This window comes from Cnephaeus nilssonii (assembly GCF_951640355.1).
Source record: "Cnephaeus nilssonii genome assembly, chromosome: Y".
NCBI classification, from domain to species: domain Eukaryota; kingdom Metazoa; phylum Chordata; class Mammalia; order Chiroptera; family Vespertilionidae; genus Cnephaeus; species Cnephaeus nilssonii.
Genome location: NC_137096.1, coordinates 8,645,830 through 8,717,918, shown reverse-complemented (window position 1 = coordinate 8,717,918; position 72,089 = coordinate 8,645,830). Strand labels below are relative to the sequence as shown.

The 72,089-nt window shown below is 45.1% G+C and overlaps 1 pseudogene across 1 annotated transcript; it reads left to right on the top strand.

Moving 5' to 3' along the window:
* Window positions 1-26,383: 26,383 nt before the first annotated feature.
* On the top strand, window positions 26,384-60,722 carry LOC307096519 (melanoma antigen preferentially expressed in tumors-like; annotated as a pseudogene). The gene is made up of 4 exons: window positions 26,384-26,765; window positions 28,353-28,507; window positions 58,637-58,929; window positions 60,167-60,722. The product of its transcript is annotated as a melanoma antigen preferentially expressed in tumors-like (transcript).
* Window positions 60,723-72,089: the final 11,367 nt, after the last annotated feature.

Below are 72,089 nucleotides of genomic sequence, written 5' to 3'. Positions count from 1 at the left end.
ATGGGGACAACGAGGGATCCCAGTAGTGCAAGGAACAACTAATTCCTGGGGTATGGAGTAACAGGCACATCGGGTGTCTGGCCCAGGTGCCCAGATTCCCAGACTCATGGTCAGGGTCTCATTCCCTGTTATCTTAATGCACCCCAGTCTATTTCCTGTTTTCTCCACAGGAGGTGGAAAATGCAGATGCTGAATTTACAGAAGGGAGCTCATCAGGAGTTCTGGATCATGTGGGCTGGAACAAGAGCTCATGTTTGCTCACTGCTGGAGCCTGAGGTCCCACATCAATGAGGAAGAGGGGGAAAGTGGACAGCTTAAGGGCAGGGCCAAATCCATCCTTGGCCCCCATGGAGGTGTAAGTAGACCTTTGCCTTAAGAAAGTTGTTTTTGATGAGTCCCTCAGCTACCTTATTAAGAAAGTCAGCGAGACGAGAGGTTTGCTGCACCTTTGCTGTAAGAAGCTGACAGTTTATGCCGTGTTGAAGCAAAACATTAACATCCTGGATATGGTGCAGCTAGACTGTCCAGGATTTGGAGGTAAATTGTACCTGGAGTCTGTCCACTCTGAGGAAGTTCGCTCCTTACCTGGGCCTGAAGGTCAATCTGCGTCGGTTCCTCCTCTCCCATGTCTTTATGTCTTCTCACACCACCTTGGATCAGGAGGAGCAGTGTGTTAGCCTGGTCACTTCTCAGTTCCTCAGCCTGTCCCACCTCTAGGAGTTCTATTTGGATGATGTCTCCTTCTTCAAAGGCCGCCTGGACCAGATGCTCAGGTGAGGGGTGGCGAAGTTTCCCTGCAAACCAGAGGGAGCACCTTCTCATTTCATTCCACAGTGACGGGACCTCCTATGTGCTGTCCATCAGCAGTGCTAGAAAGCTTGAGGAGTCACTAGCGGGTCCACACAGTCAGCGTCTTGTTCACTGCTCTGTCCCCTTACATGTTGTCAAGAAACACCTCCCCCCCCACCAGACTAAGGTAGGATGTATGAAATAAGAAAGATGCTATTAAAGAGACTCCTTGCTAGGAATGGAAGCCATGGGGGCTTCGGGCCAGTGATGGTAGCTTGGGAATCTTCTAAGTGGTGTCTGAGGGAAGATTATGCAAAGGAACCAAGTGAGGATGGCAGTGAGGAGAGGAAAGCCCGTCAGAGGTAAGGTTTCAGGGGTTAAGGTCCACACTTAGCTATTTGGTGATGGCAGCCTTTCAATCCAAACCTGCCTGGAATCACCTGTCTGCCAAGGATTTCCAAAGTCTCCCGCTAAGGGAATGCGTGGTGAATGCAGGATTTTGGAGGGAGAAATCATGAAAAGGGATAGGTGGTTTATGGATAATACAGTGATCTAAGTTCCTGCAGGGTGGCAGCCACTGATGGATGCTGCCTGACCTTGCCCAGGTTAGCCCTTTCTGCAGGTCTGCCAGTAGCCTCATTGGGCTAAGAGATGAGGGTGACAGGGGTCCAGGCTGTGGCTGGAAGGAAGCCCGAGTTGAAGGCATTTTGGGTCATGTCTCCAATACTAAAATTTACTGGTTGCCTCCTGCTTGAGATATTGGGTCAGGCTCCCTTCTGAGTGTGGGTGGTAGATGCATGGATTACCTTTGCTTGAACGGTTGTGAATAAATGTCAGTAATGAAGGGAACTGAATGTGAACCCTCTGGTGTCCTCTATGACATGTTAACCCAATTCTCCCATCTGCCATTACTGGTTAAATAAGAGGCCATGAGCATCCATGATGCACAGACACTAGGTTGCTGAGGATGGTTCCAGGAGATCACATCACCATTTATCCTGTCCGGTTTGCTGGTACTTTCTGGGGCACTGGTACCTCCTCCCTTACCTCTGTGACTGTTCAGTGGGTCAGTCCACAGTAGGTGCATCCGCAGGGACTGGAACAAGTGGCCTCCCATGAGCACCACTGAAGTACAACTTCTCCGGGGCCATCACAGGTAACTAGTCCAGTCCCTGGACTCAAACACTCCTCCCCGCTTGGAGCCAGAGGCTGCTGCCCTGGCAGGCCTGAGTGGACAGGGTCCCACCATCTTTTGTCTGTGGGCACTGACATCTTTGAGGGTGGGGCAGTAATTTAGCATATCCCCTCCCATGGGCGCCATCGTTTTTGCAAAAGAAACAGGGTAAATTAGCATAATCCCTCTTTATTAGATTGGATAATAAGACAGGTGGGCAGTAGTGTTTTTGGATTTTTTTAATGAAAGTTCATTAACCATTGAGCCCAATTTGGACCTAAAGCAAATGTCCACTTTCTGTTCAAAATGGCCTTTGCTATGGTCCTGAGTCCTTGAAACTATTTCCTAGAGCATCCTGATAATACTTCACCCCATCAACTGCTGATTGTGGATTTGCAAAGCTATGCAACTGAGAATTTCACACTTCTGAGACCTCAGGGTACACTTGGATTTTGGGGGGAAGCTGGTAAGAGAGGGTAAACAGCCCACTCAACAGCATCAGGATGGCAGCCAGAACCGCCACGGGGATGGTGCTGCTGATGTCCTGTTGGTCGGGCCTGAAGGGGATGTGGAAGGATGGTGGGAAGCGTATGCCCTCTTCATTCATCACAGAGTGGTAGTTCCATATCACAGCAATGAAGATCAATGTGCCAGCTATGATGCTCAGGACTCCGGAAGCCAAGAAGAGATTGCAGGCGTTTTCCTTCTGAAGATGAGCCACGCACACTCTCTGCAGGCCCATGACCTTGAGCACTTTCCCCAAGAGAGCCAGGAGGTTGGCGGCCAGCAGCAGGTGCTGAGCGATGTGGATATTGAGCAGTAGGTAGTTGTCACTGTAAGTGTAGCGGTGACACGCTATGGCTTTGCTCTGGAGGCTGTTGGACTGGTAAGTGCAGACTTTCCACATCTCTATGCAGGCCAGCCCCGGGCAGGGGGCGGAGCTGATCTCCATGTACCAAACCTGCCACTCGGCCAGTCCCATGCAAGTCATGGAGAAGATCCATCCTATGGTGGTGACAATGAAACCGGCTACTGGGCAGTTGGCACTGAGTACCAGCAAGGTCATGGCCATGTGTCCCAGGGAACTGCAAACCAATGGAGAGGCTCATGAGGGTGGGACCCACCTGCCTGGAACTGCCCCCTTTTGATGAGCAGGACTATATTGGAGAGGGAAATTCCATATTCCAGAATGGAGATACTTGACCCCCATGCTCTGCTGGGGAAGGGTCCTTGGGAAATTTTTACTGAAAGCCTTAAAATATGCAGACTTTCACCGTGCAGGGTATGTAAGTGGTTAGAGCATCTTCCCAACAGGCTAAAATTGCTAGTTCGATCCCTGGTCAGTGCACATACAATAAGCAACCAATGAATGCATCGGTAAGTGGAACACCAAGTAAATGTCCCTTCCTCCCTCACTTCCTCCCTCCCTTCCTCTCTCCATCCCTCTCTCCCTTCCTCTCTCCCTCTCTCCTTCCCTCCATGTCTTGAAATCAACAAAAATATAGCCAAGCTGCGGGGGCCTGAAGCGGCGGGGATCTCTCTTTTCCGTGGCCAGCACGGAGAGAGATGAAACTGGTTCTTGATAGAGGCGTCCAGGGATTGAGAAATAAAGAAATAAAGAGAGACACAGAAGTAGATGCAAGCTGGGTGCCGGGTGGGTCGCTGACCTCTTCTGCTGGAGAGACAGACGACTCCCTGAGCCACACAGCACATTTATTTATACTCCCATATACAAGGGGGGTTCACTGGAAAACTTAAGATTAAAGGAGCTTGGGAGGGCCCAGGTCTATTTCATTTCCTCTTTTCTGGTGCTAGACTGGTTCCACATCTCAAAGCCCTCTTCCGGAACCTAGGCAAAGGTAAGCCAGGAAATGACAACACCTCCGCACTCCTGGGGCGGGGTGCAACTAATATGACTCTGTCAAATATCTTGGGCTCAGCAATCTAAAGAATGTCCATGTGTCTTCCCAGGGGGCCCTCTACATCTCCCCCATTTTTAATTATTATTTTTTTTTTAAATCTTGCATTTACAGACCAGAAATAAACATATAAGAATGAAAAATGTTTGAGTCCCAATTTCAATGTCCAGCAGTACCTCATGTGTACATGTCAGCAATGATATCTGGATGGTGGACAAATGGTGGCAATGCAGGCCCGACCGTCTCTGGTTTGGTCCTGGGCATCCTGCAGTGACGCACTGCTGCTGACTGCTAGCATGGCAAGGTGTCGTCAGCGTCTTCCATCTCTGGACTGTTTCTCCTCTTGTCTTCATGGCTGGAGCATTCCTGTCAATTCCTCTCCTGCAGGAATCCATATGGTCTTGGAGTTGTTTTCTGAAAATATGCAAACATATTCTCGACCAAAAGTTAGTAAAGCAATCCTTTCTATAAATTTGACTTGGGATTTATTTTTTTTTTTTATTTATTTTTTTTTTTGCCCAAAATGATTTTCCTTTGGCTTATTCTGATTACCAAGTGTGTTTTTTCATAGGTGTCCTGCTCTTAGTATTATAAATGAAAATTAGTTTTCAAAGTAAATTTTTTTCTGGATATTTTTCCTTACATAATATTTTTCCACTATCCCCCCTTTTTTTAATTTAATTATTAGGAGGCTTTTGCAAAATTTTTATAATGCAGTCTTGATCACTTTAAGTTTTAATTTTTTGCACAAAAATATGACTGCTTTTAGGTTCATTACATGTTAAGTAATTTTACCATGAAATGAACTACCAATAGAAATTTTAGTTAATACTTTACGAACAGCCTTTTGCACAATTAAATTTTCTTGAATATTCAATTATTCCATTTAGCCAATTTAAATTAATCTGAAAATTTGACTATTTTACTGTTAAAATTTTAATACTCTAAACAACAATCTTAGTTTATCCTGTAAATGTTAACGGAAAGGTTTATTTGTATCCTTGAGAAAGCCCTGAGCATTACTGGATTTAGGCTGGATTTAGACATAGGGCACCTGCCATGGGCCAACTCTCTGTTGCCTGGGTCCCAATCCAAGCTGGGCCATATCTGTTATCTGGGTCTCTTTCCGATTTGAGCTGGGCCAAGTCTCTGTATGTTGCCTGGGTCCCGATCTGAGCTGGGCATGGGAAGCGCGAAGCAGCCATGGTGCAGGAGACCTCCCTTAGAAGGGGCGAGTGTTCAGGCCCCTGCAATGTTGGGGGGGTGAGGTTCTGTGCCCCACCTCTGTTGACCCCCAAATTCTCTCCTGATGGCCCCTTGCGACTGTGCCTGTCTTAGGTTGTTCCTCCCTTGAGGAATCTTACCCGTCTTTGACTAACCAGCCATCCTCCGGGGCCAAGCAGGGTGATGTGAGGTTCAGTTCTGTCTCCTTGGTAGCCTATGCCCCTATGGCCTCCATGCCCAGCACCTGCCTTGGGATCCCCTCACCTGCTGGCGGGGCCCTGGCATTGATCACATATCTTGGGGAACCCAGGTTTCTTCTCCAGGGCCCAGCTCACGCCATTGTGCGAGAGAAATATCCATGGTACCAGCCACCATGAGGCTTCAACCTCAGCAGGAACAGAGAGCTCAGGCAACGGCTGTGGGCAATTGGATGGTGAGAAGAGGGTACCTCTTGGCAAAAAGAGCAACAAGGGCCAATATAGAATGCTCAATTGCCTTCCCAAGGGGGCCTTCCACACAGTGGAAGGGATTAAATCCTTTCATGTCCTTTTTAAATTGCTGCTAATCATTCAAAGAATTAGTTTGTAAGTTTGTTTGGTATATGCTGTTGTAAAATATCAAAAACTATAATGACATTGTAGAAAAATATCATGTAAGGATATCCTTTGCTCTAGGCCATGGCAATCCAATTTCAAACTGGCTGTCAATTATTTAGTTACTCCGTTTTGCCATTTTGGGGGCCAAAACCTTCATAACATTTAAAGTATATTTATTAATTTTTATTTGATAAGGCTTTCCATGCAATTTCAAGTATATTAGGTCTTTTTTAAAAAAGGATTTCCTTTAAGAAGAGAGGATAAATTTCTTGTATTACTCCGGGCCCTTGGAGCTTTCCAAGAATCATCTCTGTTAAGACCTTGAAATTTTAACAAGGTAAAAAACCCATCAAATATATATATCCATATATGATTTAAAGATTATAATACTTTTTTATAATTATCTTAATTATCAAATTTAAACTTTTAGAGCTGGCCAGTCAAATATTTTTAGCATGTCCTAGATTAATAACACAATAACACTTTATATTTCTAAGAATAAATACAAGACATAATCAATTAAGAGCTTCAATTCTGACCTCTAGGTTTCATGCAATGCATACTCAGATCAACATTTCAGTATTATAACAATTCAATACATTTAGATCATTTAAATTTATCATTTGATTTAGTAAACTTCCAAGTTCTTTTTAAGTTTCCATCCAATTGGCCTGGCCCAGCCTCTAAATTTCAAAACGGTCACAATTTTCCTGCTGGAAAAGTCAAGAAGCAAACTCTCAGTCATTCATATGTAAACTTGACTATTTTCTTCCTGCTATTTACTTGCCTCTGGTGGGAAATTTCAAGAGTTAGTTTAGATGTCTTGGGAAACTGGCCTGTATTTCTTTCTCCGGTTCATCTTTGCCATTTTTAAGGCCAAAACAGTCTTGGGTTTTTATTCTGCACACAGCAAAAAGTCAAGTTCAGCTCAAAACTATGCGCACTCGTTTTTAAACTGGCCTTTTCCCTTTACATGTGCACAGAAACCCCAGATGCATTTATGAATTTGTAAAAGCTTTAAGTCATTAGCTGGAAAATAAATAAAGATGGCAAAGATGAGGCCTCTCAAAGTGGCCTTTCCCCCACCTCCTTGTTTCTTCAGGGGAAGTTTCAGTAATGGTCTGGCATCTACTGTTTTTATTTTATTTACTTTTTCAATTTTTATATATTTTTATTTTTTAAGGAAAGAAAAAGAGTTTTAAGATAAAAGAATTATTGGCAGTTGCTGAGAAGTTCCTTTTATCCTTTTCTACCTGGTTACAAGTAGTTTACACATGGAGGCGGAGGAGGTGCAGATGGTATTCTTAGAGACTTGCACCCTTCCACAGCACCCCACATAGACATTCTTAAGCTCTCCTGTGCTGAATCAAGGCCATCACCAATTAAAATAGGAATTTTTTCTGGACTTTTGCTGAGTATTGGTCACACAACTGCTTTCTAACCTTTTCCCAGGTTTCATCAACAAAACTTAAGAAAGAAATCAAGAATCTGACTATGCTTAACAGCATCTTTGAGCTATGAGCATAGTTTAAAGCACTTTTAAGGATTACCCACGTTTTACACCCGGCTAATTCAAATTTTACAACAATCCACTCCTTACCTTACCTTAAGTCTGTGGTGCGCGCACACTTCTAGGAGCGATCCCTTGCCTCTTGCCTCTCGTTGGGCGTCACTATGCGGGGGCCTGAAGCGGCGGGGATCTCTCTTTTCCGTGGCCAGCACGGAGAGAGATGAAACTGGTTCTTGATAGAGGCGTCCAGGGATTGAGAAATAAAGAAATAAAGAGAGACACAGAAGTAGATGCAAGCTGGGTGCCGGGTGGGTCGCTGACCTCTTCTGCTGGAGAGACAGACGACTCCCTGAGCCACACAGCACATTTATTTATACTCCCATATACAAGGGGGGTTCACTGGAAAACTTAAGATTAAAGGAGCTTGGGAGGGCCCAGGTCTATTTCATTTCCTCTTTTCTGGTGCTAGACTGGTTCCACATCTCAAAGCCCTCTTCCGGAACCTAGGCAAAGGTAAGCCAGGAAATGACAACACCTCCGCACTCCTGGGGCGGGGTGCAACTAATATGACTCTGTCAAATATCTTGGGCTCAGCAATCTAAAGAATGTCCATGTGTCTTCCCAGGGGGCCCTCTACACCAAGCTTTCAAACAGGCAGTTCCATTTTGGGCATTTGTTGAAAGACCCAATTAACATTGGCTACAAATATTTTACAATAGAGATGGGCATCACAGGAGACCAGGAGCTGTGGCGGGAGGGGCCAGGCGGGGGCACAGAAGACGGGCCCAGACCTGCCCCCGTGCCCACGAATCCCACACTTCCTTTCATGCACTGGGCACCTAGTGTTTATATATAAAACCCTAATATGCAAATCGACCAAACAGCAGTACATCTGGTCTCTATGATGCACACTGACCATCCTGGGGAAGAACCTCAATACAGAACCTGCTCCCTGGTGGTCAGTGCACTCCCAGAAGCCAGGCTCACAGCTGGCAAGTGCCGTGGAGGTGGCGGAAGCCTCCATGTCAGCGCGAAGGATCCCTCAGGGGATGTCTGACTGCTGCCTTAGGCCTGCTCCCAGAAGGTGAGAGGGCACAGGCTGGGTAAGGTACCCCTCAGTTAGTACCCTCCCCCCTCAGTGCATGAATGGCATGCCTCTAGTGTTTTCGTATATCTCTTGGCCTTCTATAGGTCCTGTTTGGAAAAGTGTCTATTTAAGCCCTTTGCCCTTTTTTTATTTGATTGTTTATCTTTGTTAAGTTTTATGAGTTCCCTGTAAATTTTGGAGATTCAACCCTTACTTTAGATAACATTGGCAAATATATTCCCCCATGCAGTGGGCATACTTGTTTTGTTGATGGATTCTTTTGCTAAGCAGAAGCTTTTTATTTTGATGTAACCTCTCCCCCCCCCCTTTTTTTTTATTTTCTCCTTATTTTCCTTTGCCTTAGCTGAATCAGTAAAAATATTGCTAAGACATATGTCTGATATTTTGCAGCCAATGGATTCTTCTAAGATTTTTATAGTTTCCCATCTTCCATTTACGTCCTTTATCCACTTTGAGTTTATATGTGTATATGACATAATTTGGGGTCTACTTTCATTATTTGCAAGTATCTGTCCAATTTTCCCAACACCATTTATTGAAGAGAGTATCTTGCTCCATTGTATGCTGTTTTATCCTTTTGCAAATATTAATTGAGCATAACACCTTGGGTGGATTTCTGGATTTTCTGTTCTTTTCCATTGACCTATATGTCTGTTCCAGTGCCAGTAACAGGCAGTTCTGAGAATCAGTGGCTTTGTAATATAGCTCAGTATCTAATATTGTGATACATCCAACATTGTACTTCTTTCTCAGGCTATTCAAGGCCTTTTTTAATTCTATGCCAGAGGCCCAGTGCATGAAATTCATGCTGGGTAGGGACCCTAGGCCTGGCCGTCAATCAGGGCTGATCTGTGGGGTGACCAGCGGGGTGATCGGAGGCTCCCGCTGGCACTTGCCTTAGCTGGCCTGGGGCTTGTGGACTGGGGGCTGCTCCTGTGTTGAGCATCTGACCACTGGTGGTCAGTGCGCGTCATAGCGGCTAGTCATTCTACAGGTTGTTCTGCTATTTGGTCATTTTGTATATTAGGCTTTTATTATATAGGATGCATTTTTGGAGACTGTTCTAGGTGTGTGAAATATTCTGCTGGTATCTTAATGGGGAGTGCATTGAATCTACAAATTGTTTTGGACAATATGGCCATTTTAATGACATTTATTCTGCCAATCCATCAACACAGCATATTCGTTCATTTGTTTATGTCTTCCTCTACCTCTTTTTTCAATGTCCTCTCATTTTACAAGTACAGTTCTTTTACTTCCTAAAGTTTATTCTTAGGTATCTTAATTTTTTTGTTATAATGATATATTGGATTTTTTTTCTCTTTCTGTAACTTCATTATTGGTATATAAAAAAGCCATAGATATCTGGAAGTTAATTTTGTATCCTGCCACATTGCCGAATTTATTTTTTAATTCTATTAGTTGTTTTTTTTTTTTTTTTTTTTTTTAATGGAGTTTTTGGGATTTTCTATGTACCATAAGTCATTTGCGAATAGTGACACTTTCACTTCTTCTTTTCCAGTTGGGATGCCTTTTATTTCTTCTTTTCTGATCGCTGTGGCTAGCATTCCCATACTATATCAAACAGTAATCATGAAAGTTGTCATCCCTGTCTTGTTCCTGTTCGTAGGGAAAATGGTTTTAGTTTTTGCCCATTGACTATGATGTTGCCTGTAGGTTTGTCAGATAGGGCATTTATCATGATGAGATATGCTCCCTCTATTACCACTTTGCTGAGAGTTTTTGTCAAAATTGGGTGCTGGATTTTGTACAGTGCCTTTTTTGTATGTATCAGTATGATAATGTGTTTTTTATCTTTCAATTTGTTTATATGACGTATCACATTTATTGATTTACAAATTTTGTACGAGCCGTGCATCCCTAAAATAAATCTCATTTGATTAAGGCATATGATCCTTTAAATATATTTCTGGATGAGATTTGCTAATACTTTGTTGAGTATTTTAGCATCTATGTTCATCAGGGATATTGGACTATAATTATCTTTCTTTGTTGTGTCCCCATCTGGTTTCAGAATTAGGATAATGTTGTTCTTATAAAAAGAGTTTGGAAGTGTTTCTTCCTTTGGATTTTCTGAAATAGTTTGAGGAGTATCGGTGTTAGTTCTTTTAATATTTGGTAGAACTCCCCCGTGAAACCATCTATACCTGGGCTTTTGTTTGGTGGGAGTTTTTTGATTACTACTTCTATTTCATTAGCCCATTTCATTAGCTGTTCTTAGCCTATTCATTTTTTTTTTTTATTCTTCCTGATTCAGTTTTGGAACTTTGCAATTTTCAAGGAACTTGTCTATTTCATCTCTACTCTCTAGCTTGTTGGCATATAGTTATTCATAATATTTTATTACAATCCTTTGTATTCCTGTGCTGCCAGTGGTTAGTCTTCCACTTTTATTTCTGTTTTTATTTCTTTGGGTCTCTCTCTTTGTTCCTTGAAGATTCTGGCTAATTAATGGTTTATTGATTTTGTTAATCCATTCAAAGAACAAGCTTTCCTTTTCATTGTTTATTTGTGTTTTGTTTTGTTTTTTTGTATTTTTCAGTTATTTATTTCTACCCTAATATTTATTATGTTGTTCCTGATACTTAAACTGGGATTTTCTTGTTTTTCTCTTTCTAGTTATTTAAGTTGTAGTGTTAAATTGTTTATTGCTGATCTTTCTTACTTTCTTCTTTCTTTCTCTCTCTCTCTCTCTCTCTCTTTCTTTCTTCCTTCCTTCCTTCATTTCCTTCCTTCCTTCCTTCCTTCCTTCCTTCCTTCCTTCCTTCCTTCCTTCCTTCCTTCCTTCCTTTCTTTTTCTTTCTATATGCCTGTAGCCATGATTGTTTTGGTTCAGTGCATAGAGCGTGGGCCTGTGGACTGAAGTGTCCCAGGTTTGATTCCCGTCAAGGTATCTACCTTGGTTGTGGGCACATCTCCAATAGGGCATGTGCAGGAGACAGCTGATCAATGTTTCTCTCTCATCAATGTTCCTAACTCTCTATCTCTCTCCCTTCCTCTCTGTAAAAAATAAATAAAATAAAATAAAATAAAATAAAATAAAATAAAATAAAATATAAAATAAAATAAAATAAAATAAAATAAAATAAAATAAAATAAAATAAAATAAATAAAATAAAATAAAATAAAATAAAATAAAATAAAGGAGATATGCCTGTAGTGCTATGAACTTCCTTCGCAGGACTCCTTTTGCTGTGTCTCAGAAATTTGGAGTTGTTGTGCGCTCATTTTCATTTGTTTCCAGGAAGTTTTGTTTTATTTCTTTATCTCATTGGTAACTCAATCATTGTTTATTAACATGCTATTTATCCTCCATGCATTTGTATGTTTTCGGTTGTTTTTATTCTAGTTGATTTTTCCTTTAATTCCACTGTGATCTGAGAGATGCTTGATATGATTTCAGTTCTTGAACTAGTAGAGACTGCTTGTGTATCCTAACGTGTGGTTTCTCTTTGTGAATGATTTTGGGCGCTTGAGAAGAATGTATATTCTGCGTTGGCATGAATTGTTCTATAAATGTCAATTAAATCCATCATATCCTGTTTGTCCTTTAGAGTCTGTTTCCTTGTTATGTTTTTGTTCCTAGGCTCTATCCAGGGAAGGCAGATGGATGTTAAAGTCTCCTACTATGACTGTGTTGTTATCAATCACTGTTAAATTCCTCTAGAAAATTTTTATTATATATGAACTAGAGGCCTGGTGCACGAAATTCATGCACGGGGGGGGGGGGGGATATTCCTCAGCCCGGCCTGTAACCTCTCCAATCTGGGACCCCTCAAAGGGGGTTTACATGGATGGGGCCTAAACTGGTAGTCGGACATCCCTCTCACAATCTGGGACTGCTGGCTCCAACCGCTCACATGCCTGCCTGCCTGATTGCCCCTAACCACTCTGCCTGCCGGCCTGCTCACCCCCAACTGCCCCCCACTGATGGGGTGCTCACCTCCAAATTCCCCTCGCCAGCCTGATCACCCCAAACTGCCCCTCTGCTGTCCTGCTTGCCCCCAAATGCCCTCCTGCTGGACTTCTCGCCACCTTCTTCCCTCCCCACTGGCCTGCTCACCCCCAACTGCCCCCCTGCAGGCCTGCTCACTCCTAACTCCTCCCCGCTGTCCTGATCACCTCCAACCTACCCCCACTGATGACCTGCTCAACCCCAACTGGCCTCCCTGCTAGTCTGCTTACCCCCAACAACCCCTGCCATCCATCCTGGCCTGATCACCCCCCTGAAGACCCAAGGTCCTAGGCCCTCATTTTTTTCTTTTTCTTTTCAGCACCTCCTCGAGTGGAGGCCAGGGCCAGCTGGGTGCAAGTATCTAGGATTTCTTTATGTTCTGTAATTGAAACTTTGTAGCCTTCAGCAGATGACATGGCCAGCCAGGGCAGGTGGGAAGCTTGGCTTACTCCATCGCCGAGGGCAACCCAAGCCTCCTGCTTCCTCCAGCTCCATGGCCGCCACCAACTTGTTTGGGTTAATTTGCACACTTGCTCCTGATTGGCTGGTGAGTGTGGGTTGGCATAGCGGAGTGATGGTTAATTTGCAGGTTCTCTTTTATTAGCGTAGATACTAGAGGCCCAATGCATGAAACAAATTAAGTATTCTCCTTGGAAAACCTAAATGAAAAAAAGTGTCGAGGAACCTCCAACAAGTCTGCAAAACAATTATTCACCTCCTTCCTATGGCATTATGTATGTCCTCAACCTTTAAAGGAATAGTATAAGTAGGAAGAAAAATTACATATGGAATGATATCAATGTTTGGAGAAATCTAAATGTAAGCATCCTTTTGCTTATTGAAATGGCATCAGCACCTGTCTGATATGGGGATAATAAGATTGAAACAGAGATTGCACTTAAACTGAACCAGTTATCTTTCCTGACTATACCTCTGAATGAAATGAACAAAAGTGCCCCTTGATAGTGATATGTATTTTACTGTGGAACTACTCATGCACTTTCTCTTCAACTATTTGGCATTTAATGTACCATAAAGGGTATGCTTGCCCAAACATCGAGTTATCATGAGGCCTCAGTGTTTTTATCATTGAATGTAAACAAAAACCATGAACAGGAAAGGTTTTCAAAAACTCATCTCTTGGCTCGATGAGTGTATAGTTATCAAGAAAATGTCCAACGTGAATTTTAAAAATTACCACAAAAATGTGTGGTTTCTTAAAATTAATTTTATTAGAATAGCGTATGTGAAGTTCATTGAAAAATTTGGAAGCTGGAACCTCATTTTTTAAAGGACTTTAAAGTCTAGCATGTCACATTGGGGGGGCAGTGAGGGAATAAGCCCTGTTCAGATTGGCTCAGTGAGACCCTTTTTCATTGCCACCTGGTATGCTGCTGCATTGGTGAAACACTTAATAAAGCCACTTGCACATCAAATTTTCTCAGCTAAATTTTACCAATGTAGGTTTGAATTGATAACATATTTTAGTGCAGAGAAAAACAAGAAGGCAAACAATACAAAACTTCTCAGTATAGAATAAAACACGTTATATACAATCCTCTGGGGAAGTGGACTAGAAAGGAAAATTAAAGGAGAAGAAGGAACAGCATAAAAATTCTGACTATGACAAAAGGCTCCTTCTTGTATTTCTTAAATGGATATTATGGGTATCAAACTCTAAGTTCTTTTATATTTTTAGATATATTTATTCTTATTGTTTTCAGAGAGGAAGGAAAGAGTTAGAGGAAGGTGAGAGTTAGAACCATCAATAGAGAGATCATTGATTGGCTGCTTCCTACAAGACATCTACTGGGCTTGGAGCACACAACCCAGGCATGTGCCGGACTGGGAATTGAACCCTGAGCTACTGATTCAAAGGTCGAAACTCAACCCCTGAGCCAAGCAGGCCAGGCTTTGGCTCTTCTCTAATCAGAGTATTCCCTTTGACATCCGTGTACCCGAGCTGTCCTAAATCCAACCTGCCTGACTGCTGTGCAGATTGGTGGAATCTGGGAGACATTCAATAGTAAGCAATCAACTATGTGTGCCTTACTCTCCCTGCTTGCTTTCTGATGGCCTGGAAACCCCCATCCATAGGGCCTTCATGTATAGGATCCCTGTGCACCAGCAGTCACCAACTACCCAGTGCCCCTGTATGCCCATCTTCACAGATGATGTCTCTATCTAAACATGCACTTTCTAATCCTCATTCTCTTGGTACTGTGCTTTTTGAACATTTTGATGGAAAAATCCAGATTCTAATGAAGAATTTTGCTGGATTTCTGAGGTGTGGTCTCCAGAAGAAGGAAAGTATCAAGGGCAGGACACCCTGTTGAGAGACAATATGCAGCAATGAGTTTTCTTTTGTTTTGTCTTGTTTTAATGTGGTGGGTTTTTAAATTGATTCTTTAGAGAGAGATGAACGTAGAGAGAAAGACAAGCATACATTGAGCTAGAGATATTAATGGTTGCCTGAGGACCGGATCTGCCACCTGGACATGTTCCCTGACCAGGAATCAAACGTGACCTTTGTAATGCACAGAACAATGCCTAGCCACACTGGCCAGGGTGCACTGACTTTCACTTTTCTTCCTTAACTTACATCTGGTAGCTAATAATTACTATTAATGCTAATAACAGTAGGCAATTCCATAGCAGGACATGTGGACAAGTGCTTTACATAAGTTAGCTCCACAAGTGAATCTCAACACAACGTAATGGGACACGGTCACTATATGTGGTGAGGAACCAACACCCAGATCATGCGATGTTTATCCCATGCCCTTCCTCCCCCAGAACCTGCCCATTTTTATACTTTTCCTCAAATTCCAGAGGTTCTGACTCCCATCATGGACACTGTTCCCTGTCAAGGTGGAGATGGGAAGACAAGGTGCAAGTGAGAGACAGAGAGAGAGAGAGAGAGAGAGGAAGAGAGAGAGAGAGAGAGAGAGAGAGAGAGAGAGAGAGAGAGAGAGAGAAAGAGAGGGAGAGAAAGAGAGAGAGAGAGAGAGAGAGAGAGAAAGAGGTAAGAGAGAAGCATTTTCTTGTTCTCTGATCCTCTTTCTTGGGGTTTGGCGGGCTCACTCTCTGTTATAGATATTTCAGCATTTTCTCTCCCCAATAGAAGTAGCAGAGTGTGCCTGGCCAGTGTGACTCAGTAGACCTATAATCCAAGAGGACATAATTGAATTCTCAGTTGGGACTAATGCTTGAGTTCAGGACTGACTCCCCAGGGGGCATGTGCAGGAGACAGCCAACCAATGATTTTGTCTCATTATTGCGTTTTTTATCCTTCTCTCCCTCTCCCTTTCTCTCTGAAATTAATAGGAAATGTACTTAAGAAATGATAAACTATGCTCCCAATTTGATGGGCCCAAACTAGAAGAGGAAGAGGAAGAAGAAAATAAAGTAACGGCAATTAAAAGTATGAAGGGCCAGGTGCTTTGTGTAGCAAGTTAGGAAGCTGCTTACACCCAGCAGAGAGCAGCAAGCACATGGGTGGCTGGCACTGCATGAGAGGCAGTAGAAGGAGAAAAAGCAGGACTGACTCCCTCACATTAAGGGAGATGAGAGGCACACAAGGAGCCCTGCCTCTGGGCCTGGGTGTGTGGCCTTCTTCCCAGGTGTTCCTCTGACAGGCCACTTAGTGAGCCAAATGAGACAGCCCAGGGCCAGAATGCACTGGCATGTGGACAGGGAGCCTGTTTCTTGCTGGAGAGCTGACTGTCCGTTGACTATGAGATCCAACCGCACAGAATGACATCTCCCTTTCACTTGGTTTTATTGCCCGTCAGGGTGGCCCTCCATACTCTCAACTCCCCAGAGTGACCTTCACCTGTGTCCACGTAAGTGCTCTCCTGGAACTGGCTTGGTGTTGTCCACTCTTCAGATACAAAACCCAGGGCAAGTCTGTGGCTAATAGATGGTTTACAACCTCCTTGATTGACGGGAAGGAGGGACATGTGGGGAGAGTCTTCTCACATTATGACCTAGCCTCCACAAAGGGTTTCTTATTCTTAGTACAGGACACGGATACTAAGCAAAGGTTTATGCCAGCTTAGCATTTTGCTGAAAGGAATGTAACTGTGTTTACTGGCCACAATTAATTGAATTCAAGCAGGTGCTGGATCCAGGGGGATGACAGGCCTGGATTTGTGAGTTCAAGCCTCTGAATACCTGGCACTATGATGTCCCTTTCAGTACTGGGGGCCTGGCTTGTGGATAGGGAATCCCTACCATGGAGCATTCAAAGGCCTCCAGAGTCCCCCAATCCCCTCAGCCCCCTTGCTGCCCAGGGCAGGCCGGAGGTACAGGCTGCCCAACCTCCCAGGGCCACCCAAGGCTCAGGAAACCAGGCCGGCCGAGGCTTGAGATTCCGGCAGTGTCAGCAGCAGAGGTATGATGGGGGGTTGCCTTCCCCTGATTGCCAGGCTGCCTGTTGCCCCTGAGGGCTCCTGGCCTATGAGGGGGGGTGGCGGGACTAAGGGACCTCCCCTCCAGTGCATTTTTTTTCATGCACTGGGCTTCTTGTTGGGTAAATAACTAATGTTATACAACTACTGTGCAGAAATGACAGTTGCTGGAATTCTCAAAACTCCCTCTCAAACTCCCACTACACACAACCGACCTGACCTTCTATGTCATGGCCCTAACATCTCTCTACCTGTATATGCAATTTCCCCAAATGTGCAAAAGCAGAATAGTGGAAGGAAACCCCCCTTCCATTACCAGACTCAGCAAGTATCATGATTCTGCCATATTCATTTTCTCTCTCCTTTCTTCCCTTCTGTTCACCTATTTTTCTTTCTCTGTAGAACTTTAAAGCAAACCCCAGAAATCACATTTCTTCATCCTTATACACTTCAAAACTAGTCTCCAAAAAAAGGACTTTTCCTTGCATAACCATAGTATACCTTTAAAGTTAACAACTTTTTATTATTATCATCAAATACCAGAATTTTTAAATGCTTCAAAAATAATTGTATAGTCCAAGCTGGTTCGGCTCAGTGGATAGAGAATTGGCCTGCGGACTGAAAGGTCCCAGGTTCGATTCTGGTCAAAGGCACATGCCCAGGTTTGTGAATTCAATCGCCACTAGGGAGCATGCAGGAGACAGCCTATCAATGATTCTCTCTCATCATCGATGTTTCTATCTCTCTTTCCCTCTCTGAAATAATAAATAAATAAATAAATAAATAAATAAATAAATAAATAAATAAGTGTACGATTTTATTTATTTTATTGCATAAGATGTTCACTCAGCCTCTCAAGTCTCAATTTAAAGCACTCCCCCTTCCACAACTTCTTTGCTATTTTTGTAAAAAGATTTCGGTTTGCTGAAGAAAAAGGAGCCAATTGTCCTGTTTTTGAAATTACTACCTACCGCTTAAAGCTTAATTAGATTTCCAGTTGGCATAGGTCTTGTTTCTACAAATCTAGGTAACTGCTATCAGAACCACATCCAATAGATATACCCTATGTGAAAAATTTTTTCTCTCCCATGCTTCATTTGTGGTCAAACTCACTCCCTAGGTAAGGTGTAATTTCTCCCTCCCCTACTAACATCCTCATCTCATTACATTCCAAAATTATGTATATAGGCATGTCAGGAGAGACAACTTCAGCTCACCCACTGACTGGTGGCTTCTTTCAGCTAATATTAACTAGATGTTTTTCAGGCGAGAAGTGCCTCTAAAACATCTAGTCAAGAACTTTGGGGAAATAACATACACCTGACCCACACCCTCTGTTCCATTGCTCACAACTCTGCAGAAGTTTCAAGGAACTCAATTAAAACTCAACCATTAACTCGGGGAGGTCTTTAATAGGTTTAAATTCAGACAGACTCACTTCAATTTGAGAGCTACAGGAGAGAAATCCAAGGGCTGTCATAAAATGACTTTCTTCTCAAAGAGTACTTAAGTCTCTGAGAGCAGAGTGTCTGACAAAATTTCCCCCTGCGACATAAGTCTGTCAGCTATTTAAACATGTGTTCCAAAGACATTGCCAGTGGACTATAGAATATTCAATGAATCCTTTGGCTGTGGGCAAGGGATGCTTCCCTCTTCCTTCTGATAGAGCAAGTGTAAAGTGCTAGAAGCCCCTTCTCTGCCTGCTGTGATTTGCACAATGCCCTTAGAACTGGGAGGAAGTCACAGCCTCTGAATTGAGTGAGAGTCCCTAGCCCCCATCCTAGGGATTTGAAAGGCACCTCTGGGTGCAATGGGACATTCAGGGCTGGCCTTGGGCCAAGTCTTACCCATTCTCCTTGCCGCTGTGGAATAGCTGGGGTATGGTTCCAAGGTAAACACCATGTTTCCCCCCATGAAATCTGTCCCCGAAGTAGGACTTGTTAACAGACTGACAGGACATATAAGTTTGAAACAGGACGTGTGTTATTTAAGTGAGTCAAACGTCTGTTTATTTGAAAAAGGAAGCTCTTGGGAGACATGCTTCTGATAAGGACCAGATTCCGGAACCTGATATCCTGTGCATGGCAGTGCGCCTGCCCCCAGCTGGTCGGGCAGAGAATGCCAGTACCTCTGGGGCTGTGGAATGCTGTCTCTTCACCCTTCTTTGCCTTCAGTGTCAACAGAGAGTAAGTGGACAGGTCATAAGGGTTCAGATGCAGCAGGTGAGGCGGCCACCATGTCAGGTTCTGCTCTGGGGAAGCAGGGAAAAGAGTTCCAAGCCCTTGTCAAGGGCTCTTTGGGAATGACTGTTTAAGATTCTCACTTTATTATTTTTTTCACAGGAATAAGGAAAGAGAATGTGTCCTGCACCTTTCCCATTAGGGCAGCACGAAGCGAGGGCACCTGAGGGAGGTGGCATTTCTCTCATTCTTTCTCCTCCCTAGGAATCCTTCCAAAGTGCCCAGGAGCTAGAGGCTGCCATGTGGCCTTTGGGCTGGGGGTCAGCATGGGACAGTGCCTGGCCTCTGCTGGGGGTGCCAGGCAGGGAGGGTCCCTGTGAGAGCACTTGAGGAGGGAGACCCAGCAGAGGCAGCACCTGGGTTCCAGGACACCAGCATGTGACTGTCACAGTGCCCGCCCCGTGAGCTGAGTGTTTCCTGACTCAGGAGTCACTTTGCCCTTTTGCTTCCTTGTTCTCCCTGTTTGCCACCCCCTTTGGCCCTTTCTTCTCCTCCCTGCCCACCTCCATCCCTAGCTCACGTGTCCCGTGTGAGTTCCTAGCAGGAACTCTTCCAGGGAGACAGTAAGGTCCAACTGGAAGCAGAGTCCGGTGACAGCCAGGGCCCAAGTCAGTTTCGCCTTAAGGTCCTGGTTCTATGACTGATCAGGGAGGCCACCCTGTGGCCTGGAACTAGTTCCCTATCATGAGACTTGCACCCCATCACCATGGCTGTAGTTCCCGGTTTTCTACTTAACACCCTGACGGATTACAGTGACTATTTGGTCTAAGACCTCAAAAGGGACATTTCTACAATAGAAAGACTTCAACTCTTGAAGAACTGTTCTGTGGCTCTGGCCCTTTAAGGTGGGCCTGCAGGCCAGCCCTGGGAGCCATGGAAACATAAGAATGTTTTGTTTCTTCATCTCTGTTACAGGCTGGCAGTTGCTACCATTTGTACCTCTGAGATGTCCTCCTCCCGACTTCTGTATTGGCCGGGTAACCATTGCGCTTTATTTTTTACCCTAGTTAAGAGAGCCCTGAGATTTCTTGGGGTGGCGGGGTATCTATGTAATCCCTTTATTTGCTCTATGAACAGTTTAACTGTCATCAGCAGTCCTGCAGAGAGGTGAACGTAGGCCACCTTTATTTGTTTATCATTTATGTTAAAACTTGTATTTTGTAAAAACATGTTTTTATTGCTTTTAGAGAGAGAGGAAGGGAGAGGGAGAGAGAGATAGAAACACCAATGATGAGAGAGATGCATGCCCTCTACTTGGGATCCATCTCACAAACTGGGCATGTACCCTGGACAGGAATCAAACCATGAACTCCTGGTTGATAGGACAATGCTCTACCACTGAGTCACACCAGCCGGGACTGGCTACCTTAATTAGACAGAAATGAGCACCATCACATTTGCAGGCTGGTCTACAAGCCTCTTCGCTGATAGCTTTGTCAAATCACAGAGCCTTGCTCCTTTCATAAATCAAACACATATTTCTCTTTATAAATGATTAGCTTTCTTATGTCCTTTCATGTTATAACTAGAGGCCCTGTGCACAAGATTCATATACTGGGGAGAGGGGAAGGGTCCCTCAGCCTGGATGTGCCCTCCTGCAGTCCTGGACCCCTTGGGGACTTCCACCTGCTCCCCAGAGGCAGGAGAGGCTCCCCCCACAGCTGCTGCCCTCACTGTGAACCTAGATTCTGTGTGAGTGGTGCTCCCCCTGTTGGAGCGCATTGACCACCAGGGGGAAGCTCCTGAATGGAGTGTCTGCCCCCTGGTGGTCAGTGCACATCATAGTGACCAGTCATTCCGCCATTTAGTCAATTTGCATATTAGGGTTATATTATTATAGAACTAAGGCCCAGTGCATGAAATTCATGCACTCCTAGGGAAGGGGGGCGTCAGCCTGTCCTACACCTTCTTGAAGTCTGGAAGCCCTTGAGGGATATCCGACTGATGGCTTAGGCTTGCTTCCCATGAGAGTGCACTGACCAGCAGGGGGCAGCTCCTGCATCGAGTGTCTGCTCCCTGGTGGTCAATGTGCATCATAGCTACTGGTTGCTCCACTGTTTGGTCAATTTGCATATTTGCCTTTTATTATATAGCATAAGACTACAGGCCTGGTGCATGAATCTGTGGATATTGAAAGGAAATTAATTACAAGGTGGCCAACGGGGTGGGACTGGGCAAGATGTGCCAGAAATGCCCTGGAGCCAATCTCCCATGGTCCCTTCCCAGCCACACCTGGGGCAGCACCGGGGTTCAAAGGGCATCTGCAGAGTCAGCCGGATCACTCTGGGAGGTGGTGTCCCTTGGACTGGCCTGCAGGCATCAGGCTGAAACTGGCAGCCCGACTTCCCCCAAGGGGTCCCAGAGTGCAAGAGGGCACTCTGCAAAGTTGCTATCACTCGGCAGCCCCTGCGTTGAGCATTTGCCCCCTGGTGATCAGTATGGGTCGTACCTACCAGGTGGCTGGTCAGCCAGTAAGTTGCCTAGCCTTTTATATATATAGAGCGAGGCCCGGTGCACAAAATTCGTGCAAGGGGGAGTGGACAAAATTCGTCCAAGGGGGAGTGGGGTGTCCCTCAGCCCAGCCTGCACCCTCTCCAATCTGCTACCCCTCGAGGGATGTCTGACTGCCCTTTTAGGCCCGATCCCACTGCTGGCTCCCAACCACTTGCCTGCCTACTTTCCTGATTGCTCCTAACCACTTCGGCCTGCCAGCCTGAAGACCCTATAACCCCTGTCAGGCTGTTTGATGTCTAACTGCTCCCCTGCCAGCCTGTTTGATCCCAACTTCCCTCCTCTGCCAGCCAGGTAATCCCTTAACTGCCCTCCCCTGCAGGCTTGATTGTCGCAACTGCTCTTCCTTGAAGGCCTGGTCCCTCCCAACTGCCCTCCCCTGCTGGCCATTTTGTGAATGCCATTTTGTGTCCATATGGGGGCAGGATCTTTGACCACATGGGGGAAGCCATCTTGTGTGTTGGAGTGATGGTCAATCTACATATTACTCTTTTATTAGATAGGATAGAGGCCTGGTGCATGGGTGGAGGCCAGCTGGTTTTCCCTGAAGGGTGTCCTGGGTCAGGGTTCCCTTGGGGCGTGGGGTGGCCTGGAAGAGTGGCTTGTGGTGGTTTGCAGGCCGGCCATGCCCCCTGGCGACCCAACTAGAGGTCCTGATATCTGGGGATTATTTATCTTCTACAATTGAAACTTGGTAGCCTGTAATGGAGCCAAGCCTCCTGCTTGCTCTGTGATGGCAGCCATTTCTGTTGGGATTTATGTATCTTCTATAATTGAAACTTTGTAGCCTGTAGCGAAGGCCTGGGCCGGCCAGGGCTGCAGAAGCTTGGCTTCCTCCAATGCTGGGGGCAACCCTAGGCTCCTGCTCTCTCCAGCTCCATGGCCACAGCCATTTCTGTTGGGATTTATCTATCTTCTATAATTGAAACTTTGTAACCTTAAGTAGAGGCCTTGGCCAGACAGGGTGTGTGGAAAGCTTGGCTTCCTCCATTGCTGGGGAAACCCAAGCCTCTCTCCTGCTCTCTCTATGGCCCTAGCCATCTTGGTTGGGTTAATTTGCATACTCGATCCTGATTGGATTGTGGCCATGGCTTGTGGGCATGGCTTGTGGGTGTAGCAGAGTGATGGTTAATGTGTATATTACTCTTTTATTAGATGGTATATATATATATATATATATATATATATATATATATATATATATACACACACATACATATACATCCTAGAGGCCCAGTGTACAAATTTGTCAAATTTGTGCATGGGTGGTGTCCAGCTGGTCTGCCACAATGGGGGCCAATCAAGCTGGGCTGGAGGGAGGGAGGGGCCGTGAGCAATTGGCCAGCCAGCCCCACTCCCAATCAGGGTGTTGGAGGCCAATTGGGGGCTGGGATGGCCAGAGGGCAGGTCCTATTTGGGGCCCAGATCAGTGTGGTTGGCTGTCGCAGTGCACGTCATACACACCAGTCATTCCGGTCATTGTGGTCACTGGGCTTTTTATATATAGATAACACAATATAAAATTGACCATTTTAACCAGTTTTAAATGCACAGTTTAGCCACATTTAGGACATTAACATTGCTGTGTTATCATCACCACCATCATCTCAACAACTTTTTCACCTCCCCAAACTGAAACTGTCTTCAATGAACCCTCCTCTCCCTAGGCCCTGGCACCCACAGTTGTTTTCTGTCACTCTGAGTTTCACTGCTCTAGGGACCTCATATACATGAAATGATACAGTACTTATGTCTGTGTTACTGACTTATTTCACTGGCAGAATATCTTCATAGTTCATCCATGTTGTAGCATGTGTCCAAATTTCCTTCGTTTTCTTCTTAATATATTTTTATTGATGTCATAGAGGAAGGGAGAGGGACAGATAGAAACATCAGTGATAATAGAGAGTCATTAATCGGTTCCCTCTTGCAACCCCCTCTAGCGAGTATCGAGCTAGCAACCCAGGCATGTGTCCTGACGGCAATCGAACCACCGACCTTTTGGTACATGAGACAATTTTCAATCAACTGAGCCACACCAGCCAGGGCCACTTTCCTTTTTATGGGGCATAGAGGAGCCTATATATGCTCATTATTAAAATTATCATGGGATTTTCTTTTCATTTATACTATTTTTTGTTGTTAATCCTTACCTGAGGATATTCTACCCCTTGGTTTTTAGAACAAGTGTAAGCGAGGGGAGGACAGGGAATGATGTAGGCATAGAGAAAGAGAAAGTGACAGAGAGAAACCTTAGTGTGATAGATACATCAATTGGGTGCCTCCTACATGTACCCTAACTGGGGCTAGGGATTGAACCTGAAACTCAGGCATGTGCCCATTACCAAATTGAACCTGAGACCCTACAGTGGGCTAATGTTCTACCCACTTAGCAACACAGGCCAGGTCTAGTATTTACTCTTTTGATATAAATAAATGTCAACCCATATTAGGACAGCCAGGAAGTACCGTGTCAACAGTAAGGGCTTTGGAGCCTGGGTGTGCTATTTATATCTCTGTGACCTTGAGTAGGTTGGTTAACCTCTCTGTGCTCAGGATCCTCGTCTATGAAATGGGATCATAGCCATATATGTATTAGTGGGTCATATTAACTGAATGCATTAATATTCATGTGTTTGAAGTAGGGCATGGCCCATACAGAGAACAATATACACATGTAAGAAATCTTTGAAGCGGTGCAAAGATTGGCTGGCATGGTTCTGAGCCCCACACTCTACCTGACCACAGCTCTTGCACTTTAGGGGTTCTTTCTCCTGGTGGACCATTTCCTGTTGGCTGGACATTCCTCACCCATCCCCATTCCCTGCAGCTCCCAAGTATACCTGCCATCTCCGATCTTCTGAACGCTCAGGCCCTTCCACATGGACTGCTGGTAAAATGTCTAAATAAGATATAAGGAGACTTTCTAATTTGGTCTTCAGAAAAGACATATCCCCATCCCCCCAGGTGCGGACACAGACTCACCCAAATGTCCCCAACCTGGCATGTTTTCCTGCAAAGGCAGCCTTCTCTTCCCTGACACCCTCACTCCATCAAAACTCACTGGGCCTGAAATCCATTCTTCATCCCTCTGTTGGCGAGGAGGTCATCAGACTGTCTGTCAACCCATCCCATCTCATGAGGGAACTTTCCAATGGGTAACATCTAGAGGGCATGTTCCCCTGGGGAGTTGATACTCTACTGGGCATATCAGGCTTCCCAGCAAGGAGCTAGGGTTTGGAGGAGCCAAACAGCTTCTGCCTGGGGAGCTCCCTATGGAATTCACTCTGAGTGGGCCTCATTCCCTCAGGTTAATCAGCAGAGAGAAGCCCTGGGAACCCCATTTTCTGGTTAGTCCAGCAACTGCTCCCATGGGTTCAAATGAAAAAGAGATCCAAATAAGATGGCTCACAATCTAGATGTTGCTTCACAGGATATACTTGCTTCATGCAAAACACATCAGGATATTTTTAACTTGCACCCGAAAGAAGCCAACATGTAAAGGTGGGATTTTGAGCGAGGGATGAGTAAAAAAGTAAATATGCATGACTGATTTTAGGCAACATATAAATCTTCAAGGTCATGTTTATTTTTAACTACAAAAGTAAGTATGTTTTCCATTATAACCCATACAAATTACAGAAAAATACATAAATAGGAATGACAATCTTCCCCTCTCAACAGATCTGTGTACTTCCTTCCAGTTTTTTTTTAAAGTATGTATATATCTATTTGTAAATGTAAATAAAATTACATCTTTATGTATTTCTTTTGACAAAATGGTCATACCATATGTATTATTATTCACTTTTTTTTGTTATGATACAGAAATTTCTTCAGACAGTTCAGTCTTGGTAATGGTCATGTAATAATGCACTTTAATCCTGAATGTAACATAATTGACTTAAACACTCTTCTATTAATAGACATTTAAGTCATTCCAGTTTTTCTCTCTGATAAATGATGATGAAACTAACATCTCATAAATTTTCACAACTCTGACAAATGCCTCCAAATGGTCCTTGGTTTCAAAGCTGTTGGTACAAACATTTCAAATTGTTAGATATATTTTTGTTTTTTCTTAATCCTCACCCAAGAATATGTTTTCCATTGACTTTTTGAGAGACGGGGAGGGAAGAAAGGAAGGAGGGAGAGAGGGAGGGAGAGAAAGAGAGACAGAAAGAGTCAATGGGAAAGAGAGTCCATAGTATGGGATTGAAGGTGAAACCAAGGATTTGCCCTTGAATCAAATCTTAATGCCCTTTTTGCTTGGTCTATTCATCTAACCACTTAGGAACACTGGCCAGAGCAATCATTTTAACATTTTAAACTATATATTTTTTATTGATTTCAAAGTGGAAGGGAGAGGGATAGAGAGATAGAAATATCAGTGATGAGAGAGAATCAGTGGTTGGCTGAATCCTGCACGCCCCCTATTGGGGATCAAGGCCAAAACCTGGATATGTGGCCTGTTGGGAAATCGAACCATGACCTCCTGATTCATAGGTTGATGCTCAACCACTGAGCTACCAACATTCCAACTTTTGAAAGATGTTGTCAAATTGTGTTTCAAAAATGCCTTGCAAATTAAAACTCTCACCACGGTCTTGGATTTCTTCGCATCTTTTGCTCTTACATAAAATATTTAGAACACTAATTGAAGGCCAATATGTATGTAGACCTCTTTAATATATGGCTTGGACAATAAGAACAAGGGGACATGGCGAACATTGCTACCCATGGCTCAAGTTGTCTGTTTTCTTCTCTTTGCTGCTGCCTCGCCTTCAGGTGGCCTGGGGCGAAGCCCTTGCTCTTCAAAAGCCTGGCCTTCCTCCTGGGTTATCTGTCCTGGGCCTTCAGCCTGGGCATAGCCAGAAGCCTATCCTGGCACATGTGAGAGTTCAACAGCACAACCATCGCCGTCATGTACTTTGGACTTTGGGAAACTTCCTATGTCGAAACCCTTAACGTGTCCGGCATGAAGCTGGAGGTGTCCGTGTTCTCCAGGCTCAACAAGAGCTGGGGCATTCCGGATGAGATATACTATGGCCAGGACCTGATGCTGCTGGCCAACTTCCTGGCGCCGGTGTCCCTGGTGTTCAGCACTCTGGCGGTCTGGGCCAGCTGGATCCGCGCCCCCTTCCCACACTTCTTCCGCAACTGCTACAACACTGCCGCCCTTCATCTCTCCCTCAGCTACTTCTGCCTCACGCTAACGGTGGCCTGGAACATTATCACAGATCTTTCCGGCCAAACCACCCTAGAGTCTCCACCTAAGTTACCTGTTAACAAATACATGGTCCACTGTAAGTGCATCTCCTACATGCTGCCGCTGGGTGTCCTGCCTCCATCTTCTCCCTCATAAGCCTCATGATTTTCTCCATGGATAGCTGTTCCATGGAGCAGGAGAAAGCCAAACTGTCAAGGCCAAAGTTCTGAATGAGGGCCCGCCCTCTGCAATGGCTGGCAGGAGCTTTCCTGAAGAAATGTCCTGTGTACACTTCATAGTGTTGTAACCATCCAGGCGTTCCAAATAAAACAAGCTTGGCTTTCCAGATTGTGTCTGAAGCTCCTATTCCCTCTGCTGCTCTCTTCTTCAAGAGGTTTTTTTCTTTGACACTGCTTGCATGCTGAAATCTGTAGGAAAACATATTCTGTATATACTGTCACAACTCAAAGGCCCTGCCTCCGTGGTTGAGCATCAGGGCACATGCCCCTGTTGCAGGCTCAATACACAGTCAGGGGATGTTTCTCTGTCTCTCTCACACTTCCTTTCTCTGAAATCAATAAAAACATATATTTTTAAAGACAATAAGGACAAAGTGAACACATTTTCAGATAAAGAACCTACAATCAGAGACACTTTCACAAGAAAGTTATTGGACACAGAATGAAGGAACTGGATGCAGAAGCAGTGGTGAACACAAAATTAGTGAGAATGTGGGTTTAGCTAAACCAGGAATGCTGATAAGTTTTAAATGCCTGTATTATGGAGTTCACATCAGTATATATATATATGTATAATGGAGGGATACACAGATTTGTCCGGGACGCCGTCACATCATGACCTTTCACAGGGTGGGCAGGGTTGTGGGGCCCCAGGGTGGCACTCCAGGTCTAAGCGGGATTTTGTTCCACCCAGGCAGACTAGCCTGGGGCCTGCAGCCCAATCCCAATGCTGACCAGTGGTTTACTAAACTTTATTGGAGCTGCTCTCCCCACTCCCTGCCCCAGGACCCCACTGCCCTCAGAAGGTTGCCCCATCAGCATCCTGACAGGTGGGCAGCCTGGGAGAGCTGAGTGAGGTGCTGACTACAGGGAGCCACGGAGGGGTGGGGCTGCTGGAGCCAAGCTACAGGGAGTCTGAGGAGATTGCCTGAAGGAAGATGTAGCTTCAGCAAAGCATCCAGCTCAGAGCCACAGCCGAGGGGTCCGCAGGCAAGCAGACAAACCTCTGCCTGAGGATCGACTCCAGGACGAGCGCTGCAGCATTGGCGAAGCTGCTGGCCAGGAGGCAGGTAGCCCAAGGGGCACAGAGCTGTGCCACGGCTAGGTGCACTGCAGGGGCCTTGTGCAGGGGCAGGGGTGGGCAGGTGGGGATCTGTCTTGCCAGCGGAGAGTGAGGTTCTGCAGTGGCCCCATGACTCAGGTTGGTCCGGTGTGAAATGCTGATATGGAAGGATGCTGGGGCGGAGGTGCGCAGGCCCTCAGCCATGAGGTGGGGTTTGAGGGGAGGCGCCACCTCAGCAGAGGGCACCTCATTGCTGGGTACCCCAATGTGGTGGTTCGGCAAAGCTCCTAATGCTAATTGGCATGACTGTGGCCTGCACACTTGAGAGGCTGTGACCCCTGCTCCTGCGTTGGCACAAAAGCAAGCCTATTCCTGCCCCCAGTTCCCATGTGCCTGCATAGAGAGTGCAAAGTCTACCACCTGCTCTACAGAAGTGTGGGCCATAAAGAATGGGAGCGGGGGCAGGTAGAGGAAAGAATGTGGAGCATCCACGATGAAGAGGTGCTTGAGAACAAGGCTCAGAAGCCTTCTGGGGATGTGAGTTCTGTTTGCCTCATGGCTGTCCCTTAGGAAAGGTGGAGAGTGCAGTTGTGAGGGCTCCCTGCATCCTGAGTCCATTTGCACAGGCAACTGGAATTGGCCTCAATTTCCTGGTCTGTAAAAAGGATTAAGCATGTCCCAGGGCCTTCACTGAGCTTTCAGGGACATTTGAAATTCTATATAAAGTAAGTGAGGGAAGAAGTGAGAAAGAAAAGGAAGGGTGAACAATACAAGTGACCTCTAGGCCTATGGTCACTTAAATTGGGAGTATAGTCAATAGTGTTGTAATGATGGTATGATTCCAGGTGGGTACTGGAAATATCAGAGAACACAGTGTAAAGAATATGATTGTCTGACCACTATTCTGTTGAGAAGCCAAAACCCTATTTTGTAAAAACTGCTGTTTGGAATTTTCTGCTTGTTTTTCTTAGACGGCCTCTTATTCTAAAAAAATAACTTTGCTTTCTAGCCTGCTTTAGCCTGCTTGAATAATGAGGACAATAAACTTAGCTGTCTGACCTTGTAGGCCAGAGACTAGATATGCCTATAAATTTAGCTGTCTGACCTTGTAGGTCAAGACTAGTTATGCCCATAATTTTTAGAACTGTGCTTGTTTTCAAAGACAGCAGTGAGATAACCACTAATTGCACAGAGGGCTGGTTCCTTAATAAAAAGGGAAGTTCTGCTTGTAGCTTTGCTTAGAATTTGAATTCATTTTCTCTAAGCCCACCACAGTGAATAAAGTGTAACTCCAAACTTTCCTGCATTGTTTGATTATTCCGGTCCTCTGTAACACTGTAACTAATATAAAACCTGAAACTAATCCTATATAATAGAAAGGTAATATGCAAGTTGACCCTCACACCCTTGCATCACCAGATGGCCACCCTCACATTATCACCCAATGGCTGCCCCCATGTCATCACATGATGGCCACGACAAAATAGCCAGCCACACTTCACCACAATGTGACCACCACATGTCATCACAAGGTGGATGCCACAAGATGGCCGCCACCACATCATCACAAGATGGCCACCCTAATGTTGTCACAAGATGGCTGCCCCACATCATCACAACATGGCCACATCTATGTTGTCACAAGATGGCTGCCACAGGATGGCCACTCCCACATCCTCATATTATGGGCACCAGACGTCATCATAAGATGGCCACCCCATGTCGTGACAACATTGTCAAACTCTTTTGTCACAAGATGGTCACTGTCACATCATCACAAAATGTCCACACCCACGTTGTCACAATATGGCTGCCGCATGTCATCACATGCGGATTCTAAAGGCAGGGTAGTTGGGGGTGAACAGGTCTTCAGGGAAGGGCAGTTAGGGGCAATCAGGCTGGTAGGGGAGGGCATTTGGGGTGAGTAGGCCTGCAGGGGAAGGCAGTTGGAGGCAACCATGCTGGCAAGTGAGGGTAGTTAGGAGTGACTGGGCCAGCAGGGGAGGTCAGTTGGGGGAGACCAGGCTGGTAGTGGAGGGCAGTTGGGGGACACGTAAGCCTGCAGGGGAGGGCAGTTGTGGGGTACCAGGCCAGCAGGGGAGGGCAGTTGATGGGACCATGCCTGAAGGGGAGGGTAGTTTTGGGCGATCAGGCCTGCAAGGGAGGGGAGTTGAGGGGGATAAGGCCTCCAGGGGAGGGCAGTTGTGGGGGACCAAGCCTGCAGGGGAGGGCAGTTGGGGGAGACCAGACCAGCATGAGAGAGCAGTTAGGGGCAATCAGCCTTACAGGGGAGGGCAATTAGGGGTGACTGGGCTGGCAGGTGAAAGCAGTTAGGGGCAACTAGGCCTGCAGGGAGAGCAGTTAGGGACAATTGGGCTGGCAGGGGAAGGCTGTTGAGGGGGGATAGGGATATAGGGGAGGGCAGTTGGGAGGGACAATGCCTGCAGGGGAGAGCAGTTGAAGGGGACGAGGCCTGCAGGGGGCGGCTACAATGCTATCAGGGGATGGCAGTTAGGGGTGACTGGACCAGCAGGGGATATCAGTTGGGGGAGATCAGGCAAGAAGTATTGGGCAGTTGGGGAGGACCAACCCTGCAGGGGAGGGGTGTTGGGGGGGACCAGGCCTCCAGTGGAGGGGAGTTGGGGGGACCAGGCCTGCAGGGGAGGGCAGTTGAAGCAGACCTGCCAGCAGTGGAGGGCAGTTGGGGAAACCCAGGCCTGCAGGGGAGGGCAGTTAGTGGCCATCAGTCCAGCAGGGAGAGTAGCTGAGGGTGACATTGCTGGCAAGGGAGGGTACTTAGGGTTGACTGGGCTAGCAAAAGAGGGCATTTGGGGTAGACCAGGCCTGCAGGGGAGGGCAGTTGAAGGAGACTTGCCGGCAGTGGAGGACAGTTCGTGGGGGACACAGGCCTCCAGGGGAGGGTGGTTGGGAATTCAAGGCCAGCCAGGGAGGGCAGTTGCGGGGTATCAGGCCAGTCACGGAGGGCAGATGGGGAAACCCAGGACTGCAGCAGAGGGTCATTGCGGGGGACGATGCCTGCAGGGCAAGGGAGTTGGGGGGGACCAGACCAGCAGGGGAGTGCAGTTGGTAGGACCCATTCCTGCATGTTTGGTAATCACGGGGAGACCAGGCAGCCAGGGGAGGGCAGTTGGGGGCAATAAGGATTGGAGGGAAGCGCAGTTAGGGGTGACTGGACCAGCAGGGGAGGTTAGTTGATGGAGAACAGACAAGATTGTGGAGACAGCTTAGTACTTTGTTCAAACTTAAACACACATACAGTTACAGCATGACCCACGCACAGGTCTCACTCCTACTTAACACTCCAGAAATGAGAACATACACCATGCAAAGGTTTAGACACAAATGTTCTCAGAGATGGAAGGTGTAAGAGCCAAAACTTAAAATGGATCTAAATGTTCCCAAACTGATGAAGGGATAAACAAAATGTGGTATATCCATACAATGGAAGATGGCTCTGCCATTGAAAGGAATGGTCTGCTTCCAGGAGCTACAATACAGATGAACCTTGAAAACATTATGCAAAGTAAGAAGGGCAGACACCAAACGTCACACCAAGTGCAACTTGGCTGCACTTGTAAGGTTGGTATGGAGCTCCATTGTATGGATGTAGCATACATTATTTCACCAAACCCTACTGTTGGGTTTGCCATGGTTTCCCATTGTTTAATGTAACATAGCACTGTGATGCCCATCTCTATCTTAAAGTATTTGTAACCAATCTTAATTGGGTCTTTCAAAAAAATGTCCATAGTGGAACTGCCTGTTTGAAAGTTTGAACATATTTTTGCTGAATTTTGAGACAGAGAGCGGTGAAGGGAGAGAGGAAAAGAAAGGAGGAAGGAGGCAGAGAGAGAGGGAGGAAGGGAGGGAGGAAGGGGATAGGGAAAGAAGGTGGGAGGGAAAGAGGGAGGCAGGGAGGAAGGAACATTCACTTGGTGTTCCACTTACCGATGCATTCATTGGTTGCTTATTTTATGTGCACTGACCAGGGATTGAACTTGCAATTTTGGCCTGTTGGGAAGATGCTCTAACCACTTAGGAACCCTGCAGGGTGAAAGTCTGCATACTTTAAGGCTTTCAGTAAAAATTGCCCAAGGACCCTTCCCCAATAGAGCATGGGGGTCAAGTATCTCCATTCTGGAATATGGAATTTCCCTCTCCAATATAGCCCTCCTCATCTCCAGGGGGCGGTTACAGGACTGTTTGTCCCACCCTCATGACGCTCTCTATTGGTTTGCAGTTTCCCGGGACACATGGCCATGAACATGCTAGTCCACAGTGCCAACTGCCAAGTAGCGGGTTTCATTGTCACCACCACAGGATGGATCTTCTCCGTGACTTGCATGGGACTGGCCAAGTGGCAGGTTTGGTACATGGAGAACAGCTTCGCCCCCTCCCCGGGGCTGGCCTGTGTAGGGATGTGGAAGGTCTGCTCTTACCAGTCAAACAGCCTCCAGAGCAGAGCCATAGCATGTCACTGCTACCCCTACAGTGACACCTACCTACTGCTCAATATCCGCATCTCTCAGCACATGCTGCTGGCCGCCAGCCTCCTCAATCTCCAGGGTAAAGTGCTCAAGGTCATGGGCCTGCAGAGAGTGTGCGTGTCTCATCTTCAGAAGGAGAACACCTGCAATCTCTTCTTGGCTTCCAGTGTCCTGAGCATCATAGCTGGCACATTTATCTTCATGGCTGTGATCTGGAACTACCACTCTGTGATGAATGAAGAGGGCATATGCTTCCGGACATCCTTCCACATCCCCTTCAGGCCCGACCAGCAGGAGATGGGCAGCATCATCCCTGTGGCGGTTCTGGCTGCCATCCTGATGCTGCCGAGTGGGCTGTTAACCCTCTCTAACCAGCTTCCCCCCGACAACCAAGTGTACCCCAAATTCTCAGAAGTGTGAAAATCCCACTTGCATAGCTTTGCAAATCCAACATGAGCAGTTTATGGGGGTGAAGTATTATCAGGATGCTCTAGGAAATAGTTCCAAGGACTCACGACAATTGAAAAGGCCCTTTTCAGTTCCAAGCCCTTGTCAAGGGCTCTTTGGGAATGACTGTTTAAGGTTCTCACTTATTCTTTTTTCACAGGAATAAGGCAAGAGATTGTGTCCTGCACCTTTCCCATCAGCACAGCACACAGCGAGGGCGCCTGAGGGAGGTGGCATTTCTCTCATTCTTTCTCCTCCCTGGGATCCTCACAAAGTACCCAGGAGCAAGAGGCTGCCATGTGGCCTTTGGGCTTGGGGCCAGCGTGGGACAGTGCCTGGCCTCTGCTGGGGGTGCCAGGCAGGGAGGGGTCCCTGTGAGAGTACTCAAGAAGGAAGACCCAGCAGCGGCAGCACCTGGGCTTCAGAAAACCAGCAGGTGCCTGTCACAGTGCCGGCCCCGTGAGCTGAGTGTTTCCTGACTCAGGAGTCACTTTGCCCTTTCGATTCCTTGTTCTCCCTGTTTGCCAGCCCCTTTGGCCCTATCTTCTCCTCCCTACCCACCTCCATTCCCAGATGATATGTTCCTTGTGAGTTCCTAGCAGGAACTCTTCCAGGGAGACAGTAAGGTCCAACTGAAAGCAGAGTCCGGTGACAGCCACGGCACAAGTAAGTTTTGCCCCAAGGTCCTGGTCCAAGGACTGTTCAGGGAGGCCTCCCCCTGGCCTGCACTAGCTCCCTATCATGAGACTTGATCCCCATCACCGTGCTTTCTCTTCCAGTTTTTCTACTTAACACTCAGATGAATTAGAGTAAGTATTTGGTCTAAGACCTTAAAAAGAACATTTCTACAGTAGAAAGACTTCAACTCTTGAAGACCTGTTCAGTGACTCTGGACCTTTAAGGAGCCTATTGTCATAGGCCTGCAGGCCAGCCCTGGGAGCCATGGAAACATAAGAATGTTTGGTTTCCTCATTTCTGTTATAGCCTGGCAGTTGCTACCATTTGTACCTCTGAGATGTCCTCCTCCTGCCTTATGTATTGGCTGGGTAACCATTGTGCTTTATTTTTTACCCTAGTTAAGAGAGCCCTGAGATTTCATGGGGTGGCGGGTGTCTTTGTAATCCATTTATTTGCTCTGTGAACAGGTTAAGAGTCATCAGCAGTCCTGCAGAGAGGTGAATGTAGGCCACCTTTAATTTTTTATTCATTATGTAAGACTTGTCTAGTTTAAAAACATGTTTTTATTGATTTCAGAGGGAGATAGGAAGGGACAGGGTGAGGGAGAAGAAACATCAATGATGAAAAACACTCATTGGCTGCCTACTGCACCACTCCTACTGAGAATAGAGTATCCAACTGAACAGGAATTGAACCTTGACCTCCTGGTTCAGAGGTTGACTATCAACAACTGAGACATACCAACCAGGCCCACAATGCCATTTCAAGTGTTCCTTCCACATAAGTTGTTCAGGGTTATCTGGCCCGAAAAAATGATCTTTATAAATAAGGCATCTTCCATGAATATCTGGCCATGAGAAGGAATTTCTGGTATCAGCCTGGGAGTTCTCTCATCCTGTCCCTCCCACTGGGAGCCTCTCAGAATAAAGCCCGAATCCCTCAAAGCTCTCCATGCACTGGCTTCGATGCTCACTCCTGTTCACCCTTTGTTCATTTCTATTCTTGTATTGCTCTACATGCCCCCATTTATCTCCAACTTAAAATGTAGAAATATCCCTGGTAATCCCAGCAGATGCCATCTTGTTTTATCTTCCCAGTGTATTTCAGAATGGGCAAAAATAAGATCCTGCTACATACTTATAATTTTCTTTTCCTCATTTTATTTATTTTTAATTTTGTATTATGAATTTTAATTGATTTTTAGAGAGAGAAGAAGGGAGAGGGAGAATAGAAACATCTTTCAGATGCTTCCTACATGCCTCCTAAAAGGGACCATGATGGCACCTCAGATATGTGTCATGACCATAAATCAAGCCAGCAACTTTTTGGTGCACAGGACAATGCCCTCCCAGCTAAGCCACCTCAATCAGGGATCATATTTTCATTTTAAATTCAACCCACCATGACCTTTTTCCATGATACTGAATTTTCTTCTCCTCTCATGTCTTCTGGGTACTACAGAGAATGAATTACTTTAGTACTAACTATTGCAAGATATTTGTGTGCCAGAATTAATCCTCCATTGCTTCCTAAGTATTTTTTTTATTGTTTTTATTTCAAAAAATTATGCATATGATAAATAACTGAAAGTTTTGAACAGCCACAGATTATTTAAAAAATCAGCCTGGTCAGTGTGCCTCAGTGGCTGAGCATCAACCTATGAACCAGGAGGTCATGGTTCAAATCCCCCTCAGGGCACATGCCCGGCTTGAGGGCTTGATCCCCAGTAGGGGATGTTCAGAAGGCAGCAGATCCATAATTTTCTGTCTTCATTAATGCATCTATCTCTCTTTCTCCCTCTCCCTTTCTCTCTGAAATCATAGCCTCAGGTCATGGAGCAAAGGAAGCCATTTACACAGGAATGCCCTGGGCACAATTCCTATCTTGAAAAACAAGCAGAAGGCACCAAGGTGTTTGGGGATTCCTGCTGAGGTGGGAAACTAAAGACAAGCAAGAAACCAGAGATATTACCTCTTTTAAGCTGAGGGGTGGCAACAGGTGTATTTACCCCTTGACAGGTCATTGAGCTGTACACTTAGATTTGGTGCACTTTTCTATATGAATGTGATTCTGCACAATATTAATAGCTTTAAAACTCACCGTCCCTCTGATCCCATTGTCTGTATGAGTTTGTAACATGCTGCTTGCACTTGGTATATTGTGGACATCTTCCCTTTGGGCACATTACATTTTATTTTCTACTTTATTTTATTTTTAAATTTCTCTTTGTGGTTGACAATATTACAGATGTCCTTTTTTCCCTGTCCCATTAACTCCCTCCAACCTACACCCACCCCAGGCATTCACTGAACCATTGCCTATATTCATGTGTTATGCATATACATTCTATGGTTAATCTCAACCCATCGACCCACACCCCTCTACACACATACACACACACATACACACACACATACACACACACCATCCCTTGGAGATTTGGCATTCTGTTCTATAACTCCATGTCTCTGGATCTATTTTGTTCATCAGTGTGTTTATTTAATCTTCATTTTTGAAAGATTACATATGTCCCCCTTTTCACCCATCAACCCCCTCCAGCACATCCTGTCCCACACCCCAGGAATTCAGGACCCTATTGTGTGTGTTCATGCATTCTGCATATGCAAACAAGTTCCTGAGTTAAATACCTCCCACCCAATCACTTCCCCTTGCCTTTCTTCCAAGACTCTTCCCTATGTTCCATGCTTATATGTCTCTGGATCCACTCCATTCATCAGTTTTTTTTACTCATTAGATTCCACATTAGAGGAGATCATGGGGTACTTGTCTTTCTCTGACTGACTTCTTTTGCTTAGCATGATACTTTCCAAGTCCCTTCGTCCTGTCTCAAAGGGCAAGAGATCCTTCTTTTTGATAGGTGCCTAGTATTCCATTGTGTAATCAAAAACTGTTAAAAGTTGGAGAAGGTGCAGAGAAATTAGAACCTGAATATATAGCTGGTGAGAATGTAAAGAACTCTCCACAGGCAGTTCCTACATTCACTGCAAAAGTGCAGCCGCTTGGGGAGACAGCTTAGTACTTGGTTCAAAGTTAAACACATACAGTTACAGCATGACCCATGCACGGGTCTCACTCCTATCTATCTACACTCCAGAAATGAGAACATACACCATGCACATTTTAGGCTCAAATGTTCACAGCAATGGAATTTGTAAGAGCCAAAATTTAAATTAATCTAAATGTCCACAAACTGACGAAGGGATAAACAAACTGTCGTACATCCATACAATGGAAGACGGCTCTGCCGTTGAAAGGAATGATCTCCTCCCAGGAGCTACAATACAGATGAATCTTGAAAACATTATGTGAGGTGAGAAGGGCCAGACAACAAACATCACACCAAGTGCGACTTGGTATGGAGCTCCATTGTATGGTTGTAGCATACATTATTCCTCAATCCCAGAGTTTCCATCTGTCTTTGCAATCATATGAGGGGATTGTCTGAGACTCCAACCCAGTTTGGTTTGGTATTCACAGCTTAATATAGGTCTTTTTTTTTTTTTTTTCTTTGATCCTTTGGTGGAGATTTCCTATCAATGGCAGGATATTTTTCCTTTAATATTTCCTCAACACTGTGACTTTACTTACGTCTCTCACCTTTGATTTCCCTCCATCCCCTATCCTCAACAGTAACTTGCTCTAGGCTCACTTTGCTCTAGTGTTTTGGAGATCCCACAATGCATCTGCCATCAGAACTATGATTCCCAGAATCCCTGGTGCTCCCCACGCTCTTGGTTTCCACTTCTCGTCCATGGGCTACAAAAACCAAAGGACTGTGAATGCCAGCCACCCCCAGGCAGGGCTGACACGACCAGACAATGCAGTGGTCTCTGGTACCTCGGCCGCTTGGCATCTTAGCTCGACCCCGGCTGTTCTGGGTCTGCATGTTTAAGTCCGGAGATCCTGGGGAACTGGAAAATACACTGTGTCACAACAATCACGCAACGGGCGTCCTGCGCTGCTCACAGCTGCTTGTTGCCTGTGTGTGTGCCCTCTGCCCACAGACATGCCATCTTCGTTGGGTGAATTTGCATATTCACCCCTGATTGCCTGTGGGTTTCGCAGAGGTACGGTCAATTTACACATTTTTCTAATATCCTATCTAATAATACAGTAATATGAAAATTAATCGTCCCTCTGCGACAAAATGGCGGCCCCCATAGCCACAAGATGGCGGCGCCCAGTCCCCTCAGCTCAGCTGCTGGAGTGTCCAGCCTGTCCGCAGGAGCAGCGAGGCTGGATCTACCTCTGGAGGTTTTTTATCCGCCCCCAGACACGGCAGTCACAGCCTGGATAGCAGGGAATGGAGGCTTCCTTAGCACAGTGGCAGCGGGGAAGGCCCAGGCCCTGCAAACAGAGCCCAGAAAGCAGGGCATGGAGGCTTCCACGCCAGCGGGGAAGCCCCAGGCACAGCAAACAGAGCCTGACAGCAGGGCATGGAGGCTTCCTTAGCATGGCGGCAGCGGGGAAGACCCAGGCCCGGCTAACAGAGCCAGGACAGCAGGGCTTGGGGACTTCCTTAGCGCAGCGGCGACAGGAGCACCCACAGGCCAGGCAGTCAGAGCCCAGACAGCAGGGCATGGAGGCTTCGGCAGCAGCAGGGAAGCCCCAGACCCAGCAAACAGAGCTGGACATCAGGGCTTCCCTGCTGCTACTGAAGGAAGCCTCCATGCCCTGCTGTCCTGGCTCTGTCTGCTGGGCCTGGGGCTTCTCCCGCCATCACCCTGGGAACAAAGCCTCCATGCCCTGCTGTCCTGGCTCTGTCTGCTGGGCCTGGGGCTTCCCCCACCATAACACTGGGAACAAAGCCTCCATGCCCTGCTGTCCTGGCTCTGTCTGCTGGGCCTGGGGCTTCCCCCACCATCACCCTGGGAACAAAGCCTCCATGCCCTGCTGTCCTGGCTCTGTTTGACTGGCCTGGTTCTTCCCCGCTGCCGCTGCACTAAGGAAGCCCCTAAGCCCTGCTGTCCTGGCTCTGTCTTCTGGTCCTGGTGGTGTTCCCACTGCCTCTGTGCTAAGGATGCCCCAAGGCCCTGCTGACTGGGCTCTGTCTGCTGGTCCTGGGGGTGTTCCCACTGACTCTGTGCTAAGGAAGTCCCAGGCCCAGCAAACAGAGCCCAGACAGCAGGGCTTGGGGGCTTCCTTAGCGCGGCTGCGAAGGAGCACCCTCAGGCCCAGCAGACAGAGCCAGGACAGCAGGCTTGGGGGCTTCCTTAGGGTGGCAGTGGCGGTGAAGTTTCCAGACATGGCAGACAGAGCCCAGACAGCAGGGCTTGGGGGCTTACTTAGAGCAGAGGCAGCGGGAACACCCCCAGGCCCAGAACACAACACAGACAGCAGGGCTTGGGAGATTCCTTAGTGCTGCAGTGGTGGGGAAGTCCCCAGACATGGCAGACAGAGCCCAGACAGCAGGGCATTGGGGCTTCCTTCACATGGTGCATGGCGGAGGCAGGCAGAGAGTGGAGAGCAGGGCATGGAGGCTTCATCTCCATGGCTTCACCTCCTGGCCTGCAGAGAGCAGAGAACCATGGGGAGTGGGCCTAAGCCATCAGTAGGACATCCCCTGAGAGATCCTGGATTGTAGAGGGTGCAGGTTGGGCTGAGGAACCCCCGTGCACGAATTTTGTGCACCGGGCCTCTAGTTATTATAGATAATCGATGTTATAAGCCTACTGTGTGAAAATGAGAATTGCTGGGATTCTCAAAGCTCACTCTCAAACTCCCACTAGAAACAACAAACCTGACTTTCTTTGTCATGGCCCTAACACCTCTCCACCTGTACATGAAATTTCCACTTTTGGCAAAAGCAGAATAGTGGAAGGAATCCCCCTTTCATTACCAGACTCAGCCATTATCATGATTCTGCCATATTCATTTTCTCTCTCCTTTTTTCCCTTCTTTTCATATATTTCCCTTTCTTGGAACATTTCTGAAGCAAACCGCAGACATCACATTTCTTCATCCTTATACACTTCAAAACTAGTCTCTAAAAATAGGACATTACCTTGCATAAATATAGTATGCCTTTAAAGTTAACAACTTTTTGTTGTTATTATCAAACTAGAGGCCCAGTGAACGAAATTCATGCACGGAGGGGGGTTGGCCCTCAGCCCAGCCTGTACCCTCTCCAATATGGGACATCCCTCTCACAATCCAGGACTGCTGGCTCCCAACTGCTTGCCTGCCTGCCTTCCTGATTGTCCCTAACCGCTTCTGCCTGCTAGCCTGATTACCCCCTAACCACTCCGCTGCCAGCCTGTTTGCCCCCAACTTCCCTCCTCTGTGGGCCTGTTCACCCCTAACTGCCCTCTCCAGCAGGGTTGATCACCTCCAACTGCCCTCCCTTGCAGGCCTGGTCCTTCTCAACTGCCCTCCCTTGCAGGCCGGGTGCCTCCCAACTACCCTCTCCTGCTGGCCATCTTGTGGTGGCCATCTTGTGTCCACATGGGGGCAGGATCTTTGACCACATGGGGGCAGCTATATTGTGTGTTGCAGTGATGATCAATCTGCATAGTACTCTTTTATTAGATAGGATGACATTTCTTTTTTTTTTTTTTTTTTATCCTCACCTGAGTATATGTTTCCATTGACTTTTAGAGAATGTGAAAGAGAAAGGGAAAGACAGAGAGAAACATCAAAGTGAGAGGAATACTTAGATTGCTTGCCTCCTTCCTGAGCCCTGACCTGGGCCCCAGCCAGGGAGGAGCCTACAACTTAGGTACATGCCCTTGATCAGAATCTAACCTGGACTCTGCGGTTGGCAAACCTAGACATTATCCACTGAGCCAAACCGTGTAGGGCTGGTTATGACATTTCTTAGCCCTCCAGCAGTGGACCTTCATTTTTTTCTCCAGGAGTGTGGTGGAAAAGCCCTAGATCACTTTTTTGGATTCTTATACCCAAGTTACTAAGAATATTACCAGTGGCATACAGGGAGCTTAGCCAATGAGTGGTCAGAAAAGGTATTTCCTCTGTAGTTCACACCTATCTCCTGTGATCTCCGGCTCCACCCCTGCCAAGGCCTAAAGCCTCCAGCCCTGGGCAGGGACCCCCAGTTGGCTCTGATCGCCCTGCTCTACCCCTAGCCTAGGCCGCAAGCCTCTGTTTGAGGCTCGGGCCCTGGGCAGGGACCCCCAGCTGGTTCCAATTGCCCACAGACACCCACAGCTGGCTCTATCGCCCGACTCCACCCACGGCCAAGGCTGCAATCCTCTAGGCTTGGGCTCTGGGCAGGGACCCCCAACTGGCTCCGATCGCCCACAGGGGACCCCAGCTTGCTCTGATTGCCAGGCTCCGCCCCAGCGGCCAAGGCCGCAAGCCTCTGACAGAGGCTTGGGCTCTGGGCAGGGACCCCCAGCTGGCTCGGATCACCTGCAAGGGACCCCCAGCTGGCTCCGCTCGTGGGCTCCACCCCCAGCCAAGGCCTAAAGCCTGTGGCAGAGGCTTGGGCTCTGGGCAGGGACCCCCAGCTGGCTCCGAACCCCCTCAGGGGACCCCAGCTGGCTCTGATCACCAGGCTCCCATCACCAGGCTCCGCCCCAACGGCCAAGGCTGCAAGCCTCTGGCCAAGGCTTGGGCTCTGGGCAGGACCCCCAGCTGGCTCTGATCTCCCTGCTCCGCCCCCATCCAATGCCGCAAGCCTCTGTTTGAGGCTCGGCCCCTGGGCAGGGACCCCCAGATGGCTCTATCCCCCGCTCCATCCAAGGCCAAGGCCTCAAGCTTCTGTTTGAGGCTTGGGCCCTGGTCAGGGACCCCCAGCTGGCTCCAATCACCGCAGGGGACCCCAGCTGGTTCCAGTGGCCCAGCTCCACCCCCAGCCAATGCCACAAGCCTCTGGCTGAGGCTCGGGCCCTGGACAGGGACCCCAGCTGGCTCTGATCACCTGTGGGGGACCCCTGCTGGCTCTGATATTCCCCTCTGATCTTTGGCTCCAATATCCCAGTTCCAACAACTGCTCTCCAAGGCTGCAGCCATCTTGGTTAGGTGTATTTGCATATTCCCTTTCTGATTGGCCAGTGGGCGTGGCTGGTGGGCATGGCTTGTGAGTGTAGCGGAGTGATGATTTGCATATTACTGTTTTATAGATAGGATGGTTTACTGCTGTGTTTTAGAGAATTCACAATGATATCCAACACAGTTATCTTATGCTTACTGGTTGATTTCATAAATATCATCTCCTTTTACAAACTCCTTTCTACATTCTTTCCTCACAAAGAGAAGTGAGATTTGCTTTTTCTCCTTTGGTATCAGTTACTGCTGATTTCCTATTTATTACTGGTATTTTTTATCACTGTCCTACAGTGTGCTTTCCGCTCTTTACATGGGATTTTCCCGCATTGGACTAAATTCTATCTTCCCTCTGTGCTCACACTGAGAAATGATTACACTTGTTTTCCAATGCTTTTGTATTGTTTACTGTTGCTTTTTAGGGAGTACTCAGGGCTTTCTAACACTTCTATACCCTGCTTCCTGCTCTCTTCCATGGATATCACCACATTTTACAAACACCTTTCTACATTCTATCCCCACAGGACCATGTGATTTTTATTCGTTTTCTGAAGCATTTTGTATAAGTTACTGGTGTTTTTCATTCAGTTACTAGTGGTTTGTAACACTGTGCTATGTTGTTCTTCTATCCCTTAGCGCTCAGATGCCTACATTTTTAAAAGTTTTGTGCAGTTTTTCCTCATGTTCATAAGTGAATTCCACCTGTTTCCATCTGAATTGTAGAGATTACAGCTGTTGTTCACTGATTTCACAGTGCTTTCAAAAGTGTTCTCTAATGTGTGTATTGCTCTTCATCACTGATTTCTCCTTGTGCTCACAGTTCTGCACTCTTTCCTCACATTCCAAACGCTTTTCAATTGTGTTCAAACCGTTTTGTCATTTACTGCTGCTTTTCAGTGAATTCTCATTGGTTTCTCTGTGCCATGGTGTACGTATTGCTCTTTTTCTTTGATTCAATCACCTTGTACAAACACCTTTCTAGACTCTTTCCTCACATTCTTAAGTGACTTTCACTTGTCTTCTCGCTATTAGGTATATGTCACTGCTGATTTTTAGAGAATTCCTAGGGCTTCTAACACTATGCTCTAGTGTGTTTACAGATTCACTTGATTCTCCCGCATTGTACAAATACCTTTATTCACACTTTCCTAAAGGTGAGGAAGGTGTACGTTTGTCTTCCAAACATTTAGTATCATTTACTTCTATGTTTGTCAATACAGAGTGGTTTCTATCACAGTTATGGTATGCTATGTTCTATCTCTTGGACATCCCCCCATTTTACAAACTCCTTTCTATATTTTTTCCTCATATAGAGAATTTAGTTTTGTTTTCTAACCATTGCTATCAATGATATTCACTTGTTTTCTAAGTATTTCCTACAGTTTACTGCAGCTTTTCATGATTCTCGGTGATTTCTTGTAGAGATTACAGGTGCTGTTCACTGATTTCAAAATACTTTCAAAAGTGTTCTCTAATGTGTGTATTGCTCTTCAGCACTGATTTCTTCTCATGCTCAAAAACTGTTCTGGAGTTTTTTCTCATTTTCAAAAGAGATTCTCACTTGTTTATAACTATTTTGTCGTTTACTGCTGCTTTTCAGTGAATTCTCATTGGTTTCTAGCACTGTGCTATATTGTGCATATTCCTCTTTTTCATTATTTCACGGACTTTTATATTCAACTTTCTGGACTCTTTCCTCTCATTCAAAGTGACTTTCACTTGTCTTCTCTCTATTTGGTGTACATCAGTGCTGATTTTCATCGAATTCCTAGTGCTTCAAACATTGTGTTCCAGTGTGGTTACAGCTGTCTTTAAGCGATTTTCTCGTATTGTACAAAAACTCTTTTTCACTCTTTCCTCACAGTGTGAAATGAGGTACATGTATTTCCAACAATTTTGTATCACTTACTGATGAGTTTAAGTGAATTCACAGTGGTTTTCTCGATTAGTTTGACAAACCTTACTGCTCTATTTCATGTACATCACCGCATTTCACAGACTCCTTTTAATGTTTTTTCCTCACATAGAGAAGTGAGTTTTACTTGTTTTGAAACCATTTGCATCAGTTACTGCTCCTTTTCAGTGAATTACATCGGGTTTTTAACACTGTGCTTCATATAGTGTGCTTACTGCTCTACTTAAGGGATTGCCACACATTGTAAAAACATTCTATCCCCATGGGACATAGAATGTTTTTTTCTACACGATTTCCACACATTGAGAAATGATTTACTCTTCTCTTCGAAGTATTTCCTTTTTACTGCTGCTTTTCTATAATTTTCCAGTGATTTCTTTGTTTGTGGTATATTGTGCTTTCTGCTCTTTACCTGGGATTTTCCCAAATTGTACCATCTTCTTTCTTCCCTCTGTGCTCTCAATGGGAAATGATTTACTCTTGTTTTCCAACCCTTTTATATAGTCTATTGTTGCTTTTCAGTGGGTACCCAGAGGTTTCCAACACTGCTATACGTTGCATCCTGCTCTTTTTCATGGATATCACCTCATTTTACAAACACCTTTCTTATTTCTATCCTCACAGAGCGATGTGATTTTCACTTTTCTTAAGCATTTTGTATAAGTTACTGGTGTTTTTCATTCAGTTACTAGTGGTTTGTAACACTGTGCTATGGTGCATTTCTGCTCTTTAGCACTGAAATACCCACATTGTCAAACACTTTTGTACAGTCTTTCCTCAAGTTCATAAGTGATTTCCACCTGTTTTCTGTCTGTATTGTAGAGATTACAGCTGCTGTTCACTGATTTTAAAGTGCTTTCAAAAGTGTGCTCTAACTTATGTATTGCTCTTCAGCACATATCTTCTAGTGCTCAAACAGCGTTCTACACTCTCCTCAAATTCCGAAGTGATTTTTCACTTGTTTTCTAGCTATTTTGTCGATTACTGCTGCTTTTTAGTGAATTCTCATTGGTTTCTAATATTGTACTATGTTGTGCATAATTCTCTCTTTTATTGATTCATAAAAGATTCATTAAAATGAATCAATAAAAGAGAGCATTGTACAAACACCTTTCTAGACTCTTTCCTCACATTCCTAAGTGACTTTCACTTGTCTTCTCTTTATTTGGTGTTCCTCACTGATGATTTTCAGTGAAGTCCTAGGGCTTCTAAGACTGTGCTCTAGTGTGGTTACATCTTTCTTTATGTGATTTTCCCACATTGTACAAACACCTTTCTTCAACACTCCTCACATTGAGAAATGCTTTACAATTCTTTTCCAAATATTTCCTGCAGTTTACTGCAGCGTTTCTTAAATTCTCAGTGATTTCTTATATTGGGTATAGTGTGTTTTCTGCTCTTTACACGAGATTTTACCACACTGTATCAACTTCTTTCTTCCCTGTGTGCTCACATTGAGAAATCATTTACTCTTGTTTTCCAGCTCTTTTCTATAGTTTACTGTTCCTTTTCCGTGAGTACCCAGAGTTTTCTAACACTGCTATACTCTGCTTCCTGCTCTCTTTCATGGATATCACCACATTGTACAAACACCTTTTTAGACAATTTCCTCATGTTCCAAAGTGATTTTCACTTGTCTTCTCTCTATTCGGTGTATGTCACTGCTGATTTTCAGTGAATTCCTAGGGCTTCTAAGAATAGGCTCTATTGTGGTTACAGCTGTCTTTATGTGATTTTTCCCACATTGTACAGAAATTTAGCTTCCCTCTTTCCTCACAGTGAGAAATGCTGTAGACTTATTTTCCACTGATATTGTATCCTTTACTGCTGCGTTTCAGTGAATACAGAGTGGTATCTAACACAGTTATAGTATGCTAACTGCTCTATTTCATGCATATCCCCACATTTTTCAAACTTCTTTCTACATTCTTTTCTCACATAAGGGTGACTTTTACCTGTTTTCTAAGCAGTTGCGATCAGTTATTGCTGCTTTCCAATTAATTACTGGTGGTTTTTAACACTGTGCTGTAATGTGCTTCCTGCTCTATTTGAAGGGATTTTCATGCATTGTATAAACACCTTTCTTCAACATTGCCTCACATTGAGAAATGCTTTACACTTTTTTTTAATGAATTTCCTACAGTTTACTGCAGCATTTTGTAATTTCTTAGTGATTTCTTAGATTGATGTAGAGTGTTCTTTCTGCTCTTTACATGGTATTTTCTCACATTGTACCAACTTCTTTCTTCCCTCTGTGCTCACATTGAGAAATGATTTACTCTTTTTTTTCCATTTTTTTATTAAGGTATTATATGTGTACATATTTTGATTTTGCCCCCCACACCCCACTCCCATGCATGCCCTCACCCCCCCTCCCCCAGGTTTTGCGCCCATTGCTAGTGCTTATATTCATGCATACAAATCCTTCGATTGATCTCTTATCTCCCCACCTGTCCCTAACCTTCCCACTGTAATTTGACAGTCTATTTGATACTTTTCTGCCTCTGTATCTATCTTTTTGTTCATCAGTTTATAATGTTCTTTATTATCCACAAATGAGTGAGATCATGTGGTATTTTTCTTTCATTGACCAGCGTATTTCACTTAGCATAACTTTCTCCAGTTTCATCTAGGTTGCTGCAAATGGTAAGAATTCCTTCTATTTTGTGTCTGCATAGTATTCCATTGTATTGATGTACCATAATTTTCTCATCCAGTCATCTGTTGACGGGCACCTAGGCTGTTGCCAAATCTTAGCTATTGTAAATTATGCTGCTATGAACATAGGGGTGCATATATCCTTTCTGATTGGTGTTTCTATTTTCTTAGGATATATTCCTTGAAGTGGGATTCCTGGTTCAAATGGCAGTTCCATTTTTAGTTGTTTGAGGAAACTCCATACTATTCTCCACAGTGGCTGCACCAGTCTGCATTCCCACCAGCAGTGCCCGAGGGTTCCTTTTTCTCTGCATCCTCGCCAAAACTTGTCCTTTGTTGATTTGTTGATGATAGCCATTCTTACAGGTATGAGATGATACTTTATTGTCGTTTTGATTTGCATCTCTCGGATAATTAGTGACCTTAAGCATATTTTCATGTGTCTCTTGGCCTTCCTTCTGTCTTCTTTTGAAAAGATTCTACTTACGTCCATTGCCCATTTTTTATTGGATCATTTATCTTCCTTTTACTAAGTTGTATAAGTTGCCTATAGATGTTGGAGATTATAACTTTATCAGTGATAACATTTGCAAATATGTTCTCCCATAGAGTGGGCTTTCTTGTTGTTTTGTTGATTGTTCCTTTTGCTGTGCAAAAGCTTTTATTTTGATGTAGTCCCATTTGTTTATTTTCTCTTTAGCTTCCTTTACCCTAGGAGCAGGATCAGTGAAGATGTTCTTTCAGCATATGTCTGAGATTTTGCTGCCTGTGGATTCCTCTAGTATTTTTATGGTTTCCCTTCTTATGTTCAGGTCCTTTTCCATTTTCAGTTTTTTTTGTGTGTGTGTATGGTGTAAGTTGGCGATCTAGTTTCATTTTTTGCATGTATCTGTCCAATTTTCCCAACACCATTTATTGAAGAGACTGTCTTGACTCCATTGTATGTTCATGCCTCCTATGTCAAATATTAATTAATATAAATATTAATAGTGGTTTGGGTCAATATATGGATTCTATATTCTATTCCATTGGTCTATATGTCTGTTCTTGTGCCAGTACCACGCTGTTTTGAGAACAATGGCTTTGTAATACAGATTGAAATCTGGTATTGAGATACCTCCTACTTTATTCTTCTTTCTCAGGATTGCTGTGGCTATTCGGAGTCTTTTTTTTATTCCAGATGAATTTTTGCAGAGTTCTTTCTAGGTCTGTGAAATATGCCATTGGTATTTTAATGGGGTGTGCATTGAATCTATATAGCTTTGGGTAGTATGGGCATTTTATTGATGTTGATTCTACCAATCCATGAACATGATATGTTCTTCCATTTGTCTATGTCTTCCTCTATCTCTTTTTTCAGTGTCCTGTAGTTTTCCACGTATAGTTCTTTTACCTCCTTAGTTAAGTTTATTCCTAGGTATCTTAATTTTTTGGTACGATGGTAAATGGGATTGCTTTTTTAGTCTCTCTTTCTCTAAGTTAACTATTGGTGTATAGAAATGCCATAGGTTTCTTGGCATTAATTTTGTATCCTGCAACATTGCTCAATGCATTTATTAGGTCTATTAGTTTTTTGTTGGAGTCTTTTGGGGTTTTTTTATGTACAATATCATGTCATCTGCAAATAAGGACACCTTTACTTCTTTTTGTCCAATTTGGATTCCTTTTATTTCTTCTTCTTGTCTAATTGCTGTGGCTAATACTTCCAGTACTTTGTCAAACAGGAGTGGTGAGAGTGGGCATCCCTGTCTTGTTCCTGTTCATAGGGGAAATGGTTTTAGTGTTTGCCCATTGGGTATGATGTTAGCTGTGGGTTTATCATATATAGTTTTTATTATGTTGAGGTGTTATCCTTCTATTCCCAACTTGTTGAGAGATTTTTATCAAGAAAGGGTGTTGACTTTTGTCAAATGCATTTTCTGCATCAATTGATAAAACTATGTGATTTTTATCTCTCAATTTGTTTATGTGATATATCATGTTTATTGATTTGAGGATATTTTACCATCCTTGCATTCCCGGGATAAATCCTACTTGGTCATGGTGTATGATCTTTACGATGTTATACTGGATCCAGTATGCTAGAATTTTGTTGAAAATTTTGGCATCTATGTTCATGAGGAATGTTGGCCTGTAATTCTCTTTCATTGTGTTGTCTTTATCTGGTTTTGGTATTAGGGTGATGCTGGCTTCATAGAAAAAGATTGGAAGTGTTCCCTCCCCTTGAATATTTTGGAATAGTCTGAGGAGGATAGGTTTTAATTCTTCCTTGAATGTTTGGTAAATCTCCCCTGTGAAGCCATCTGGCCCGGGGCTATGGTTTGCCAGAAGCTTTTTTATGACTGCTTCAAATTCTTCCATAGTAATTGGCCTATTGAGCTGTTTAGATTCTTTTTGATTGAGTTTTGGAAGGTTGTATTTTTCTAGGAATATGTCCATTTCCTCCAGCTTTTCCAGTTTTTTGAAATAGAGTTTTTCGTAGTATTTTTTAACAATCCTTTGTATTTCGGTGGTGTCTGTTGTTATTTCTCCTCTTTCATTTCTGATGTTGTTTATTTGGGTCCTCTCTCTTTGCTTCTTGATGAGCCTGGCTAGAGGTGCATCAATCTTGTTTATCCTTTCAAGAACCAGCTCTTGTTAGTTGATCTTTTGCATTTTTTTTTGTCTTTATGTCTTTTATCTTCGCTCTGATCTTTATTTCCTTCCTTCTGCTTACACTGAGCTTTTCCTGTTGCTCTCTTTCTAACTCTTTGAGATATAAGGTTAGGTGATTTATTAACATTATTTCTTGTGTTTTGCAGTAGGCTTGTAGAGCTATGAACTACCCTTCAAGACTGCTTTAGCTGTGTCCCATAGATTTGAGACTGTTGTGTTATCATGGTAGTTTGTTGTCATGATGGTTTTTATTTCTTCTTTGATCTCTCTGATAACCCAGTCATTGTTTAATTGCATGCTGTTTACTCTCCATGTGTTTGATTTTTTTGGATTGTTTTTATTGTAATTGATTTCCAGTTTTATGCTAATGTGGTCTGAGAAGATGCTTGATATGATTTATATCTTCTTGAATTTGAAGAGACTTTGCCTGTGACCCAATTGTTGGTCTATCTTTGAAAATGACTCATGTGCACTTGAGAAGAATGTATATTCTGTGGCTTTGGGGTGAAATGTTCTGAAGATGTCAATTAATTTCATCTGGTCTAATGAGTCATTTAGGATTAATGGTTCTTTGCTGATTTTTTGTTTAGAGGATTTGCCCAATGGTGATAGTGGAGTATTAAAGTCTCCTAGTATGATTGTATAGCTGTCAATCTCCCATTGATATCCTCCAGGAGTCTTTTTATGTATTTGCATGCTTATGTATTGGGTGCGTATATGGTTACCAGAGTTATTTCTTCTTGTCTGATTGCTCCGTTTAGTATTATGAAGTGGCCTTCCTTATCTCTTTTTATGTCCTTCACTTTGAAATCTAATTTGTTAGATATAAGTATTGCTACCCCAGCTTTTTTTTTTAAATTTCCATTTACATGAAAAACCTTTTTCTATCCATTTACCCTCAGTCTGTGCATCTTTTTTTCTGAGGTGGGTTTCTTGTAGACAGCAGATATATGAGTCATGTTTCTTATCCAATCTGTTACTCTATGTCTTTTTATTGTGGCATTTAATCCATTTACATTTATAGTTATTATTGATAGGTTCTTGTTAGTTACCATTTTTATTCTTTACCCCTGTGTTTCTTTTTTTTTGGTTCCTATTTCTTTTTTTTGTTTTTCTGCAGACCCTTTAGCATTTCTTCCATTACTGGTTTGATGGTAATAAACTCCCTTATTCGTTTTTTGTCTGTGAAGCTCCAGATTTCACCTTCAATTTTAATTGATAGCCTTGTTGAGTACAGTATTCTTGGATTCAGTTCCTTCCTTTGCATGACTTTGTATATTTCATTCCATTCCCTTCTGTCCTAATGTGTTTCTGTTGAGTAATCACTTGCTTTTCTGATGGGGGATCCTTTGTATGTAACTTTCTGTCTCTCTCTGGCTGCTTTTAAGATTCTTACTTTGTCGTTGGTGTTAGCCAGTTTAATTATAATGAGCCTTGGGGTCATTCTTTGGGGGTTCATTTTGCTTGGGACTCTGTGAGCTTCTTGGATTTGTGTGGGTTTTTTCTTCCCTATATCAGGAAAGTTTTCCATCATTATTTCTTCAAACAGGTTTTCCATTCCTTGCTCAGTTTCCTCTTCTACCGGCACCCCTATTATGGGATGTTATTTTGTTTTGTGCTGTCCCAAATTTCCCTTAGGCCTTCCTCCTGCTTTTAATATTTTTTTTTCTAGAAGCTTCTCTACTTGGGTATTTTTTCCTACCTTGTCTTCTAGCTCACTGATGTGGTTTTCTGCTTCTTATAGTCTACCCTTGATACTTTCTATTGAGTTCTCTACAGCAGCAATGTCATTTTCCATTTCTTCTTGGTTCTTCTTCATTTCCTCTTGTTTCTTACACATATTGTCAAATTTGTCTTCCATTCCTTTCAGCCACCTTATGACCATTTCTCTGATTTTTTTCTCCTACAAGTTGCTTTCCTCTATATCATTTATTTCCTTTCTGGTGATGCCTGTTTTTTTTTGTTTTTTTTTTTCATATGTGGGCTATTTCTTTGGCTCCATATGATTTCACTTCTCCAGGTATTTGGTTATGTAGTTCTCTCTCTCCTGCATTCATTTTAATCCACAAAATACAACACAACCAGGTACAATGCACAAGGCACTGAACAGAAATGTATTCATGATATTAATAACCCCAAATAAAGGTGACAAACAGGGAAAGGTGAATTGCAGGATAGGAGAGAAAGAAGAAGAGAGAAAAGAAAAGGAATGCAAAAATTAAATTGGGAAAAGGATAAAAAAAGTAACAGAGAAAACAATGAGAATGAGAAAGAAGATGGGAATAAACTATATATATGGGGAGAAAACTTGAATAGAACAGACACTAATGCCAAAAAAAGCCAGCAACAAGTACTTGGAGATGAATGCACACTACAAACAAGAACTAATATTAAGGGTAGGCATGGAAAACAGAAGCAAAAAAAAAAAGAAAAAAAGGAATAAGCAAAACAATCTCACAAACAAGCATAAAAATTGATATAATCAACAATCAAGCCAACAACAAAGAGAGAAAAAATATTGGATAGTGAAGAAAGAGAAGCCAGAGGTGTGTATGGACTTGGAGCAGGGGATTGGAATATAAGTCGGGTGAAATTTTAACAGGGGTAAAATGAAGTGATAGGGAAAATCTAAAACAGGAATAGGGTAAGAGAAACAGGACAGCGAGAGGGGAAAGTGAGGAAGAGAGTGATGGCATAAAGGTAAAGTTGAGATAGAGTAAAATGATGCTAAAGGAAAGAAGAAAATAGAATGTAGAACACTAACCCCAAAGTAAAATGAAGAGAAAATAAAAAGACACTTAAAAAAAAAGAAAAATAGTAGTAGTTATAATACTGATGGAAAATAAAAATGTAATAATTCAAAAGGTAAAATCAAGTGAATACAAAAGAAAAAAAATACTTTCTTAAGTAAAAGATGAAAAAAAAATAAAAATAAAAATGTGAAGTAGTGAAGGTCATTCACTTCCTCTACTGTTCTGTTTGGCACGCATGTTTCCTAGTCAGGACAGTGTTGAAGTTCCCTTATTTTTACTGCTCCTCCGTGTTGTTAGCCAGTCCTGAGTTTTAAGCAGGCAGTACATCTCTATTTCTTGTATTCCTTTATTTGTGTTTACACAAGAGTCCATTTGTGATTCAACCCCTGGGTGTCAGTGTTTCTAGATTGACCTCCAGGACTATAGGTTCTCTCTAGCTGGTGTTTAGATTTTGTTTTCCTGTGGCACTTAATACTTGTTTGTGGGAGTGGGTTGCCCCAGAGCTGTTTCTCTGATGGTTATTCCTGGCTCTGATCCCCAGGTTCCATAAAAACAACTTTCCCCTACAGTCTCTTTAGGTATTCCCAGTTGGCTGATCCTATGTATTGGGCTTAGTAATCAGAAGCAAGGACTTAAAGAGAAAAAAAAAAAAAAAACACATACACAAAACAACAACAACAACAACAAAACACACAAAACAGAGACAGAGTAAGTGTGCGAACTCCAGGGCTGCGCGCAAGTCTGTGCAGCCTTTTTTCCTCTTGGGTCTAAGCAGCTGGCACACTTTTGAAAATTTTAGGCTGTCCTTTTGAGTAGAGATCAAAATGGTTGCTTTTTAGAGTTCTCTTCTGTTAGCAGCTCTGAGGACCCCCTTCCACATTCAGGGATCATGCCAGCCCCAAGGGCCACGAATTTTTCTAGGTAGAGATTTCCCCAGGTTCTCCAGCTCCCACTGTGCACGAAGTTCTATCTCCTGCCAGGACAATGAACCTCACCTTATCCCAGGCAAAATCTGACCTTTGTGTGAGGGAGTGTAGAGCTCCTCTGAATCCATTTGCTTGCGCTAATTGGGGACCTGTATTCTCAGGTTCACAGCTGTTAGGTGGGTGCCATAGTTGTAGAATCCCCAGGCTTTCATGCTTCCATTAACATCCACTTTCCCCTTCAAGATGGCATGGTCTCCGCATCTGAGCTGGTCACTCTGGGAGGGAACCCAGCAGCAGAGGGGACTGCCCATTCAGGGAAGCCCTGTCCAGCAGTCCCCCACAGTCTCCTGAAGTATAGCTGTCTCTCAACTCACCAACAAACACTCCCCGTGGGACCACGCACTCTCCCTTTGTTTTCTCACTCACATACTATCTTGCAGTCTGCCTTTCTGTCAGCAGCCATCTTCTGTCTCTCCTTCAGCATCTTGTAGTTTTCTGAGTAGCGGTCTTTTACCTCCCTAGTTAAGTTTATTTCTAGGTGTCTTAATTATTTGATGGAATGGTAAATGGGATTTTTTTTTAAATTTTCTCTTCTGTAAGTTTACTATTGGTGTATAATTTTGCCATTAATTTTGTATCCTGCTACTTTGCCAAATTCATTTATTAAGTCTAATAGTTATTGATGGATTCTTCAGGGTTTTCTATGTACAGTATCATGTCATCTGCAAATAACGACAATTTTACTTACTTTCTTTCCAATTTGGGTGCCATTTATTTCTTCTTCTTGTCTGATCACTGTGGCTAGCACTTCTAGTTCTGTGTGGAACAGGAGTGATGAAAGCAGCATCCCTGTTTTGTTCCTATTCTTAAGGGAAATGTTTTTAGTTATTAGAATTGAGTAAGATGTTGGCCATAGATTTGTCATATAAGGCTGTTATTATGATCCTTCTATTCCCACTTTGCTGAGCGTGTTAATCAGGAAAGGGTGTTGGCCTTTGTCAAATGCATTTTCTGCATCCCTGTAATAAATCCCACTTGTTCATGGTGTATGATCTTTCTGATGTAATGATGGATCGGGTTTGCTGGAATTGTGTTGTGGATTTTAGCATCTATGTTCATCCGGGATATAGGCCTGTAATTCTTTTTCTTTGTGGTGTCTTTAGGTAGTTTTGGTATTTTGGTAATGCTGGTCTTATAGAAAGACCTTAGAAGTATGCCTCTCTCTTGAATTTTTTGGAATAGTCTGATTAGCATTGATTTTACTTCTTCTTGTATGTTTGGTAAAACTCCACTGTGAAGCCATCTGGTCCGGGGCTTTTGTTTGCTGGAAGCTTTTTGATTACTGTTTCAATTTCATCAGTAGTTATTGGCCTATTTATGAATTTGTTTTTATTCTTCCTGATTGAGTTTTGGAAGCTTGTATTTTTCTAGGAATATGTCCATTCTGTCAAGGATGTCCACTTTGGTGGATGCATGTCTGCTCAAAGGCTGGCTTAAGAGAGCTGAATGTGGGAAAGCCAATGCATGGGGACTGATATCCATGGCCTGTGAAGGTTCACAGAGGTAGGGCTTGCTCTGGAACCCAGGAAGGGAATCCTCCAGCCTCCTCGGTGCCTCTCCGGATCCAGAAAAGCAGCTGGGATGTTGTTTTTCCTTCTGCACATTGTAGCATGCCATGTTCTCCAAAACAGCTCAGATGAATTGGAGAGAATTCCTGATTTCTGTCAACAGTGGGTGTCCCCAGCATCAGGATCATGAGATGTTGACTGACATTCCAGGAATGCATAAAGAGGGTTCCCAGCCTTGGGAGCACATTCTAAGGACCACCCTCCCACAAAAAAAAAATAAAAAAATAAAAAAATAAAAGTCAGAAGGGCATATATCTTAGGATCCCAGTAGGAATCATGTGCTCAAAGGCTGCTGTGGGTTGGACATAAGTGAGGGCCATGATGAGGGCAGGTGGCAGGTGACCAGGATGTGGTAAAAACATCTCCCAGATTCATGTATGGGTGCTGGGAGTCAGCGGGGCCTGTCCAATACAGAACAGAAAGGACAGCCCTTGATGCAGATGTGCTCCTGCCTCCAGTGCCACAGCTCATGCCCTGGGAAAGCATGCTCTGCATCGGGGTGGGAAGAGGAGTGGTTCTTGATCAGGAAGAAGGCATGTTTTGCTGAGACTTTGTTTCTAGGACATTCTAAGAGGTCCCTCCTACCCCCTTGTATCTCCTGGGCACTGGGATCTCATAGAAGCTGCCTGAACTTGAACCCCTACACTTTTTCAGATTCTGCCTGGTGCATGCAATGTCAGATTTAAAATGAAATATAGCCCCGAGGTGGCACCACTCGTTCTGAAAGCCCAGGATACAATTCCAGATTAACTTCCTAAACTCATTACAGTTTGAACCTCTTCCAGAAATCTAATCAACCAGTCTAAAATTTTCTGGTGAAACTGCTGTGGGAATTGTTCACATGGTTCCTCTCCGTGGAATATGAGAGTTGTTTGGGCATCACATTGCAGGGGGTAGAAGAAAGCCTGCAGAAAAGTGCTGTCTCTCTCTCTCTCTCTCTCTCTCTCTCTCTCTCTCTCTCTCTCTCTCTCTCTCTCTCTCTCTCTGTGTGTGTGTGTGTGTGTTTGTCTGCCTCTCTCAATTTCCAACGATCCAATGTGTGACTCAGTGCAGCATGGGATATCCCAAAAATTTGGCAGATCCTTACATGTCCAATACAAGTACAGCTTAAAAACATTTGAATGCGAAGATGTATCTGTGCACTGTGCTTAATCCTGAGAGAGAACACACTTCCCTCACAATCTGACTGAGAGTTTTAGGCCCAGAAGGAGCTTTTTGAAGCCAATTTGAATGGGTTGTTTTATAGGGTTTAGCAACCATTAGTTATCCATACAGACTTTGGCAGTCATGTTTAGGGCCAGGCCCCTGGAACTTGCCTGGGCCAAATATGCTGCCTGTGGAAGGTCGGGATGTGAAAAAGGAGGCCTGAACCAAAGAAAATGCCCCCTGGGAGCAGCTCCTTGATAAGGATACATAGGTGTTTTGGCCCACGTTTATTTTTCTCTGTGCCTCTAAGATTCCAAAGAACCCACAACTCTCTCCCTCAGTGGCTTTCAGAATTGGATATGTCACTTCCTAGGTTCCGCTGCCACACCTCTCCTCTGGCCTCTTCACAGCCCATATTTTTACATTTAATTTTCTCAAGCCAGTTTGCTGAGCTCATCTGGCTCTTCTGGAGGAAATGCCCGTTACCTCCACAGAGGGAGGGTGATCAAACCTCCTGCCTGTATTCCCCACCAGCTTGGGTATAAGGGTTGTACCATATTTTCTTCTTAACCACCAGCCTTTTAAGTTCTCAAGTTTACCTAGTCAGAGTCTTTGAGTTTCCCAAGTGTGCACCTTGTCTTGGAATATTCCCTTGGTCCCATTACAAAGTTGTAGCCCCTCCCTTCTACTAATCAATCCCTAGATGTGATTTTGGTCCTACCTCCTTTGGGAAAGACTTGATCCTTAAAATCTGGTAGACCAACTGTCCCTCTGTTTCTCTTTGAATAGGCACTGATTTGCAATTGAGGTAACATCAAGTGTCAAGGACTATTTGGTACTCAATACTGTAGCATTGTATTCCTTTTTCTCTTGAGAGGATACCTTGTCTGCCTAATGGTGTGTTAACATGAACATTAGGGAATTTAGATGTGGTACCAACAACCCATCAAGTCTACTTCCATGTTGGTTTAATTTTCTTTTCCTTTCATGAATGGACCTAGGATTCAGTTGGAGGTATGAAGAGTGCAAAACCCAATCAGGTTAACTGCCTTGAGATCAAGTACTAAGGTTCAGCTTTCAGTTGGAAGTTGCCATTTCAGCTAGGACCTCAAAAGAAGGTGTGGCCAGATGGGGTATAATGGTTTCTGAGGAGGCTGAGAAGGGATCAGAAGCTAGAGCTTGAGAGTCACTGCCCAGGTCTGAGCAGAGGGCTCCCTGCACCATGTCCACTCTGGTGAGTCAGGAGTGTAAGGTGGTCCTCAAGGACGTGCAGGCCAAGGTCCCACAGAGAATTGGCATTTCTTTCCTTACAAATGAGCAGATTTTGCCTTTGCATCTAGATGCAGATTAGCCGTGATCCAAAACGTTTTGATTTCTGTTTTGATGTGTGCCATTCATAGAGGTTTACAGAGCAAGTTTCCCTCCTATCTGAAAGTTGAATATTCCTAAGGAATCTATTGTAAGCCAAATTGGCAAAATTCTTTTTGTAATTTTATTGGCCAGGCTGTGTTTCTGACAGTAGGTCTTAAGGGAGTTCTTTAATAAAAGCCAAGTGATGTTTAGAAAGAAAGGAAGGGAGAAAGAGAGAGAGAGAAACATTAATGTGAGAAACATCCTTCAGCGGGCTCCTCCAACCCCCTAATGGGTGTTGGGAATGGAGCCTGAAAGCGACTTTGTGTGCAAGGGGGGATGCTCAACCAACTGAGCAACATTGACCAGGGCTTGCATTCCCTTTTGAAATGAGGCTTAGTTGTGACATGTGAGCCCTCTGTTGTCATGGATTAAGTGGTCATTCTAATATTTATAGAAGGGACACTGAATAAACTGAACATCTCGAAATTGATGGTTATTTTTCTCATCTCTATCTACCGCATGCTTTAGAAATCTTTTGTGCTGCTTTTACTCTTTCTAATTTACAATGTCTCCAATTCCAGAAGGTAAGCATTGTGTGGGTGTTCCTTAATCTTCCCCATCTATTTTATTGGTTGGAGCTTAGCAAGAGGTGGTGCTTGGCCAGGCACTGCTGCCTACTCCAGGTGCTCTCAGTTCTTCAGTGATAATCAGAAAGGTTTTCCCTGAAAAGGGTGGGACCATCTCTTTGGTTTCTCAGTACTCATTGCACAGCAGAATTACAGGTAGGCAGTGGGTAGATGTGGGAGGGGTCCAGTGGTCATCTCACCATTCCTTGGTGTCTGGCAAGGTGCTTGTCTTGCCACCAGTCAAGGAGAGGCAGGGCTGAGTGCCTTTGTAGCCCCTAAGCAGAAAACGGGATTGGGGTTCATTGGGATGCTCCAATTGTTGTCAGAGCAGTGCCTTTTGCCTTCAGCTGGTTCCTCTGAAGGGAGAAGGACCAGGTTGCTCATGCTCAGCCGGAGAAGATGCCTTGCTCCCGCCCATTTCCCAGGATGTCTTTAAGAGCCACTTCATCAGGATGAACTTCCAGGCTCTATGCAGACTTCCTGAACTGGCATGCAAGAGCCTGCTGAGGGATGAAGCCTTAGCTATTGATGCTGTGGAGTGACGACTGCCTATGGAACTCTTCCCACCTTGGTTCACAGCAGCCTTGGCAGGGAAGCACAGTGAAGTCCTGAAGGTCATGGTGCAGGATTGACCCTTCCCCCGCCTCCCTTGGGGGCTCTGATGAATCATTGGCAGCCTTACCATGATATCTTTCAGGCTGTGTTCGATGGGCTCCATGCCCTGCTTGCCCAGGAGACTCGACCCAGGTGAGGGGGATTCAGTAGCCTGGTTGGGCCTTGGGGATCTGAGCAGTTACAGTTGGGATATGGGAGCATACAGGGCCAAAGGGAGAGCTCAGGGAGGACTTGGAGCCACTGCGGGGGTCATTCTGGGAAAAGGCTGCAGATATATAGGGCTGATGAAGATGTAGAGGGTGACCGAAGGGACATGAGCCCACCCATCCTTGTGGCACCCAAAGGTACCAGAAATGGGGACAACGAAGGATCCCAGTAGTGTAAGGAGCAACTAATTCCTGGGGTATGGAGGAACAGGCACATTTGGTGTCTGTCCTAGGTGCCCAGATTCCCAGACTCATGGTCAGGGTCTCATTCCCTGTTATCTTAATGCACCCCAGTCTATTTCCTGTTTTCTCCACAGGAGGTGGGAAATGCAGATGCTGAATTTACAGAAGGGAGCTCATCAGGAGTTCTGGATCATGTGGGCTGGAACCAGAGCTCATGTTTGCTCACTGCTGGAGCCTGAGGTCCCACATCAATGAGGAAGAGGGGGAAAGTGGACAGCTTAAGGGCAGGGCCAAATCCACTCTTGGCCCCCATGGAGGTGTAAGTAGACCTTTGCCTTAAGAAAGTTGTTCTTGATGAGTCCCTCAGCTACCTTATTAAGAAAGTCAGCGAGACGAGAGGTTTGCTGCACCTTTGCTGTAAGAAGCTGACAGTTTATGCCGTGTTGAAGCAAAACATTAACATCCTGGATATGGTGCAGCTAGACTCTGTCCAGGATTTGGAGGTAAATTGTACCTGGAAGCTGTCCACTCTGAGGAAGTTCGCTCCTTACCTGGGCCTGAAGGTCAATCTGCGTCGGTTCCTCCTCTCCCACGTCTTTACATCTTCTCACACCACCTTGGAGCAGGAGGAGCAGTGTGTTATCCTGGTCACCTCTCAGTTCCTCAGCCAGTTCTACCTCCAGGAGCTCTATTTGGATATTGTCTCCTTCCTCAAAGGCCGCCTAGACCAGAACCTCAGGAGAAGTTTGGTGAGGTTTCTCTGCAGACCAGTGTGAGCCACTTCTCATTTCATTCCACAGTGACGGGACCTCCTATGTGCTGTCCAGCAGCAGTGCTAGAGAGCCTGAGACACTAGATGGTCCACACAGTCAATGTCTTGTTCACTGCTCTGTCCCCTTGCATGTTGTCAGGAAACACCCACCCACCCCCACAGACTAAGGTAGGATGTATGAAGTAAGAAAGATGCTATTAAAGAGACACCTTGCTAGGAATGGAAGTAATGGGGGCTTCGGGCAGTGATGGTAGCTTGGGAAGCTTCTAAGTGGTGTCTAAGGGAAGATTATGCAATGGAACCAAGTGAGGATGGCAGTGAGGAGAGGAAAGCCCATCAGAGGTGAGGTTTCAGGAGTTAAGGTCCACACTTAGCAATTTGGTGATGGCAGCCTTTCAATCCAAACCTACCGCGAATCACCATCTGCCAAGGCTTGCCAAAGGCTCCTGCTAAGGGAATGCCTGGTAAATGCAGGATTCTGGAGGGAGGAATCATGAAAAGGGATAGATAGTTTGTAGACTATGCAGTAATCTAAGTTCCTGCAGGATGGCAGCCACCGCTGGATGTTGCTCGACCTTGTCCAGATTTGCTCTTTTGGCAACTATGCCAGTAGCCTCATGGGCTAAGAGATGAGGATGACAGGAGTCCAAGCTGTGGCTGGAAGGGAGCCCAAATTGAAGGCATTTCGGGTCATGTCTCCAATACTAAAATTCACTGGTTGACCCCTGCTTGAGACATTGGGTCAGGCTCCTTTCTGTGCTCCTCCCACCTTTACCTCCCATCATTCATGCTCACAACACCTGTGTGTATGAGGGTGGGGTGTATGATGTGCTCCACATAACAGATGAACAAATGGAGTGTGTGAGGTCTCATCCAGTTGAATCCATCTCAGAGCAGATAAGAGATGGAGAAAGGATTCCACTCAAATTTGCACTGACTTGAATGACACTTTTCACTGGGCAACATCCTGGGTTTGATCATTATCTGGAAAACTTTAGGCTTTGGTGAAATGGACCTCTTTGCCTTAAGGCCTGGCTCGTCTCACCACGCTCTGCCCCCCAGGTCCATCCCCCTCAACTAACTGCTCTATGTCTCCCAGCTGCCTGAAGACCCCTTTGGAGACTCTGTACATCACTAAATGTCTGCTTTTAGAATGTGACTTGAGACATCTCTCCCAGCACCTGAATGTCAGCCAGCTGAAAGTCCTGAATTTCAGGAGGCTCAACTTGACCAACCTCAGTTCTGGGCTCCTCCTATTTCTGTTTTAGAGAGCCTCCCGCACCCTGCAGGACCTGAACATGGATGAGTGTGGGATCATGGACCCCAAGTTCATGAACCTCCTGCCTGCCCTGAGCCACTGCTCTCAGCTCATGACCCTAAGCTTCTGTGAAAATGCCATCTCCATGACCATCCTGGAGGACCTGCTTCGCTACACCATCGCGCTGAGCAAGCTGAATTGTGTGTTGTATGCAGCCCCCCCTGGAGAGTTATGAGGAAAGGAGCAGCACCATCCACCTGGGCCGAATTGCTCAGGTGCATGCCTAGCTGAAGCATATGCTTCAGGAGTTGGGCGGTCCAGCATGGTCTGGTTCTGTGCTTACCCCTGTCCTCACTGTGGCTGTACAACTTTCTATAACACAAACCCCATTCTGTGACCCTGATACATTTCTGTCTAGCTGGGTACACGTCTCATAGGCTTTACTCTGGGCACTTGGACACTTAAAGGATCACAGCAGCCAGTTTCAGACAACTACTCAGTGATGTGGGGAAATGCTGACAGGGGGACAGATGGTTTCTTTGGGGAGATGGGTCCTAAGGAGTTAGAGATATGCACCTGAATCTCTAGGGGGGAGGGATTCTGGCTTGGGAGGGAGATGCGGGGATTACCTTTGCTTGAATGGTTGTGAATAAATGTCAGTAATAAAGGGAACTGAATGTTAACAATCTGGTGACCTCTATGACATGTTAACCTGATTCTCCCATCTGCAGTTACTGGTTAAATAAGAGGGCATGAGCATCTGTGATACACAGACACTAGGCTGGGTGAGTTTGGCTCCAGTAGATCACATCACCATTTATCTATTCTGGTTTGGTGGTTCTTTCTGGGGCACCAGTACCTCCTACCTTACCTCTGTTACTCTTCAGTGGTTATGCCCACAGAAGGTGCATCCACAGGGACTGTAACAAGTGGCTTCCCGTGATCACCACTGAACTACAACTTCTAGCAGCCATGGACTCAAACACTCCTCCCCACTGGGAGCCTACATCACTGGCCTTTGGCCGCTCCATGGTAGAGCTTCCCTGTGCACAAGTCAGACCCCAGTACTGAAAGGGACATCATCCTGCCAGCTAGTCAGAGGCCTGAACTCACAGATCTATACCTGCCATCCCGTTGGATCCAGTCCCTGCTTGCAGTCCAATACTTGTGGCCAGTAAAAACAGTTACATTCCTTTCAGCACAATATTAAGCTGGCATAAACCTTTACTTAGTATCCGTGTCCTGTACTAAGAATATGAAACCCTTTGTGGAGGCTAGATCATAATGTGAGAAGACTCTCCCCACATGACCCTCCTTCCCATCAATCAAGGAGGTGGTAAACCAACTCTGAGCCAGTGACAGTCACTGGGTTTTGGGTCTGAAGAGTGGCCAACCCCAAGCCAGTTCCGGGAGAGCACTTAGGTGGACACAGGTGAAGGTCACTCTGGGGAGTTGGAGGTATGGAGGACCACCCTGAGGGGCAATACAGCCAAGTGAAAGGGAGATGTCCTACTGTGTGGTTGGATCCCATAATCAACGGACAGTCAGCTGCCCAGTAAGAAACAGGCTCTCTGCCCACATGCCACTGCATTCTGGCCCATGGCTGTCTCCTTTGGCTCACTGAGTGGCCTGCCAGAGGAACACCAGGGGAGAAGATTACACACCCAGGCCCAGGGGCAGGGCTCCATTTGTGCTTCTAGTCTCCCTGTAGATGAGGGATTTTGTCATGCTTTTTCTCCTTCTACTGCCTCTCATTCAGTGCCAGACCCTCACGTGCTTGCTGCTCTCTGCTGGGTGTAAGCAGCTTCCTAGCTTGCCACACACAGCACCTGGCCCTTCTTTCTTTTTATTGCTGTTACTTTATTTTTTCTTCCTTCCCCCTTTCTAGTTTGGGACCATCAGCTTGGGAGCATATATTACCATTTCTTAAGTACATTTATTATTAATTTCAGAGAAAGGGAGAGGGAGAGATGGATAGAAGCCTCAATAATGAGACAAAATCATTGGTTGGCAGTCTCCTGTATGCCCCCACACCCCTGGGATCCAGGCCTAAACTCAGGAGCCTGCCCCAACTTGGAATTGAACTACGTCCTCTTGGATCATAGGTCTACTGACCTGCATCAGCCACGCACACTCTGCTACTTCTTGTGGAGAGAGAAAATGCTGTAATATCTATAACAGACAGTGAGCCCCCCAATCCCCAAGAAAGAGGATCAGAGATCAAGGATCAGAAAATGCTTCTCTCTTATATCAGACACTCTCTTTCTCTCTCTGAATTGCATCTTGTCATCCCATTCCCGCTTGACAGGGAATAGTGTCCATAATGGGAATCAGAACCTCTGAAATGTGAGGGAAAGTATAGAAATGGGCAGGTTATGGGGGAGGAAGGGCATGGGCTAAATATCGCACGATCTGGGTGTTGGTTCCTCACCACACATAGAGACCGTGTCCCATTACGTTGTTGTGAGATTCATCTGGGTGTCTAACTTATGTAAAGCCCTTGTCCACATGTCCTGCTATGGAATTGCCTACTGTTATTAGCATTAATAGTAATTATTAGCTACCAGATGTAAGTTAAGGAAGAAAAGTGAAAATCACTGCACCCTGGCCTGTGTGGCTAGGCATTGTCTTGTGCATCACAAAGGTCACCTGTTTGATTCATGGTCAGGGAACATGTCCAGGTGGCAGGTCTGGTCCCCAGACAACCATTAATATTTCTGGCACACATGAATGCTTCTCTGTCTGTCTGTATCTCTCCATTCATCTCTCTCTAAAGAATAAATTTTAAAGCCTACCACATTAAAACAACACAAAACAAAAGAAAACTCATTGCTGCATGTTGTCTCTCAACAAGGAGTCCTGCACTAGACACTTCATTTGTTCTGGAGACCACAACTGAGAAATCCAGCAAAATTCTTTATTGGAATATGGACTTTTCCATCAAAATATTCAAAATGCACAGTACCAAGGCAATGAGGCTTAGAAAGTGCATGTTTAGATTGATACATCATCTGTGAAGATGGGTATACAAGGGCCCTGGGTAGTTGGTGACTGGTGGTGCACAGGGATCCTGTACATGAAGGCCCTATGGATGGGGGTCTCCAGGCCATCAGAAAGCAAGCGGGGAGAGTAAGGCACACATAGTAGATTTCTTACAATTGAATGTATCCAGAGTCCACCCATCTGCACAGAAGTCAGGCAGGTTGGATTTAGGAAAACTGGGGGAAACAGATGTCAAAAGGAATACTATGAATAGAGAAGAGCCAAAGCCTGGCCTGGTTGGCTCAGGGGTTGAGTTTTGACCTGTGAACCAGGAGGTTACGGTGCAATTCCCAGTCCTGGACATGCCCGGGTTATGGGCTCCAAGCCAGTAAGTGTCTTGGAGGAGGCAGCTAATCCATGATTCTCTCTCACCATTGGCGGTTCTCTTTCCTTCCTCTCTGAAAACAGTAAAAATAAATGTATTTAAAAGTATGTGGCAATGAAAAAGGGGCTCACTGAGCCAAACCGAATAGGGCTTATTCCCTCACTGCCCCCCAATCTGACATGCTAGACTTTAAAGTCCTTAAACAACTGAGGTTCCAGCTTCCAAATTTTTCAATGAATTTCACACACTATTCTAATAAAAATAATTTTAAGAAACCGCACATTTTTGTGGTAATTTTTAAAATTCATGTTGGAAGGCTTGTTGATAACTCTATACTCAACAGGCCAAGAGGTGAGTTTTTAAAAACCTTTCCCATCATGATGTTGTTTTTTTTTTTACATTCACTGATAAAATACTGAGGCTTCAAGGTAACTTGATGTTTAGGAGAGCATACCCTTTATGTAACATTAAATGTCAAATAGTTGAAGAGATAGAGCATGAGTAATTCTACAGTAAAATACATATCACTACCTAGGGGCACTTTTGTTCATTACATTCATAGGTATAGTCAGGAAAGCTAACTGTTTCGGTTTAAGTGACAATATGTTTTTCAATTTTATTATTCTCACGTCAGCAAGGTGCTGATGTCATTTCAATAAGCAAAAGGATGCTTACATTTAGACTTCTTCAAACATTTATATCATTCTGTATGTAATTTTTCCTCCTACTTAACCTATTCCTTAAAGGTTGAGGACATACAAAATGCCATAGGAAGCAGGCAAACAATTGCCGTGCAGCCTTGTTGGAGATTCCTCAATCCTTTTTTCAATTTAGGTTTTCCAAAGAAAATATGTAAGTTGTTTACCCTGCCTTACTGAAAAATAGGGCAGCGTGCCATAAAGAAGTAGCACACTGCTTCATTTTGTATGCAGTTCACTCAAAATCTGGTATGCACTTATGGCCAAATACACATTGGGAGATTTAGAGTCAAGAATGCAAATCTCCATACACATTTCTGTTTGTAGTACAATCAGACAAGAAATCCCATTTGGTGGAAAACTTTATTCTGAAATTTTTCACAATGCAGACCTTCATATTAAACAGTTAAAGTATATTGCAATTTAAGTCAACACTTATGAAATAACCCTGAATAATTCAAACTTTGCATCCTAGGCAGGGATTTCATAAAGGGCCCTGCAATTCTTGCCTCTTCCCCAAACTCACCATTTTCTTTTAGTCATCCTATATAATAAAGAGGTAATATGCAAATTGACCATCACTCCAACACACAAGATGGCCACCCCCATATGGACACAAGATGGTCGCCATAAGATGGCCGGCAAGGGAGGGCAGTTGTGGGCGATCAAGCCAGCAGGGAAGGGCACTTGGGATGACCAGGCCTGCATGGGAGGGCAGTTGGGGCGACCAGGCCAGCAGGGGAGGGCAGTTAGGGGCGATCAGGCCAGCAGGGGAGGGCAGTTAGGGGAGATCAGGCTGGCAGGGGAGTGGTTAAGGAGTGATCAGGCTGGCAGGCAGAAGCAGTTAGGGATAGTCAGGCAGGCATGCAGGTGAGCGGTTGGGAGCCAACAATCCTGGATTGTGAGAGGGATGTCTGACTAAATGGGCAGTCAGACATTCCTTGAGGGGTCCCAGATTGGAGAGGGTGCAGGCTGGGCTGAGGGACCCCCCCCATGCACGAATTTCGTGCACCAGGCCTCTAGTTCTTAAATAACAGAAGACAATTTCTTTACAAATTAAATGTCGTCCATAACTTAGCATCATTTTAAATTTCAGAGTCTACTTCGTCTGTCACAGGGGCTTCCCTCCTGACTCTCCCAGAGGAGCCCGATTAGTTAATCTACTGTACAACATGATTCACTCACTCTTGTGTAGATGGTGAATCTTATGATCTCTGCCAGCACCAGGCTTGGGAACCCTTACAGAGGTGTCCCATCTTCTGCTGCAATAATTGCCATGCCCCCCGTCATACACATCTCCTCTGTGGCTATAATAATCATCTCAGCAACTGCTTCCGCCATAAGTCAGAAGGGAACTTCGTGCTGGAGGTGTTCCACCTGAGCCTCCTGTCAAACCAGTGAAAAAATAACAATACTTGAACCTCTTATTGAATAATTTTACATCAGTATGACATTACCCTAGTAAAGTCTTAATATTAGGAAAACCTATAAGTTTATCTTCCTGTGCTGAAAAAATGTCAATAATGCTGATGTAAGCAAGGTAGCTTACATGTATTTAAAATACAGCTGAAGAATAATGCCTTAATTAATTAATTTATTTATTATTTTTTTGCATTCATTTGTTTGGCAAAAATTTATTGAGGATAAACTATGTATCAGAAACTACTAGAACTCAGTTATACCTATGAATAAAACTATAGTTTATTCTACCTTTAGGGTTACTTGTTCATTTATTTTATGGTAATATATATTTTTTAAATTTCTTTATTGATTAAGGTGTCACATATTTGTCCTCATCCCCCCATTTCCATCCCACACCCCTCCCCACGGATGCCCCCACCCCCCTGTTGTCCTTAACCATTGGTTAGGCTCGTATGCATGCACACAAGTCCTTTGGTTCATCTCTCCCCCCTTCCTCCACCTTCCCCTACCCTCCCTCTGAGGCCCGACAGTCCGATCGATACCTACTTGTTTCTGGGTCTGTTCTTGTTCATCAGTCTATGTTGTTCATCATTTCCCCTAGATGAGTGAGATCATGTGTTACTAGAAATATACTTATAAGAACCGAACGTGATACGAGCAATAATAGTTATGCTGACAGGTGTGACTCAGTGATGTCTGTAGTGAGTTTCTTTCTGGACCAACGGTTCTTTTGAGACCCAATTTCAATGTCCACCAGTTCCTTATGTGTACATGTTGGCACTGACTTTTCAGCTCTGGATGGTGGACAAATGGTGGTAATTCAGGTCTGACTCCCTCTGGTTTGGTCTCGCCTGGACCCAGGGGCGCGCGGCCTCACCTGGTTCCGGGGGCGTGCGTCCTCACCTGGGCCCGGGACCCAGCCTCACCCGGAACCAGGGGCGTGTGGCCTCTCCTGGACCCAGGGGTGTGACCTCACCCCGGCCCAGGACCCAGCCTCACCCAGATCCAGGGGCGCACGGCCTCACCCGGACCCGGGATCCACCTTCACTCGGACCCAGGTGCGCATGGCCTCACCCGGACCCAGGGGCGCATGGCCTCACCAGGACCCAGGGGCACGTGGCCTCTCCCGGACGCAGGGGCGCGGTCTCACCCGAACCCGGGACCCAGCTTCACCCGAACCCAGGACCCAGCCTCACCCGGACCCAGGGGCGCGGCCTCACCCGAACCCGGGACCCAGCCTTACCCAGACCCAGGGGCGTGAGGCCTCACACAGCCCAGGGGCATGTGGCCTCACCCGGGCCCAGGGGCCCGCAGCCTCGCCCGGACCCGGGACCCAGCCTCACCCAGACCCAGGGGCGCATGGCCTCACCAGGAACCAGGGGCATGTGGCCTTGCCTGGACCCAGGGGCGCGCAGCTTCACTCATTCCCTGGACTCAGCCTCACCCTGACCCGGGTCCCAGCCTCGCCCGGACCCAGGGGCCCGCGGATTCACCCAGACCTGGGACCCAGCGGGGCTTCATCTTCTTGATCCCAATTCCTGCTGGTCAATTCCCTCTCAGCAATTCCTTCGGCCATTTTCTCAAAGCTCCGGGGTGGCTGCCGTGGAACTCGCAGGGCGGCGGGCTTGGTGAAGCTCCTGTGCATCCGGTGCGTGGCGGCGGGCTGGCCCGAGGTCGTTGCGGTGGGTGCACTCGGGTCTGCAGCGGTGACCAGTCGCCGGGCGAGCGCTCCTGGATCCTGGACCCAGCAGGACCTCGTCTTCCCGATCCCAACTCTAATTGGTCACTTACTTCTCAGCAATTCCTCCAGCCATTTTCTCAAATCTCCAGGGCATCTGCCGCAGAACTCGCTGGGCAGCGGGCTCGGCGAAGCTCCGGTGCGCCCGGTGCATGGTGGCGAGCTGGTCTTGGGTCGCTGCATCGGCGCTCGGGTCTGCAGCCATGGCTGGTCGCCGGGCGTGCACACCTGGCCGCTTCCGGGGTGCTGAGATTCTCGAAGGACTCGGAGGTCAGCAAGCGTGGGGTCTCCCACCCCATGTCTCCCAGGGGCTCGTCTGTTCGTGCTCGGCAGCGAGTGGAGCCGTCCCCTCAGCCGGAGACCTCCGGGGAAACTGCGCTGAGCACGTTCCAGGCCGCCATTGTGTCGCCAGAGCTTTAGTTCTTAAAGTGTGATCTTTGGCTCACCGGCATCAGCATCATCCCGCGTACCCCTCTCTTTTATTCTAGTTGTACAGCATCTGCTCAGCCAGCCTTCCAGTGGTTCTGGATGGTGTCTGCTCTGTTTTCCTATTGTAGTTTCAAAATTGTGGTAGGCAACAATTAGGAGTCCGCCCTATGCCTCCATCTTGGTCCTCCTTTGTGTAGTGAAGTCTTGATTGTTGTTGGTGACACTGGGAGGAATTTTCTTCCAGGCCAATGGGCTGTGAGGACCTGCTGTATCTATAAAGGAAGAATTGCTGTGAAGGAGACACGTTTATGGGACGGGACTTGTTCCAGTAGGGCTTTGGCGCTCACTGAGTCTGCCTCTTGAATGTGTCCATTATGCGAGTGGTTGAAATCTGGTGTCGTCTCACACCGAACACTAGATGCCCTCGTTTCTGGGTCTCCAATGGGGTGCAGGACAACTACTGTCTGAGGCCACTCAGCAGGAGTTACAGCAAAAACTGCAGTTTTCTCCTCCTGCTTGAGTGGTTTTGGAGCAGTCTGACTGGAACTGCAGTTTATTTGGTTAAGCTGCCACAGGGCAGGCCATTTATATGCAAAAGCTGCTGTTTGGAGCCTGGGCGGGTTTGTAGAATGTGCGGGGCGGCTCTCAGGGTGGGGCGGTGTCTCAGGGCGTCACTAAGCTAGGGCGTGGCCAACAGCAATGGCTGCAAGTCTGCCTTTTCTGCCTTTTCTGCCTTTCCGCGTTTCCAAGTCCCTGCGTCCTGTGCTCCAGTGGAGTAAACACTGATTGCTGGGTGCACCTCTGCAAGAAAGTCACTCTCACTTTCCGACACGATGGCCGAGAGTCCAGCTTCTCCCTGTTGGTGTCTGGGTCTCCCGCGCATCCCCAGAAACTGGATTTCAGAGTGATGGGGAGCTTATCTTCCTTAGGGTTGGAAAAAAAGCCGCGTGTCCCTTCACCGGCACCAGCCCGACCCACGCGCCTCCGCACCTCAGCCCCTCCGCGTTTGCTCTTTCCTCTTCCCTCTTAGTTGTAAATCCACCATTCGTCCAGCTCTCCTGTGGTTCTGGGTGGCAGACGCTCTGTCCTCTAGTTGTATTTTTGAAATTGCTGTGCGTGGCGCAGTTCATTTGTTTAACTTTGCCGCCATCTTGGTTCTCTTTCCCAATAATGGCTTAATTAATTGATTATGAATAAATATGAATGCACATTTTTCTGAAAACAGGCTGAAATTCTAACCATTGTATTTTCCCTATGCTTCACGCTGTCAACTGCTCCTTCTGATTTAAAGATGGTAAAATACCCCCTGACTGGTATGCATAAGTGGGAAGAGTACCAGCCTTGTCCCTGCAGGATCCCTTGTTTTTAGGTCAAGGGCATGCCCATGGGTTGCAGGGTCCCTTCCTGGACCTGGTTGAGGATTGTGCATGAGGAAACTATCAAAGTATCTCTCTCACATTAATGTAGATCTCTCTCATCCCCACTCCCTCTATCCCACTCTGCCAAGGTCATTGGAGAAAATATACTCAGGTGAGGAACAAAAAAAAAGCAAGTGTAGAATTTTGTTTCTTTAATAAGGAAGATAAAAGAGTGTGATCCCTCATCCCTGAAAGCATATACTGTTCCAGATGAGCTACTAAGAAAAGAATACAACATCTCCAAGATAATACAACACCCATAATGCATATAGTACTCCCTTTGGCAAATGGAAGTAAACTTAGAGTAACACAAGGCAGCCTATAAAATCCAATCCTGTCACTTACACACAGTATATCTGGACACTTACCATAGCTCTCATATAAACGTCCATAAGAGCCTCCAGTTCAACATTCAGAATAATCTCTACCAGGACTGCTCCCACAGCCATGAAGACCACCATGAAAAAAACATGGAATTAACTGTGTCAAAGTTAACAGCTGCAGTGAGCTATTGGATAAAAGAGGGAAACACTTTTATTTTTTTTAACTTTTTAATTTTTTTAAATTTTTTATTGATTAAATTATTACATGTGTACATATCTTCCCATTGCCCCGCCACTCCCATACATGCCCTCACCACTTAGTGTCTTTCATCCATTGGTTATGCTTATATGTATGCATACAAATACTTAGGTTGATCTCTTATCTCACCCCCACATCCCAAACCTTCCTGCTGTAATTTGACAGAAAGAGGGGAACACTTTTAAACACCTGTGTCTTCTATAGGAGTGCTCATCTCGAGAACTTGAAAGGCCATGGTCACGGTGTGCACCCTCCCTAGATGGTGGTCCATAACGCTTGCTGAATCGGGAACCTGGATCATCTCTGCTGGAATAACTTAAGGAAATAAAGCAGGAGTATTTTGCAATCACCCTCTAAGATACAGAACATGTACACACTCTGACTACAAAAATAGGAAAATGTAAATGGACAGAAGGGTTCAAGAGACATTTCTCCAAAGAAGACACACAAACAGCTAACAAGCTCATGAAAAGTTGATTAACTTAAAGGGTCATTAGGGAAATGCCAATCAAAACCCAAATGAGATACTACTTCATTCCTAAGTAGGCAACAATGTGTGAAGAGGAAAATATCAGGGGTTGTTGGGGATTTAGAAAAACTGGAATTCTGTGCACAAACAACAGAAAGGTGACAAGGTGCCGCTGCTATGGAAAACAATGGAAATTCCTTCAACAAACATTTAACACTGAATTACTATATGATTCTGAATTTCCACTCTAAGTTATGCACCCAAAATCACTGGAAACTTCTACTGAAATGCTAGTCTAGGGATGCTCTCAGAAGTCCTCTTGTGGAAATGAGCCCAACAGATGAAGAGATAAATGAGCTATGTCCACTAGAGCTGCAATTGGATATTTAATCAGCTATAAAAGTGGCGATGAACTGATTACTGCCACATGGATGACCCTTGGAAACATGCATGCTAACAGAAACAAGCCAGACACAAATGGTCCTGTCCTGTTTCATTCCAATACTAGTTTCTGTGGAAAACAGGCACTTCAATACAGACAGTATACTGTTTGATGTTTGATAGAAGCTGGATCCGGGAAGAGAATGGTAGTGACTGCTTTACATGCAGAGCTTTTATTTAGGGGTGATTAAGATGTTTTGGACGAACACAGATGTGGTGGTGGCATAGGACTCTGAATACACTGCATGCTATTTACTTGGTCAATGGTAAATATTTAGTGTGATGATGGATGATTTTCACATCAACAACAAATGTGTCTAGTATACATTAGGTGAACTATATTTTGTTGCCCGTTACCCATAACTAGTAGTGCAATCATCATTACCATAGGAGACATATGGTAATTTCTCCTGGAAGGGATTGGCTCTTTGCACGAAGCACCTGCATAATTCTCTCTACCACATGACAGAGGTCCTGTAAATGAAAAACAGTAACGTGAGGATATCACAATGAAGAGCAATATTTTTTTAATATATTTTATTGATTTTTTTTTTTTACAGAGAGGAAGAGAGAGGGATAGAGAGTTAGAAACATCACTGAGAGAGAAACATCGATCAGCTGCCTCTTGCACACCCTCTACTGGGGATGTGCCCGCAGCCAAGGTACATGCCCTTGACTGGAATCGAACCTGGGACCCTTGAGTCCACAGTCCGACGCTCTATGCACTGAGCCAAACCGGTTTTTGCAAGAGCAATATTTTAAGGGAAAAAAAAATTCAAAACAACACTTTATTTCCTCTTTCCACAACAATGTTTACATTTATTCTAAGACTCCATTTGGGCTAATGGTTGTATGTGCTGTAAAATGTTACTCTGGAATGTATTATCTTCTGACAATCTATATATGTAAAAGGCTAATATACTAAGTGTCCGTTTGGGTAATGGCATCAAGTAGCAATGTCCAGCTTCCTTTTCCTAGCGACTATCCTCCTTGCAGTTTCTTCAGCCCAGGAACATGACTTGCTTTATAGCCAGGTGGAAACATTTTAGACTAACCAAATGTCTGTGAAGCGTTCTCCAGTGCCTCATCTTATTTGATCCTCACAGAAATCCTGAAATAGGTAGATAGTAGACTTGGTGGAATCCGATTTTCCCTTCATTAGCCAGAAAACTGAGATTGAGAAAGCTTAGAAACTTGACC